This window comes from Nannobrachium achirus, assembly GCF_963921795.1.
Source record: "Nannobrachium achirus genome assembly, chromosome: 5".
Lineage (NCBI taxonomy): Eukaryota > Metazoa > Chordata > Actinopteri > Myctophiformes > Myctophidae > Nannobrachium > Nannobrachium achirus.
Window position 1 is genome coordinate 24,554,815 of NC_137814.1, and position 72,089 is coordinate 24,626,903.

The 72,089-nt window shown below is 42.6% G+C and overlaps 3 protein-coding genes and 1 long non-coding RNA gene across 5 annotated transcripts in view; 2 read left to right on the forward strand and 2 right to left on the reverse strand.

The window, feature by feature from the left end:
- The window catches only part of LOC308285479, a 4,048-nt gene extending 3,974 nt beyond the window's left edge, over nucleotides 1–74 (reverse strand). Inside the window, exon 1 of the long non-coding RNA XR_013962065.1 lies at nucleotides 1–74. This exon is cut by the window's left edge and continues 41 nt beyond it. This is a non-coding gene — a long non-coding RNA (uncharacterized lncRNA).
- An 8,913-nt stretch (nucleotides 75–8,987) lies between these two features.
- Nucleotides 8,988–24,058, forward strand: ca8 (carbonic anhydrase VIII). The gene is made up of 9 exons (XM_080726060.1): nucleotides 8,988–9,264; nucleotides 13,043–13,234; nucleotides 14,265–14,389; nucleotides 15,360–15,455; nucleotides 15,906–15,968; nucleotides 16,091–16,139; nucleotides 17,247–17,359; nucleotides 20,668–20,867; nucleotides 23,987–24,058. The coding sequence occupies exons 1-8, from the start codon at nucleotides 9,192–9,194 to the stop codon at nucleotides 20,800–20,802; spliced, it is 846 nt and encodes a 281-aa protein (XP_080582186.1). The 5' UTR covers nucleotides 8,988–9,191; the 3' UTR covers nucleotides 20,803–20,867; nucleotides 23,987–24,058.
- A 1,651-nt stretch (nucleotides 24,059–25,709) lies between these two features.
- LOC308284933 (DEP domain-containing protein 7-like) lies at nucleotides 25,710–47,979 on the reverse strand (the record flags this gene model as incomplete). Its single annotated transcript, XM_080725657.1, has 11 exons — nucleotides 25,710–25,735; nucleotides 27,484–27,624; nucleotides 28,154–28,229; nucleotides 28,899–29,024; nucleotides 38,349–38,491; nucleotides 38,997–39,149; nucleotides 39,881–40,011; nucleotides 40,346–40,550; nucleotides 44,011–44,184; nucleotides 45,351–45,533; nucleotides 47,898–47,979. The coding sequence occupies 11 exons, from the start codon at nucleotides 47,977–47,979 to the stop codon at nucleotides 25,710–25,712; spliced, it is 1,440 nt and encodes a 479-aa protein (XP_080581783.1).
- A 311-nt stretch (nucleotides 47,980–48,290) lies between these two features.
- Nucleotides 48,291–56,037, forward strand: LOC308284695 (uncharacterized protein). Of its 2 annotated transcripts, none has more exons than XM_080725402.1 (5): nucleotides 48,291–48,789; nucleotides 48,982–49,023; nucleotides 50,816–50,932; nucleotides 52,092–52,293; nucleotides 54,386–56,037. In XM_080725402.1, exons 1-5 carry the CDS (start codon nucleotides 48,467–48,469, stop codon nucleotides 55,838–55,840), a joined length of 2,139 nt encoding a protein of 712 aa, XP_080581528.1. In that variant the 5' UTR covers nucleotides 48,291–48,466; the 3' UTR covers nucleotides 55,841–56,037. The 2 variants fall into 2 exon arrangements, with proteins under 2 accessions (XP_080581528.1, XP_080581529.1); XM_080725403.1 differs by having other exon boundaries at nucleotides 52,095–52,293.
- The last annotated feature ends 16,052 nt before the right edge of the window (nucleotides 56,038–72,089 follow it).

Here is a 72,089-nt window from a genome sequence, read left to right on the forward strand (position 1 = left end):
CCAAAAGATCTCTTCAGTTGGGGGTCAGCTCTGATGATCTTGTACTGGGTGCCAACCGATTTCTTCTGTCATTTGATTGTACAATCCAGAAATTGGTTCCATCATTATAAGTAATAAGATATTTCATGTGGGGAAACAGTTAGCAAAACTGGTTTAGTTTAGTTTTAATTAATTTTTTAGCAATTTTTTATTTTCAAAATGTCTTTCCGTATCCTCTCCCATTAGCAGTTACCCCACTTCTAATTTGTAAGCAATAATGTGATAGGGGGTCCGGAGGATGGTGACATTTATTGGTGGTGATTGTGAAGGGGGGGAAAAAAGACAAAGACATTTGTGAAAATAACGTCATGCTTTTGAGAGGCTATGGTTGAAACATAAGTCATATACAACATCTGACATCTTGAGTGTGTGCAAATAACCGTTCCATAACACTTTATCTACATTATATTGTCTGCCGTTTTCATTTGGTCCGTTTAGTAATACACACAACAAACATGTCAGTGATATATTACTTACTTTTGGCTCCTTGGCAGGCTTGCGTTTCCTACCTGAAGATGGAACAGATGTGGTGGAAACAAATAGAACGGGTTGTTATTAGCCCTCCCCAACAAGCAAACAAATTAAAACTTTCATTCATAACTAAAATCATTTTCTGGAGACATGCAGAACCACAACCTAAATCTTCACGAAATAAGTCCTGAGCAGAGCAGTCGAACAGCTGCAGAGTGCGAGAATGGTCGCAGAGGACAAAACAGATTCACAATTAGAATCAGTCAGAAAGGAAATATTTTCCACTTCAATTAAATCTCCTAAGTCCAAGTCCTGCACGAATACCAGCTGGATCAGTGTGCCTTAATTGAATCAATCAGTTTACAATTGCGTTATTACACTATCCAGTTATGGCTCTGCAATCTGAAGCGCAACAATGGCACTAGAGTTCACAGACAAATACAGGGAAGTTCTGTCTCCTCGTTGACATGACTGTCCAAATGTTTCTTCCATACTTTTTTACATACATACCACAGTGGATTCGAACACACAACCTTTTTTCTTTGAATATTTAAGTTATTTGTCATATCTGACCTGTGCCATTTTTTATTACAGAGCCAAACAAAAATCAAAATTGTATTCATATGTTCCAATGTTCAATGCCAAAAACACAATTAAATCGTTAATCACAATTAGTGTGACATTAAAGGACAACTTTAGTTTTTTACAACCAGGGTTCATATTTTAGATTGTAAATAAAGAATATAAAAGATGAGTGTTAACTCATTCCCTGCCAGGCCCGATAGTCCCGAGATTATTCCAATGTCTTTCCCCGCCAGGCCCGATAGTCCCGAGAATTTAAAAAAAAAAAAAAAAAAAAAAATTCAAACATTTTTTTTTTCAAAAAATTTTTTTGACCCCCAAAAATGGAGTAGGCATGATAGCAATCGCAAAATTGCATGTTTAACCCCCATAGCAACCCCATCTTTCAAGCATGGCAGCCATTTTGGCAGCCATCTTTGTTAAACATAGTGGCTGTTATCTCATGAATGCCTGAACGGATTTCCATTCGGATTTTTTTGTTTGAAAGCTGTGAGCAATGTGGACACACGTGGTGCATTATCTAGGCATGGGTGTGCATGATCCGTGCACACCCAATTACATGGAAGTCTATGGAGACGAATGGCAGGTGGGAGTACGGAGGTATGTTAAAATGGCGGTCAATGTGTTAAATTGATTTCATTTACTTCTTTCTATTGTTTTACAGATTCTTATTTCAGTGGTTGGGGGCATGCGTACAAGTGGCTAAATATGTAATTTTACACAGAATAAGCCCATTCCCAAGATACAACGCAACCTTTCATGGTTGGATGTGACTTATGGGGGCTAGAAGTGTTACTGTAAATAGCAATAAAGAAACTGCTGGCTTATGGTGTCTAAAAATACATATTTAGTCACTTGTACGCATGCCCCCATGCGTACGCATGCCCCACATTTTAGTATGGTAAATGTGCTAAAACAATAGAACGAAGCAAATGAAAACATTTTCACACTCACTTTTTCTTTTCTCTCATTACAATCTAAAACATGAACCCTTGTTGTAAAAAAACAAAGTTGTCCTTTAAATCATCAACTTAGCTACAGTGACAACCATATGTGTGCTCACCATGATTCAGATAATAATCATCCATTCCAGGGATAACTCACACAACTCTGGCAAACTCACTAAGCTTCACTTGTAAACCACTGTTTCTCAAAGTGGGGTCTGTCTGTGTGGAGTAGGTATATCCAGGGGTCCTTGATGGGGTATCAAAGGGGTCCCCAGGAAAATGAGGAACAGTTTTAAACACTCAAAGTTTGAAATTACCTTATTTTTAAATAGACAATCTACAAGCTCACAGCACGTCACATCATGATGCGTTGTAAGCTTGAAAATCGTCTATTTTGTGTTGAGAAACAAAATCTTTGTAAATAATATAAACCCCTGGCACCAGTGGTGCTTTGGGGTTTTCTTTTCAGGGCAGACGGTCATTTATTGACGTCACGTGCACGTGTGCCTTTAGATGTGTGCGTGCGCCTACATGTGTGCATGGAACAAATAGAAAATACTGCGATGCAGACATTATGGCTGCAGTAGAGAAACTAAAAGTTTGCTTTGAACGAATCTCATCTATCACACACACTAATGGAGCCAGGTATCCTGACACACGCACAATGCACATACAGTCACCGCTGGAAACCTACAGTAGGTGTTAAAGTAGCCTATAGTCCAGTCATTTTAGGGTTAGACCTGGAACAAATTGCAATAGTAGCAAACTCAACTGATTTTGTATCCTCAATATGTCCTTAGTGAGGGAAAAAAAGTCCCAAGGAATCCCACCGGGGCAAAGTTTTGAAAACGACCTACTTACCTTCAATTACTATACACTACAATATAACGAAAAAAATGACTGAAAAAAAATCTGCTTTAAGTGGGATATGAGGGGTCAAACTAGGTGTTTTTAATTATTCTGAATCCATTGCAAGCATTTGTTTTGCATGAAAAACATTCCTTGGGCTAAAACGGACCCCAAAAGACTGAAAATTGATGAAAATTGACGTTTTGAGTGGCCATTTCTGGCCCAAGGAATGTTTTTCGTGCAAAACAAATGATTGCAATGGATTCAGAATAATTAAAAACCCCTAGTTTGACCCCTCACATCCCACTTAAAGCAGATTTTTTTTCAGTCATTTTTTCCTTTATATTGTAGTGTATAGTAATTGAAGGTAGGTAGGTCGTTTTCAAAACTTTGCCCCGGTGGGATTCCTTGGGACTTTTTTTCCCTCACTAAGGACATATTGAGGATACAAAATCAGTTGAGTTTGCTACTATTGCAATTTGTTCCAGGTTTGGCCTAATTTTGGCCTAAAATGACTGGACTACTATCCATATGAATAGGGTAGCCTTTGGACTTGAATCTAGGGGGGATGCGCATGGCCCACCACTTACTGCCTGCCTGGTAAACCTGTTATGCAAATAGCCATTTGATTACCATGGTCGTCACTCGTATAGCCTATAACTCCATGGTTCTAGCACTGTTCCGTGCCGTCCTTACCGTGCATGTGGAAAAATATATTGGCCACGCGGCCCACGCGGCGTCTGGTCCTGTCCGGCCCCGAAAGCGCTACTGCCTGGGACCGCTGCAAATATGGAACATGGACTACAGTAAAATGTACAGTTATATGTTCAGAGTTTCACTCAGTTTGTCCAGGGGTCTTGTTGCCTACATGTGCATGCATTGTGATGTTGTCGAAGACATGTGCATTGTGTACCCTGGTCACACAAGTTTGCATCTGGAATCACAGGTGATGTTGGCTCAATGATGTCAGTGTGAGATGCCATGGATGTACGAGGGCCATCTATCCTCTTTGTGACAGTAGGTGCCAGTAACTGTATTCAAAAGCACAGAAAAGACAGACATTATTAATAAGCAAAGGTTATGTAACACTATTGATGACAATTACAAGTAGAAGCTGTCAGCTACAACTACTGGAGCTATGAACCTAAAGAAGATTACACTGGAACCCTGTACAAATGGAACCAAATGGACTCTTGTTTAGGGTCCATTTGGTTCCCTTGTACACTCAGATTTTGATCAACACTGATAGAATGGAGGTCCCAGAGATCATAAAGTTATCAAACTGAAGGACCTTGGTATTAGAATTAAATAAACCCATATTCTCTTATGGGGGTCCTTGGCATAGGTCTATATTTTCAAATGGAGGTCAAGGCCATTGCTGACATCATAAAGTTTGAGAACCGCTGCAAAATCATAATGTGTCATTGTTTTTTTATCACAACAACAAAATACATGACGGATTTCTTAGGCTAGATAGATAGATGCTACAGACTTTGGGTGGATTTGCAACACAGTGTCACTGTCACCAATGATATGGTATGAACAGGCTCATCGCGCGAAATTGTAAGACAATCGTGGGAAATTATGAATCTTATGAATACTGACTGAGTGCAAATGTGCAACGAAACAGCGTTATAAAATTAAAAGCAGCTCCGGTCCAGAAAGCATGTTGGGATTGGGTGTAATCTCATACACGTAACCTACTGGACAATTAGGCCTAGTCGGTCACAGTATAGATCTGACCAAAAAACAATTAGGGTAGGCTACTGACATTATATTTTGAATTCCTGGTCTTATGGTGTACATACTAGCCATAAATTATAACCCCTGGCTTTTATTTTAACGGGGAGCGGGGAATCACAGCTGGTTGAGCCCGTTTTTCTTCTAGCTGCTCCAAACATGCACAAATGCAATATATAAGGTGCTCACCACATTGCCGAAACTGTTTTTCTTGGACATTGTGACTTACCCGGTTAATCTCCATGACATGTGCGGCTCTCGACTGAGAACGATCACGCACTGCTGTTGGAGCACCGGAGACGCCAGCATGCACAGAGGGAACAGCGTCTTTATTCAGGCAAAGCCTTTTGACAACACCAGCCTTCCATTGCAAATATGAGTCGTAGTCCGTGGGCAGAAAGTGTGCCGAGCATATATTGGACACGCCTTGGACCCCCTTGTTCCAATCTGCTCGTTTGATACGTGCAAACCTGTCCCACTTCCTTGCAAGCTTGTCGTCCCTGGGCCAAGAATGCATCGGGACACCAGGAGCAGCGAGTCCAGCGACATTGCTGCATCCTCCAATTACGCACTGCTTTGGCATGTTTGTTGTTAGTTCTTAAACAAAAAACTGTCGTGTTGAGCTTTTAAAAAAGCTGTTGTGTCGAGCTTTTAAAAAAAAAGTTTTTTGGTTGATATAACTAAGTAAACTTACAATAACTCCTGCACACAACACAAATTCCACACACTAACCTCACGTGGTGCCATACTTTGACTGCAGCTTCCTGTATTTTGTCCAGTCCCAAACCGCTTTTCAGGAAATGGGCGTGTCCTTTTATTTAACTCTATGGTCCTTACGATTAGCGTTTCATCGAGAAAAGCAAGTAAACGTACATAGATGTGTATGTGTAGACTATTTGATATCTTGTAAAGTCTGTCCCCTGTCATTGCGTCACGCAGCCACCTATAGTTATTTGAGGTTTATCAACTAAATATTTTCAAAGAAATATGTGTATATAATATTTTTTTAAATAGGGGTATTTGAGAGACAAATGTGTCAACTGTTTTGCAAGGTATTATTGCATGGTGCTTTCTTACAAGAATCGCAATAATCAGCCGAAATAATGATCTGCAGACTTGTAATGACTAACAATTTCCACGAGAGGGCAGAAGAGTTATATATTTCAAAGTTGAAACAAAATCAAGTCAACTTTATTGTGGCAAGATGAAGAGGGCAGTGGTGGCAGGCACATAGCCACTGTGCTTTCTTTTACCCTAGCAACCACGTATTAGACCATAATAAACTGAATATTAGGCCTTAGCAACCACTTATTAACCGCCTATAGAAGGTATGCGCATGCATAAAGTGAATGGCATATCGAGTGGCAAAGTGAGTTTGTTTAAACGTTGTTTAATGCAAAATAGGACTATTCTGTTTGGATGTATGAGCTGTCAAGGCCAGAAAGTATTTTTTTGACACTCATAGGCGTTCCTGGCTTCCCGCATAACTTCTGGGTATGATGATGATGTCACGCGCATACCCACTATTAGACCCTAGCAACCACTGTTTTACCCTAAAAGAACAACATTTTACACTACTCGATCAACAGTCAACACTATCAAAACACTTAAAACTAATAATACTTTAACACCTTAAAACCTTTAATACCTTTTAAACCTTTAAAACATTTAGAATCTTTAGAACCTTAAACCTTTAAAACCCTTTAAAAGGCCTAACACTTATAAAACTATCAATACTTAATATGATCAACATTCTTAGCGATCCCACACTGCAGGAACAGTACTTTAATCTATAAGACTTAACCCAGAGTGAAGCCATCCAATACACTGTCACCTGAAAAGGATTACGATGAGAGTTGAGACAACGGCTTTTCCAAATCTGTAGTGTGACATTCAAACTTTTACACTTATAGCCTATACCATGTATGCAATAGGACTGCAACTAATGATTGTTTTCATAATTGATTAATTTGCCAAATAGGCTATAGTTTTGATTATTTGCTATTACACATTTTGGTGGAGTTGAAAATTGCACAAATTAAACATTTGTACATGATGCATCACTTAACTGATTATTCGAATAGCCTAACCTCATAGCCACAATTTCCTGTTGATGGATTATTTTATTGTTTCACCAATCTGATTAGTGCAATCCTATTGCAGGCAATTGCCCTGTTGTCTGTATTGAATGTTTAGAACCCCCTGAATGACAGAGTAAAGAGTTATAGGATCCACATTTTGATTTATGGGGGTTCACCAGATGCCAGCCCTTTGTTTTAAGTCCCCTTTTGTCCCATGCACAAACTAAGTTAGCATATAGAAAGGAAATGGCAGGGCCAGGTTTCTAACGCCATAGATCAGGCCTGTTTCTGTTGGGTCCCATGTGACCAGAGTGTGTAATAATGAGACTGGATCCCATGGTGGTGAGAGACTATAATTATTCAATTTAGGTCCCAGCCTGAAATCGTGTTGCGTTGCCTGGATTTAGACAATGGAGGGCAAGGTCGTATTCCCGATAAAGAATGTAGGGCAATTAATATCAGTAGACTACATCAGGATATCAGGATATGACATTATTTAAGGAGGTAAGAAAAGAAAGAAAGAAAGAAAGAAAGAAAGAAAGAAAGAAAGAAAGAAAGAAAGAAAGAGATTTTTTTCGGGCCCTTTCTACATCTTGAAGTCATCATGGATAATGCTTTTGTTATGATCCGTCATACGACGGTGTCACACACACAAAATATGAGATCTACAAGATCACAACGTGTCAGGTCCACAACACATTGTGAGCTTGTAGATCATCCATTTTTTGTGCGTGACACTGTTGTATGAGGACGTATAACCGGCTTATAAGAGAACAGTATCTCCTCTCTTTCTCCTCTCCCCTGGACCCTGACTTTTCAGGCTGTTTTCTCAACATCTGCTGTTTCCTTCACCACGGGGTGGATCTGTGGCTTCATGTCCAAGAGAAATATCACCACAGCCTTCCTGCCAGCATTCCTATGTACACACACACACACACACACACACACACACACACACACACACACACACACACACACACACACACACACACACGCGCTCGCACTGTGACCGATGTGTTTTTAAAGGCAGAATGAAGGACTGCCCTGGCACCCTGCTCTGGAGCTTAATATGCGAGTTAAGTTAATTTTGTGTGTTGAGGTTCGGGCCCGGACATCAACCTCAGCAGTGCCAGGTCCTCATCCCCGCGGTGTGAGTACACTAACACTGTGAAATCCAAAGTGTTGTTAATGTTGATCATACATAACACTACAGGCTTTATTATGTTAAACAACAAAGATACAAACAGAGATTCAGCAGAGGGTGACAGGAAGGGTTAACCACTTAAACCCCAGCATCCGTATTCGGGGTTAAAATAATTCACAGAAAATAGCACATTGGCTATTTTCAGCTAAGATATTTAGTGTTGAGTGAAAACACAAGGGTCACTAGCCCTGTGGGACTACCGCTCAACAAAGTGTAGGGTTTAAGTGGTTAAGTATAAGACTTTGCATGTGTATGGGGCTGGGCTGGGCTGTTAGGGAGCAGCCGGTGCCCAACCCATAGCACACCTGCATCCTCAGAGAGAGAGAGAGAGAGAGAGAGAGAGAGAGAGAGAGAGAGATCAACTCCTCAAATGAGGAGGTATATGAAAAGATCGAAAGCACAGAGACGAAACAGAAAACATCTCTGCAGATAGAAGGAGAGAAGGAGAGTGAAGGGAGAGAGAGAACAAAAACAAGAGATCTATACAGAAGGGGGGGGGGGGCATAAAGACGTCCTAGCCTATCCAGTTAGACATCCCGACCCATGTTAAAACAAATACTGCAGTTAGTTTGCTAGATGTATTAGTATCTAGGCTGGCCCCAGGCTAGACATCTCCAGTCAGCGTTGTCCTGTATACTGCCTGGAGAGAGAGAGAGAGAGAGAGAGAGAGAGAGAGAGAGGAGAGAGAGAGAGAGAGAGAGAGAGAGAGAGAGAGAGAGAGAGAACAGATCACCACTCATAACTAGAACAAAGTAAACCATCAGTCTTTCTTCAGCTGTCAGTGTCATTAGACCTAAATGACACCTGCCTGACTGTCAGACAGCACATTGAAGAGTGGTGAAAGGAGGACAAGACAAAGTGCAAAGAGAAAAGAAAGAAGTAACAAGGGGAGGGGAGAGAGAGAGAGAGAGAGAGAGAGAGAGAGAGAGAGAGAGAGAGAGAGAGAGAGAGAGAGAGAGGAGTGGAGGAAAACCAAGCTGCAGGGAGGAATAGCAGAATAACAAAAGCCTGGGAAGTGGGAATCCACAGAGACAACAGAGGAGGGAAGACAGTATAGGAGAGAGAGAAGAGAGACCGTTGCTGATCATCAGGACAGCTGCTCGCTGCCAAGACACTGTTGAGGAGAACATACGAGAGACTATATCATCTGGGTGAATTCATCAGACTGGTGACTGTTCAGTTGAACACAACACTGAACTAACCCGGCAGTAACTTTGTGTTAAGTGAGGAAGAGACTACTTTGAGCTAAGTGACAGCCTTATTAGAGTGTGCAGCACCATGGCCGACAATGTGAATGAGGAATCTGATTATTACCCTGGTACGGATGAAATGTCCTGGGGATACGAGGAAGGTAAGACCCTGACCATTAACTCACACAGATGCAATGCTAGAAAAACAAAGGTGCTGGATTTTTCACAGAAAAGCAGATGCTTCTTTTTTTATTTTAAGTCCAGAATTCTACATTATATGACATTGTTGAATATTAGAGTTGATTAATTACTGTTGCTTGAAAAAAACAAAATAAACAACAAAAATCTATATAGTGCAAGCCAACAATGGATTTGTTTACCTTAGGGAAATCATGGGTTTAGTTTCAATTCAACCAGTTCCAAAGAATATGTTTGCACATTTGCACATCCATATGACACAGATGTTTCTTATCAAGCAGAACCTTTGCCAAGAGTACAAAGTGAAATTGTGCATTTGCTGCAGGGTTTGCACCATGGTTGTGTTGTGATGATGGTCACCTCTGGGACAACCAGATCTTATTTTATTGTTGTGTGGGACACGATCAACACAGCCGATTTCAGCATGCTACAACTGGTCATATGATGCATTTTGCATCATATGACAAGTCCAGAAGTCCAGAGGTGACCTGGTCCTTTGACTGCATGGGTTAATTCTTTTCATATTCTTGATTTGATTTGAGTCAGTCCCAATTAGGCAGCTTACACACCTAGGCTAAAGGATTAGGGGTCATCTTGTAGACTACCAGTAGAAGGATAGGTACTTATCAAACATTTACCTTGGGGAACTCCATTTCCAAGTATTTGTTTCTTCTTCTTGTGATCCAAAACTGGTTTTGCAGGCTATTGTTTACTAGACTTTTAACCTACTAACCTACAGTATCCTTTATGAAACCTTGTCAACATAACAGTCTAGATTTGCCCGATACATTATTCAGAATAATCAAAAGTATGAAATAACCTTTATGATTGTTATTATGGCTGTCTTACATACTGTACACGTAAATTATAGACATCCTTAGCTCACTATCTACTTTTTACTTTGTCTTTACGGAGCATCCATGATGGAATTAACTGTAACAATGAACTGTAACAATACTACTGTAAGTATAATCTGTAGCCATTCATGATTGACTTAAGAAATGCTATCACAGAACTGCAGAAACCCAGTATCTCCAAAAAGTAATAATAATAATAATCCACGGATCTTTTTATATAACATGGAATCATAGTTGTGAAAATCAAACTCGGAGATTGTGGGTTTCTGCGGGAGGCTGGTGATATTGATGGTTTATAAGGATTTTATTGAGGCAAGCGAGCAGTTTAAGCGGAGAAATGGATTAAAGATGCCTCTGAAACACCTTATAAATGTTAAGCATTCATAAAACCATGACTGATTACAATATGGTGTTGCCTGCCTGACCTCTTACTAATACCATAGTAGATAATACAATGTCTTGTCATGGTCCAGCATTTTAAGATTCTTTTCACACACAGTAATGCAATAATGATATACAAGTAGTACACGTTAATTCTCATTTACTTCTGCTTCCTAACTGCATGAGTTTGAGTCTGAACAACACCCCAGTTAAAGTAAAGCTGCTTACATCCTAACTGAATTTCTGCAATGTACCCTTTCCCCCTGTATTTGCTATTTCACATCTTTTAAATAAATGATATGCATGGCCAACCTCTGCTTTGTTCAAAGACTGCACTGCTTTTTTGTTTTTAGAATTTGTAAAACTGTATAGATGAAAATGGAAAATGCTCTAAAAATTTTTTATAGAGACAGTATTTCATAGAAAGATTCACTTTAGGTAAAACTATCCTTTACTTTTCATGGAAATATATAACAGGAATGAGTTAACAGCTTGCTCTCAGCATGCCATTTAAAAATTACGGCCAAAGATAGAACTGAATAACACACAAACTGAACAGCACTCTGTTGAGTCAGTCAATCAGTCAGTCAATCAGTCAGTCAGTCAGTCAGGTATCCCTTGAAGTTAATGAAGTCACAGAGTAAGAGCTCCAACAGTAAAGAATTGTTCTGTCAACCGCAGTTAGTAACTTAGTATTCTACTGGGAAGTTGGACTAAAGCTCCTTTTACAGCTCTTTGACTTTAGACAAACCTATTTCTGTGCCTGTGCAATGTGCATACACACACAGTCACACACGCGCACACACACACCCACACGCACACACACACACGCACGCACGCACGCGCACACACACACACACACTACACACACACACACACACACACACACACACACACACACACACACACACACACACACACACACACACACACACACACACACACACACTTTGGCAGATTTACACAGCATACAAGCGATTGCGTACATACACACACAAACTGCTTCATTCAGACATATTGTATGTGGTGTAGCCACAGAGAAAGTCTGCCAGCAGGAGTTAGTAGTCAAGGACTGTTGTTGCTAAGGAGATGGAGAATGTGAGGGTCTTTCTATGAATGAATGAAGGTATCTTTCCACTGTAGTTGTTAGGGAAACAGTTAATAGCACCGTCGTTCTATAAACATGACACTTTACCAAAGGTTTTCTTTTTAGCTTCCTAATTGTATGACTTTTATTTCTAAGACACCCTGTTCCAAGTTCTGCTATTAATGGTTGAGGTTAGCAGACCGCTGAAGTGAATCTAGGCCATGGAATCTTCAACCACTTGAACCCCATGCAGAATCCATATTCTGGAGGGAACATTACATCTCATGACAATCTGCAAGCTCACTATGCGTCACATTAAAACGCAATGTGAGCTTCTAGATCGGCTATTTGGTGAAGGGATTTGGCGTAGACGTAAAAAAGCAGTTATAATCCAGTTGTAACTCAAGTCCGTTTCTCTAAAGACTGGAGGGTTTAAGTGGTTAAAATCGATATGCCAGAATATATTGTTTCATGTTATATAATTCAGACTGGGAACATTCTGGTGGCTCAGTGTGCTATGCCCTCTGTTATGTGTTTGCAGCATCATGGCCTCTGTCGTTATGGGGACTTGTTATGGATATACTTATCAAATAACTTCTGGTATGGATTCAGTATGTATGATCTGATGAAATTGAAATTTAAGGCAGATGAAATCATGAAAAAAGCAACAAAAAAGTGCTTAGCAAAATTAGTCAAGAACACTGCCAGTGTACGGTGAAGTCGGGACTGAATGTGTCCTTGTATTGAGAGGAACAGAAAATGCAACACACACACACATAAAAAAGTAATTCAAACTTTGGCACACAAACCCTATATACTTTTGCCATCTGGGCCTTGGAGGTGAAGAGAGAGAGAGAGAGAGAGAGAGAGAGAGAGAGAGAGAGAGAGAGAGAGAGAGAGAGAGAAGCATAAAGGAACAAGGACACGACACAGTCCACATGAGTGACAAGGAGCTCCAGGAGCTGTTGGAATATTTGAACTAGTTCACAGTGTGGCCTCCCATGCACTGTTCTTTCACACAAACACACGCACGCACGCACGCACGCACGCACGCACGCACGCACGCACGCACGCACGCACGCACGCACGCACGCACACACACACACACACACACACACACACACACACACACTTCTATACAGAATACTGACAGGGAAGGAGGGAGGAGTAGGAAAATATGAAGGACCAGATGACTTCAACACTAAATAAACAAATGAGTATGAATATGTAAAATGATAAATCATCAATTACCAGTATGTCAACTCTCTCTCTCTCTCTCTCTCTCTCTCTCTCTGTGTGTGTGTGTGTGTGTGTGTGTGTGTGTGTGTGTGTGTGTGTGTGTGTGTGTGTGTGTGTGTGTGTGTGTGTGTGTGTGCGTGCGTGCGTGCGTGCGTGCGTGCGTGCGCGCACACCCAGGCGTAGAGTGGGGACTCCATTTCCCAGCAGCCAACGGTGAGTACCAGTCTCCAATCAACTTGAACTCCAGAGAGGCTCAGTACGACCCGTCCCTCCTGGACAGAGTCCTGTCACCCAACTATGTGGTGTGTCGTGACTGTGAGGTCATCAACGATGGACACACCGTGCGCATCATGCTCAAGTCCAAATCAGGTGACTTTTGGTACTTCTGTGATTCAGTAAGAAAGATAAACAGTAATGGAGATGACTGTGTCCAAGCACACAGTGTTCTGGATCATATTATGGTCAGGATAAATGATTCAAGTCATTCCAATAACGACTATAATTTTCATGGGAACCAGCGGTTCCAGAGCCATTGTGGCCCATAGGGCAGGAGCCTATCTCCTGTTTCTGTAGCGTAAGCCGGGCGGCATGATGTACAAGTACAATCCCGAATACACCCCCTGGACATGACGCTATAGCTAGCATGTGACAGGGACTTACCCCCAATCCAACCCATGATACTGAGTGCCAAGCCAGGGAGGCATTGGGTCCCATTTTTATAGTCTTTGGTATGACCTGACCAGGGAATTGAACCCCGAACTCCCAGTCTCGGGGCGGACCCTCTAACCACAAGGCGGCTGAGCTGGCTGTACTTTTAGAAAATTACTTTTTGGTTACCCTTTACATGAAGCCCATGTCTATAATGCATTACAGTACTTATAATAACACTGTATAATAGTCAATGTGCAACCCCTAGCCCATCGTCACCTGCCCCCGACTCCACTTGGGGTCCCGACTCATAGTTTAATGTCTGTTGTAGTATATTAGTAAGCATAGTTTCTTTAACCCCACAGTAAACTAGTAAACGGGTATGTGATAAATCTTTGTTCCATATATTACCTATTACTCTATACACAGAATAATCCTCAGTGTTCATTTATCCATTTGTAGCTCAGAGACAGTACAAATGGAAAACTGTACTATCGTGTTAATACATTAAATAAAGTATTCAAATAAATCAATCAATCAAAAAGAGTTAAATGACCGTTACTGTAGTCGTTTTTGGATGCCATGTATTGTGTGTTTTAATAACAGCTGAATAACAGCTGAATGAATGTTTATCCTGGTGAAATGAAGCGCAGATTAATCTTTTTTATCTCGCTCTCTCTGCCTGAATTCACCTGCCCACTATAACTCTCTGTGCCTGTTGTTTACCCACAATGCCATGCATGGTGGCCAGTGGTTACCGGCGGCCCACTGCCTAGTGACCACGAGTACGAGCTGCACGAGGTGCGTTTCCACTGGGGCAAGGAGCACCAGAGAGGTTCAGAGCATACCGTCAACTTCAAGGCCTTTCCTATGGAGGTACACTGACTATACACATACATGCACGCACGCATACGCATTACGCATGCATGGACGGACACGCGCACACACACTCAAGGCTATGACCATGACCGTGGTTGGGAGGTCAATCCTATTTCCCTCACAAAACAAAATAAACAGTGTGTAACTTGATATTTCTGACTTGAGTGATTTTCCTTTACTGTTTGCTCTGGCTGTAGCAATATGAGCCAGCTACAGAGCTAGCTATAGTCAGTGAGAAACTGTTAAACTGTGAGCCATTCTGTGAAAAGAGCAGAGAAGTCCTATCCAGTTTGGTAATGTATTATAGTCTACTACTGTTCCCACTTCTCAGAAAAGGGTCGGAAAAGGTCATTCTTTTTTTTTTTTTTTCTCTCTCTCTCTCTCTCTCTCTCTCTCTCTCTCTCTCTCTCTTTTTTCTTTTTTTTTTAGAAATATACCCATAAATAACCAACAAAACTGTGTTAAAAAAGATGAAGAAAAAAACAACACAGTTGAAGGCCTACATGAAATGCAAGATATCATCATATATAGAGTGAAAAAAAGCCCAATGGGGAAAAATTGTGTATCTTCAGTTTGTTTTAAAGGACCAGCCAGACAAAGGGGCGGGAGTGGACTTCTAGTCCCATAATGATAAGACTACAGTATATTATCCAGTATGTACAGCCGGGCTCAATATTGAGTCTCTCTTAAGCCTTCGGTCAGCACCAGCTGATGGTTCCTCTACTTAAAACTGACAAGGAGGCTTATACTGACTACAGTACACTCCCACACCTGTTGTAAACATTGACCTGTCAAATACAGCTTCTGTTCCACCATTTTGCCTCCTTAATCTATCTACTGTATGTATATAGCCAATGAAAGCCTAATTTGTGCTCTGTCGCACTCACACGCCAAACAAAGTAGACCTATAGCGCAACAGAAGTATGAATCAGGCTTTTATACTCTCCCTCCCTCTCTCTCTCTCCAGCTACATCTGATCCACTGGAACAGCACTCTGTTCAACTGCTTAGAGGATGCACTAGGAAAGAAGAACGGGGTTCTCACCATAGCGCTCTTTGTACAGGTATTCTTCAAATCCAAATCAATTATCAATTATCGATTATTGAGAATTGTGAGCCTGCATGGGACCAATGAAAGAATCCAATATTTAAGCGTGGGAACATCAGAAAGGCAAAGTTTTCCCCGGTCTCTTTAAATGGCAGAAGACCCATGATTTGTAGAGAGTTCCAGCCATACCCTGCTGCACTTCCCCGCACACACACACACACACACACACACACACACACACACACACACACACACACACACACACACACACACACACACACACACACACACACACACACACAGTATGCACAATGTTTTTGTCTTTAAAAATCGTGGCTCAATGTGTGTCTGTTCGCAGGGAGGCAGGCATACGCCTGCCTGCATGCGTGCGTCCGTATAAGCAAGTGAGCCACGCACTCGCACATACACATCGTCTTTGTGACTTGTGTCCTGTGTCCTGTATCAGATAGGTAAGGAACACTTGGGTCTGAAGGCCATTACTGAAGTTCTACAGGATCTGCAGTACAAGGTGAGATGACAAACAGGCTTGTAGAAGAATGACAAGAACAGGGGGGGAAAATACACCACACGGTTGGTGATTTTTAATAATGTATTATTGTATTTCTTTTTTTGTTTTGTTTTGTTTTTCAGGGAAAGACCAAGATAATACCCTGTTTCAACCCCAACACTCTCTTACCTGGTGAGAACATTCAACAACAAAATGAAATGTCTTAACAAATCCTATTAACAAGACCTATTTTATACTTATACAATGACATTGTTGCATGTTTGGGCTAAATCTTGGGGGAACCAGCTCAGAAGTGCTCTGACCTTGGTCTGGTTCTTGGTCTACCTCCGTATACGTTTTTAGACTACTATTTCTAATATGCCTTTGATGTATTACCTTTGCTGTGCTTGCTTATTGTAAATCAATCTGGATTTGCAAAATTTCTAGATTGTAAATTGTGTTATGCCCATGGGTACAGCTCCTGGAGCTCCTTGTCACTCATGTGGACTGTGTCGTGTCCTTGTTCCTTTAAGCTTCTCTCTCTCTAAGGAGTTGGACAGGTACATGGGTTCTTCTGAGTATCTTAAAAGACCAGGCCCATTGCAAGTTGCTGTACTCTTATCTTCCACCTAGCCTAGCAAAGTGAGCTGCATGGGGTTAGGTGAGTCTTGGGTTTGAGGTTTAGTAGTATTTATATCAGTTTGTTTTGAGAGGTCTGAAGTGTTGTTTTTAGTGACATGTGAACCTGTTAGTGAACCATGAGGTTCATGCATACAGTCAAACTGACACTGATGGGGGTATATTGTCCTGTATATTGTCTATATCAGGGGTCTTCAAAGTGGGTGACGGGGCACCCTGGGGTGCCGTGACGGCAGTCTAGGGGTGCCGCGAGATAATTTGATAATATTTTGAATTTATTTGGAGTCAGTCAGTCAGTTCTAACCAAAATGGCTATTATCTCAATGTTTTTCTTGCAACATAATCACTAAGATATATCGTCACTGTCGGGCAGAAACCTCGTATCTCCAAGTTTCAAATGTGTATGTCTTTTGCCCTGCTTCATCATACAAGACTGTCACACAAAACTAGTGAAAACAGCCGATCTACAAGCACACAACGCCTCGCGCGTGTAGATGATAAATACGGGAGTGAAAATTATAATGTAGGGGTGCCTCAGATAAAAAAATAAATATTTATGGGGTGCCCTGAGACAAAAAAGTTTGGGAACCCCTGGTCTATATTATAGACAATATACTTCATAACATGATATTTCATGCTAATGTTTGCTCCACCCTCCAGACCCGCTGCTCAGAGACTACTGGGTGTATGAAGGTTCTCTCACCACACCTCCTTGCAGTGAACATGTGACCTGGATCCTGTACCGTTACCCCCTCACCATCTCACAGATGCAGGTAAGGAACGCTAAAGGGGAGCACACACTGGACGCGGTTGGCTGTGCAGCGTCGCGTTGCAGTAACGACGCACGTGAAGTGCCCCGCGGTAACCCCAACTGGATGCGGCGCGCTGCCACACAGCACATCCATTTCCCTCGGTGGGAGAACCATGGGAGAACATGTTCACCGCGCAGCAACGCTGGAAAAATAGAACAGCGGCATCGGCGCGGCAGGCGAGGCGGAAGGCGTGCGGCTGCACGCATCTGACACCGCCGGTGTGGGTTAGTTCATTGAAAATAATGGGGCTGTATTTTTTGACGCGCCGCTTCCGCGCCCCGCCTCCGCGCCGCCTCCGCGTCTGGTGTGTGTTCCCCTTTACTTGTAGGCCTACCTGTAGTCAGTGGTACCCAAACTGTTAGGCTTGGAGCCCACCACCATTCGTGTATACTTGTGTGTTTTCAGATAATGCTAAGCCGCTGTTTCCCAAGAAATCAGTCGGGACCCATTTGTGGGTCGCGGACACATTTTTATGGGTTCCTTAATTTTTGGTTTCCTACATTTAGTTTTTAATTAAGACATTCCCAAAAAAGCCAAGATTTTCATTGATAAAAACAAATGCAATGATTTTTCAAATTGAACACTGAGACAGTGCTTGAATTATTAAGAGACAGACAGACAGACACAAACACACAAACATTCTTTAAAACCACGCAAGGTCTAAGAAATTGGCTGCTGGCAGTCAGGACCTCAAATCCTGTACAGATATAGCCAGATTGTCAGACTGAAGCGGTTCCAGGGCCGGATTTAGCCTTTAGCATTAGGCGGGGCAGGAAGAAATGACAGGGGGGTGACCTCCAGCCCACAGGAAATAAATGGGGGGACAAACACCCGAAATGCATTGAAAATTAAGCATTATCTTAACAGTTTATCTATCCATCTGTCTTAGCATAAGACATTTCAAATAGTTTAATATTTTTTTAATTTGAGATTTTTTGCATGCCATCATGTTTGGTGGGGCAGACAGGGCATTTAGGGGGGCATTGCTCCCCCTTGCATATGCCTAGATCTGGCCCTGAGCAGTCCACTCAGTGGAGTGGGCGGGGTCTATAGTCTGGAGCCAGGCTAGTGCAGATAACCTTCTAGCCAATCAATGAGTCAATGATCACCAGATGAGTCACATCTAAAATAAGTCCCTTTGTTTAAAGGTTAAAAGATTAAGTAGAAAATGGAAATCACCTGACATTTATTTAAACCTTTTCACCTGAAATCCCCTCTGGTCTGCTGGCCCTTTTCAAAAAGACCTTACAGCAAAAAAACTAAACAAAAAAGGTCATGACGTGTTTTTTTGCTTGGAGATCAGCTATTTTAAGCAAATATATTTGGAAAAGGGGGGACTAAGAAGTCTATAGGGTTTAAGTGGTTAAACTGTGGTTTATATCAGTTCCATTTGACCATAAAGGGGGACTACGAAGTCTATAGGGTTTAAGTGGTTAAACTGTGGTTTATATCCGTTCCATTTGACCATAGCTTTGTGCTAAATGACTGGAGACACCCTAGTCTAACTGCAGCAGTCTTTTATGGCTACAGGTGTGGGGCCCTAAGATACATCAAACATCCGGCTAATATTGACTGCCAACGGCACGTGGGTTGAGGGTTTGAGATATGTCTGATTTATGCTTAGTTGCATGCCAGTGTCGTGCACTGAAAATAGCCAATCTACAAGCTCACAAAGCGTCGCCCTGTAGCGTGTTGTGTGCTTGTAGATCGGCAATTTTCATTTTGAGACAGGGTTAAAATGGTATTCATAAAATCGCCATGCATAAATGTTGATGTCCTCACAAGTATAGCAATACCAACGTGTGTGTGTGTGTGTGTGTGTGTGTGTGTGTGTGTGTGTGTGTGTGTGTGTGTGTGTGTGTGTGTGTGTGTGTGTGTGTGTGTGTGTGTGTGTGTGTGTGCGTGTAGTGCAACATTATACATCGTATGTAATCTGAGTTATAAATCCTCAGCAGTGGTCCGTGGTTAAGTCAACATTTTGACAGCACTGTGGAGGCTCAAACACGGCTTTTGTGTTTGTTCTGAGTCACTGTCAGGTGGAAACCTTGTATGTCCAAAACTGTTACTTTCCAGGAAATGGAGCGAAGATGTTAAGAAATCGTGAAAATAGCTGATCTACAACACGAGGCGTTGTGAGCCTATAGATCAGCTATCGTCACTACTTTTGCTGCACTCTTGCACAACGAAGTCGGGAATTAAGTTGAAATATGGAGATACAAGGTTTCTGCAACAATCTAATAATGTAGCCTATTCCTGCGGCCGATGCTGAATCTATCTACAGTGGCTGCATTGAACAGATTTGCGACCGTTTGCAGCAGCAGAGACATGACTTGCAAAACGAACAATGCTTTTGTGTGATCCCTCTGTAAAGTCAGTTATCAGAAAGTCTGATCTGCAAAAGAGATCAGAGAAAAGCCTATTTTCACGCCTTTATTAATCAGACGTATGTTTGTTTGGGGCTAAAGCCTTGTTTGTTATGGGCAGCACTAAATCTACTGTCTATGTTTACTGTGGCTAACATGGTGTTTACTATTACCATGGTTGAGACGGCTGCTGGTCAGTCAGCACATCTCTGCTGCATCCCAAACTTAGATCAGCTTGAATCAAGCTGGTTGTGAGCTGGTTGAGCTGCTGGTAGACCAGCTTGAACCTACTAACACAGTGGTTCTCAAACTTTGAAATGTTATAGTTTCCCCCCAGGTCCATTTTGTTCCATTTGTACACTGTACAAGTTTGAGTTGTGAGGGTCAATTTAGACCCCATAAATGAACCCCTAGAGTCCCTAGAAATAGAGTCCCTGAAACCCACTTTGAGAACCACACATTGAATGCTCTTGAAGAAATAGAGAACAGTGATTTTGCACATTAAATTACTTACAAACACATACGCACACATACACTTCTCACTCTCCTGGCTCACACCAACAGGGCTTTTTAAGTGTTTAGCCAAGTTAAATAACTTTCTCCCTGGGACTCGGCTCATTAAAACATATAATACTTGTGTTGTGTAGAAGCCAGGTACGAGCTATATAGCAACCTATTTTGGAGTTAAAGGTGTGTTTTTGACTGATTGTAAGCAAGTACAAGTATCAAAAAGCAGAGGGCTTGTTTCCATCGTGGTCCTATGTATTCAACTCATAACTGTACTGTCATGAAACTGTACCTTTTCTTATGCAAACCTCTAACAAAGTCTTCAATCAATCAATCAATCAATCAATCCCTCTCTCTCCCCCCACCTCTCTCTCTCTCTCTCTCTCTCTCTCCCCCCAGATTGAGGAGTTTCGGAGGCTGCGGTCTCATGTCAAAGGAGCAGAGGTACCAGAAGGGAATGACGGGGTGTTGGGGGATAACTTCCGTCCCACACAGCCGCTCAGTGACAGGACAGTCCGCGCTGCCTTCCAGTGACCCTCGCTCTCCTCCTTTAAGCGCACAACAACCATGGGGACGTACTGCCACTGGTTGAAAAGTAGGTACCTCTATGGAAGTGTTGCCACTCCGACAATAAGAAGTCAATGTTGGAGTGGCGACATGTCGGAATGGAGAGCGCCCCCCCCCCCCAGTGACTAGTGCAGCGGTTCTCAAACTTTCTTGGTTCAGGTCACCCCTGTAAATAACCTTTTCATCCACTTTTTCATCCATGGCGCCCCTGAATTACATTGTTACTCAACCGAGAACATTAGTTTCCATTACAACAGTTTGAAAATAATATAAGGTAATAATTGACATTTAACCACTTGAACCCCGCAGCATCCATATTCTCATAACATTCACCAAAAATAGCCGATCTACAAGCTCACAACGTGTCAAAATGTGAGCTTAGATCTGCTATTTTCGGAAAGAATGTTTGGTGGGTTTAAGTGGTTAAATTTGAGTAATCTGCAGCACCCCTAGACGGCACCCTATAGGGTTCCATGACAGCACCCACTTTGAGAACAGTGACCATGGCGGTACAATCACTGACAGGGGGAGATTACGGCGAAGATAGTTACAGAATAAAGATGGATTCAAGATTGGATTTTACAGACAACATTGACTATTTCCTAATAACAGGAATAAAAGCCTTTGAGGTCCCCCTCAAAACCTGGACTGGAATTGGGGATGCCAAAACTCTGGAGTGCATCAGTAGAATTGTAGTAGTAGTAGTAGTGGAAGTAAACCAGTTCAGTCCTCAATCTGGGACTAGCTTGGCCTGAAAATCCCTATTTTAGCATAGCTGCATTGCGACAAGGGAGGAGGTATATATTTTTGGTGGCAGGCGAATAAGACAAATGAGTCTTGTCCTGGGATTGAACTATTGAAGTTACAGGAAAGTAACTGTTATGTCTTACCCAAAGAAATACTACAGTTTTGAGCTTCATAGAAGACCACTTCTCAGCCCGTCCTACCCGACCACAGGATCATACTCTACCATGCAGACTGGTCAAAATAACCTTTTCATTCACAAACATTACTGACTGCAGCTTTAAAGGTGATACACCATGCATTTAAAAAGTATTTATGTCATATTGTTTATGTCCCAAAAACGTTTTTCCAAAGGTTTGAGGCTAAATTACCACTCCTGAATAGAGAGCCTCTCTCATTTTTTAATGGCTCTCAAGAGCATTTCAGCTGCAGTACCACCTTTGGCCTGAACTGCGCCACCCCCCCAAAATCCTTTTGAAAAAAAAATGTTTTTTTTGAAAAAAAAGAATCTTTTTGAAAAAAGATTTTTTTTTAGATTTTTTTTTGTGATGACGTCACAATCGGCAGCAAATCTGAACAGCCTGTTTTGAGAACCCGTGGGATACTTTTAACCTTCACCTTCTCAAAACCAGAGAAAGACACAACGGTCAGAAATGGGACTTTGTGAGGATAGAAGGTGCTAGTGGGACCCCAAAAAAAGGTTTTAAAATAGGAAAAGTGGTGTATCACCTTTAACACAAATACATTATATCATGTAAAAGTGCCTTGTTTGCATTGTTTCTGTCTCTGGTTAAACCTCACATGGTAATGTGATGAATGATGATAATCTAATACTAAAGCAGCTGCTATAGTTATTTGGTACACTAAATCACACTGCCTCCAGGAATACTGAATTGGAATAAGTAATCAGTGCATCAAAGACACTTAAAAGGGTCATTTGGAAGTAACGTGGTACTGTATTTTCTGTGCAGACAAAAGCGAGGGTGAAAAAAGTGATGGGTGTGGGCAACCATTTTGAAACAGAGCAGGACAGACACGAATGCCAGAGGTTGAGAGGGGAATGGAGGATGGGTGGGAGAGATGGAGGAGGGGAAAATGGAGGGAGAGAAAGAGAAAATAGGGTTACAGAGGGAGGGGAAGGAAGGAGCTATAGTATAGACTAGGGACAGAGAGGGGTGTGAATAGAGGGCAGAGGCATGGCTAGGCTACAGGGGGAAAAAATAAAATGAACTTCTTAAAATAAATTCATCATGCCAGGTGCTAAGGTATGGCAACATGACTGGGGTCTTGTGCGGTGCAAGACACCAGTCATGTTGCCAAAACTTGCCATACCTTAGCTTTTGCTGAAATGACGCCACTGATAGAGGGAGAGAGAGCCAAGCCTGCACAAGGACCATGATATTTCAGGGAAGGTGGGGGGAGGGGGGAGAGAGAGAGAGAGAGAGAGAGAGAGGTGTGTGAAGACAGAGAGGCAGAGTTGAAAATGCCAGAGGGGTGAAAGAGGAGTAGGGGGAAAGAGAGAGCAAGAGAGCTGGTAAAAACAGGAGGACCATTGTTTTCCATGTAAGGTATATCTCACTGGTCACACCAACCAACCCAGGCCCACCTGACAAGCAGACCGGCACTGGGGGAGAGATGGAGTGAACACAGGAGAGAATGCTGCTCTGAAGCAGTGCTTACCAAACAGTGGGTCGGGAATGTTTAGGTTGTGGATCAATTGGGTCATGACTAAATATCATCATTTATTTAGTTTTCCTACAATTAAAATATATATGTATTTCAAAAGATGAATAATAATAATGAAGAAAATGCAAACAATTTTCAAAAGAAAGCTAATCACTTTTTCAGTAGTGAAAATAGCAGATCGACAAGCTCACGACACGCTACATCGCGACAAACTGTGAGCTTGCAGATATCTTTAGGTAGTTTGAGTAGTAGTAGTAGCCTAGTAGTATAAGTTTGTGAAGCACTGCTTGTGCGTGCCCAATAAAATCCTTAATTTAACTCATGAATGTGAAATGTGCCATTTATATATTTTATTGGGGAATTACGTTTTCGCTTAACTCATAACAAAGTAAGTTACACTTACAGTAAACAGAATTTAACTGTCACAAGTTACACAGATTGAAAGCAGTGGGACGGATTCTTAAAGACTCCTTCATGTCATACAGTGTATATGAAACCACAGCAAGCATCAATATTATCCTACAAAAGGGGGTTGTGCTGCTGTGGGGACAAAATGGCCTTGCAGAAACAGAGGGCCAATAAAAATACTTTCCATCAACACACACGCAAACCTGCACGCTCACTCACACTCACACCCGCACTCACACTCACACACTCTAGCCTCACGCTGCATAAGAAAAACATCTGTTCCATCGTAGACTTCTGTTCTGTTTTTCAGAAGGGAAAAGAAGAGTGACGGAGAAGGAAAGGAAGAGAGGATGGGTGTAAAAGAGAGATGGAGGGGAAGAGAGGGAGGGAGAGAGAGAAGAGGAATGGAGAAGAGGAGAGAGAGAGGAGGAAGAGAAGTTGGCCTGACACCATGCACATTGAGTGGACGAAGACAACATTAACCTCCTCTTCTCTGTCTCCACACCCTCGCCCAGTGTGTGTGTTTGTGTGAGTGAGATGTGCACGTGTGTGCATGTGTGTCTGTGTATGTTCGCCACTGAGGTGATTTTACTGTGATATTTCCCTCTCTCTGTCTACTACTGTATCTGTCTGTATGTTCTGATATTTGATATGTACGTAGAGAGTATTCTACTTCTACTACATTACTTGTTTACTGTGTGTGTGTGTGTGTGTGTGTGTGTGTGTGTGTGTGTGTGTGTGTGTGTGTGTGTGTGTGTGTGTGTGTGTGTGTGTGTGTGTGCATGTGCTGCTGCCCTTTCCTGATTGGCTGATAAGAGGCTTGCACCACACAGTGCTCAGTGCTGCAAAAACAAAAGGAAACATCTTCAGCCACACATTACAACTAAACACACACGGGTGTGCCTGCTGTGTGCACTCATACAGTAGGCCTGCACACAGAAACAAAAGCACACACACGCACACCACCGACCCTAGACTGTATTCTGTACATTATCTCACAGTGAACATGAATGTAGGCCATTGGTTCTCAACCGTTTATGGGGGCGCTGATGGAGGGGAAAGGAACTGGTTGGAATAACGTGTTCCTTCCACACGCTATGTCCAAACCGGGGAAATCCCCCCTGTCAGGTGAAAAGAAGCAACTTGGACTACTCATGCCTAGAGGGAGCCATGAGGTCAGTCCGTTGTCTCCCCAGGCCGGCAGAGGGAGAGCAGAGCCCAGGATTACAGATTAGGCAATTGGCACTGGGTGAAGAAATGGGTTACAAAATCGTGTGATAAAAAATATTTTTAAAAAAAGAAGAAAAGAAAAGGGAAAATAAATATCCTGCCATTATCTTTTTTTTTGTATCTGTTTTCCAATTATTTGGGGACCCACTGGCAATGCCCTCGCCGGCCTACAGGTTGAGAATGGCTGCTCTAGTCTATATTTCTTACACATAGCCGATCATAGTAAGCATGAATGCAGGCTACTGTAGTGAAAGCTTGCTGATGCCAGGTTGAGTGCAGTGGATCTCAACATGGAGTTCAGGACGCCTCCTAGTGTTGAGGTGGGCTGCTAGAACAGTGGTTCTCAACATTTCAGAGCATGTTTATTTTAATAGTCAATCAGTCGATTATGTTCCAGCTTGGATCGATGCCAACGTATAATACTTTTAGGTTGCTATTTATCTGTAGGCCTATCACAATGAAAATATTTTTTTTGAAGGTTTGGACATACATTTTATTAAATATTAATGTTATATTATGATTAAAATCATAGTGTTTTGCCAGTTATTTGAGGGCCCACTTGCAATATCCTCATGGTCCACCGGTGGGCCCTGGCCCACAGGTTGAGACCTGTGCTAGAAGATGCTCCTAGTACAGATTTTGTCATTGATAATGTATATTATTTTTTGTCTGTAAAAATATTAAAAGATAATCTAACAATGAGAGAATAATTTGCTGTCATAATTTACAATTATATGTGTGTGTGTGTGTGTGTGTGTGTGTGTGTGTGTGTGTTTGTTGCGGAAGGAGACTGGTTGGCAGCTGTCTTAAGGGTGGCCTTGCAGGTTCTGTTCTGTCAGACAGACAGAATCACTGAATCACTATTACTAGAGCCAGTCCACACTATAAATCCACAGTGTTTATTTAACTCAGTGTACAAATTGAACAGTATTAGGCTATACTCTGGACCATTGCTCCAAAGACACCACCTTGACTCACACCTGTGTTGTGAGCTTGTAGATCTGCTGCACAACAGCATTTACACATATTATTTGTAACAGCAATTCATGTTTTCATATCTTAAACCTTATATACTTAGTTTACTGGAGCAAGGCTACATTATATACTTGGGCTCCTAGAATTTGCTCTACAATAAACCTATTTGTAGAAAATATCCGATGTACAAGCTCACAACCCATTGCAACACGTTGAGCTAGTATTTCTATTTTCACTGAATGTTGGACACAGAACAGGAACACTTGGGTTCTAGGCTCAGCAGTAGCCATCCAGTGTCAGAAATCATCTGCTCTTTTTGTAGGCTTGATGGATGAGGACACCTGGTGGTTGTGCCCATTTACTGGTTGATTTCTGACTGGCTACTATGAGACAAACACTGTATATGATTGATGACACCTCTCATGAATATTAATCTTTGCATTGAAAGTGACATCATTGACAGAATGACATTTAATGGCTACATTCATGAACAATGTTGACATTGACACAATGTCTTTGTTATGCCAACGTCACATTCCACAAAATATCTTAAACATGACATGGCAGGCTAAGGCTTCAAGTTGTCAGAACTCCTGAGGAATTGTTCATTCTGTGGTGAGTGGTGACCCCACGGAATAAACAAAATATTAGCAGTTAGGTCCACGTGAGTTCCTTTCTTCCCTCTCGTCTGTCTGCCAGCAGGACTATGACGTATGAATGGATTTACACAACCTGGTGGAAAGGTTGGCCCTGGGAAGAGGAAGAACTGATACTTGGCACATAGATCAGCCACGAGTATCAACATTACACTACAAAACTTAAACTGTCCAGTGTCCATCATGATGAACGTATCGACTGGTCACATCAAGTATCAAGTTAAGTTATACATATTGGCCAAAAGGACACATTGTGGCTTATCCCACTAAAAATGCCTTCTAAACGTTAGTCCTTCTCAAAAGTTTGTGCCCATGGACCCCCCCCCCCCCATCTTAGGTTTTGTGCCAGTGACCTCCAGAAGAGAAGATTTGTGTTAAGAAAATTATAGTCAAGATTTCAGAAATAGCAGATGTACAAGCTTGCAGTTTGCCGTAAAGTGACCTCTGAGCTTGTATAGTTTCCCCATTTCTAACTGAGACCTTGACGTCTGTGCTCATTTTCTCGTAGTTCAATAAAACGCATCAATCAGTACTGTATTTCACCAGATATCAGAGAGTAAAAGTCAGAATAATTGATTTAACACAACAACAAAAACAATTCTTGCACATTAAGCAAAGCTTTTATTTAGTTTTAATTGTTGTTAACACGTATAAAAAACATACAATCCTTACACAATTCTTAACCTTTACAGAATCTAAAGGACAAAGCACTTATTTGTAGAAATAGGAGAAAAATAAAATAACCTGTGTATAAATGGATCCGATGTAGTCACTAATACTTGATATTGGTCATTTATAAAAATCCACAGACGGACGTATAGACGTAACCACTTTCAACCGGGTGTTCCTACTTTTGGCATGTCATTCTAGGTAAACATTTATAATACACCAACAGCAGAATCACCAAAGTATTCATTAAATATGACTGGGTGGGCTTGGTAAAATTGACCCAGTCGGCGCCTTCTCTCCTTGGTTGATGTTTTAGGGTCCTGATGGATGATCTTAAGCAAATCCCAGAGATGCTGGTTTGTGGTGATCATGCTAGTGTCTCGGTAAATGTTGGCAGGGACCTGCTGGCAGAATGGAGAGCCTAGGAGATAAAGAAAACATTGGAGTTATGAATGAAGATTACATGGGAGAACCACCCATTTTCAATATTCAACTATGTCATTAATATACCTTTAAGTTCTTATGTGGAAATAAGAAAAAAGCCCCACCCACCCTTCTGTGTTGCCCAGAACTGGAGGATTGATTTGGGGGTTTGTATTGCAAAGTACACCGTGATGATGTAATCACGGCGGTGTACTTTGCAATACAAACCCCAAATAACTTCCAAAATATCAATTTAATTTGACCAAGTAGTGAACATTTTGAGCTCTGCTTTTACAAGCAGCTTTGCAGTTACTTTGACTTAATTATGGGTGTACTCCTGAGTAGCAAACCTAATGCTTGTCTATATGATATTGATAGTCTAGTCTCTAGGTCTAGGACATTCAATGTAAAGGGGAGCAAGGGTAAGCTGCAACCTATGGTCCTATTTGGAGCCCCAGCACATCATGTTTTGCATTTCTCCATTTAGTTTTCCATAACAAATAGATGCTTGTAAATTAACCATTTACCTGTTACATCTGGTTGCGTCCCACGCGAGATGTTGTCCAGCATATCACTGACCTGCTTGTATAGAGCCCCAGGTACCTAAGGCACAAAGATCCGGTAAGTCATTCAGAACAAACAATTCAGTGAAGAACTTGTGTATTGATAGTAAGTGAATAGTTTGTTGATTTTGACTTTAAGAGAATTTATGGAGACAGATATTTATGAGCCAATCAGCTCAAGCTTTGCCTCTTAACTTCAGAAGAGAGCTCAATAGCCTTTTGCTATAATCTAATCATTATAGCCTACTCTAAATGTATGCTATATTTCTGCAATATTTTCTTTAAGTTCATAGTCTACAGCAGAGGTCTTCAACAGGGGGTCTGGGACCCCAAGGGGGTACTCGAGTTACTATAGGTATAGGGGGTCCTGTTTTATATGAACCACTTGAACCGTAGTGTTCATATTCTGAGAACTTTAGCCAAAAATAGCCGATCTACAAGTTGTGAGCTTGTAGATCTGCTATTTTCGGCTACAAGGTTTGGTGTAGAGGGGCAAAAGAGCAGACTAAGTACACAGTGAAAGGTCAAGTTTATTAAGTGTTGATGGTTCAAGTGGTTACATATCTGAAACATTTTCATGAATCCAAAATACACTGATTGTGCTGTCAAACAATGAAACTATGGAATCTCTGAAAAGGTTGTTGGGGTCCCTGCTTCATCTCTCTCTCAGCTAAGGGGTCCTTGGCCTGAAAACATTGAAGACTAGTACCTTGAAGATTTCCTTTCTGTTGTCGATCATAAAGATCATCATCAGTTGATCCTTCTCCATGGAGAGCTTCCTGCTGTGGAGGATAGCCCTGCAGAAGGATCTCATCACTGCCAGTCTGTTCTCCATCTAGAACAGCACACCCAAGTGTTAAAGGAGCTATAGTCAGCTTTTTCATTGTAGGGCTGACACTTTGTTTACATCCTAGTCTATAGACTAGAATGTAAACAAAGTGTCGGTCTGACAATGTCCAAAATGATTATTTTATCATTATTTTACGCTTTTTGTGGTCATTTTTGAAAAGAAACACATATAAGAAGCTTATTTTTTTTATAAAATATTTTCTAAACATTTTTATTTTAGCATCTGTTTTTCAAGAAAAAGTTGACTATAGCTCCTTTAAATAAAAACCTCAACAAGTCAGGCCAAATGACTTTGGAGACACTGCTTTGGAGGTTAGCCCAACAGAAAAGTACCATTCTTTACGATAGTATTTCAAGCTGAAAATAGAGCAGCAGAATCAATATCAAATACGGTCCACCTCTGAAGCAGTACATTGTGGGACTGATCTATTGCCTTTTCTCAGGACAACATGGCAAGAATGCTTAACACTTTCTATATAATTAATTATTTAGATGCAGGGTTTTTCCATTAATTGGAAAAATTGTTACCGAGACTGTCTGTCGCTTTGTAATGTTACATGCTTTTCTTTTCATGTTTAGTGCCTTTTACAGGCTTAACAAGGTATTGTGACCTTATGTCTTTGAACTTTAGGTTATATTGACCCAGGTCCTGCTGACCTAGGTCACCCTCTCTCAACCTGCTGTATGCCTTTGATCAGGTCTCATACGCCACACCTTTGTGATTTAGCAGTGTATAAAAGTAGATGCTTTTGCCAGTGTACTTTCTTTTACCTGTTGGGACCTTGTGGAAGCTTTGTGTGTGAGTACACTTGAACTGTTATTTCATTTCATGTTTATGTGATGATGTTTTAGTTAAAAGAAAACATTTCATGTAACTTTATTATTTCATTGTAAGCTTTACTAGTTAAAAACACTTTGTATCATGCTGGTTTAAAACATTTGTGTTTGATTACAAATAATTGTAGATCGGCTATTTTTGCATTTTGTCAATTGAGAATCTGATTTTCTCTTTTTTGATTCTTTTCAGTTTCACACTTCTGCCTTTATTAAACGGGCATACCGTGTATGTTCAAAATGAAGAGGAGTGTTTGTGCTATGTGTCAATGAGTATACGCATACGTACTCAGGTGCCATAATAGTGAAAACACAGCATCTCATCGGGGTCTACACAGCAGTCATCCTCGCAATCAAGATAACTACTCTTCATCAGCTTTTCCAACTCAACCCAAGTTACAAGATGGACGCTACTCAACGCACAGAGGAACAGCAGACAGCTCCTGGAGCAAACGAGACACTTGTAACAAGGTCAGTAGCCAGCAGCTCAAGTTCAAGGAAATCTTCTGCTTCTGTGGCAGCAGCTAAAGCACGAGCTAAAGTATTGGCCGCACGTGCCCGCACAGCTTATGTTGAGGAGGAAAACAAACTGTTATTAGAGAAAGCTCGGATAGACGCAGATCTTAAAACACTGAACCTAAACAAAGACATTGCAGCAGCAGAAGCGGAGGCTGAGGTTCTTGAGGAATTGGATAGATCCTCCAGACACTCCGGAGGCTCTAGAGCATCAGGCATCGCTGCGCTTCCATCCCAATCTGCTGAAGAAAGAACCAGTGATTACGTTGAATGTCATTCCAAAGCAACCAATAGCGAAGTCATTGAAGAAAATGTGTTCTCAGAGAATGAGTTCTCTGCTTCTGTGCATCTTCAGCTACAGCAGCACAGTTCTGCTGCATTCAATAGTGCTTCTCAGCAACTTGGTTCTGCTGCATTCAATAGTGCTTCTCAGCAACGCAGTTCTGCTGCAGTCAATACTGCTCTTCAGCAACACAATCCTGCTGTATTCAACAGTGCACTTCGACAGCACCGCTCTGCTGTGTTCAACAGCGCACCTCAGCAACACAGCTTTGCTGGATTCAACAGTGCTTCACAGCAGCACAACTCTGCTACATTCAACAGCGCACCACAGCAGCACAGCGCTGCTGTATTCAACAGCACCCCTCAGCAGCGCAATCCTGTTGTGTCCAACAGTGCCCCTCAGCAAGACAATCCTGTGATCGATGGTGCCACTGCGCGCTTCACCAACAGTCGCATTGACAGCACTCAACCGCAAAGCTCACCCAGTCGGCAAACAAATCCTTTCTACTCCGCTCACAACAATCAAGCTACTCATACTCACTCTGGTGACAATACAGGGTTTGGTGACATTGCTAAATTCCTCGCTCGACGTGAACTGCTGAGCTCCAGTCTCACCAAGTTTGACGACCGTCCTGAAGGCTACGGGGCGTGGAAGTCAAGCTTCCTGAACTCCATTCAAGGAACAGGACTTAACAGCAGTGAAGAGCTCGATCTGCTAACTAAGTGGTTAGGCCCACAGTCGTCAGCACATGTGAAGAGGATTCGAGCTGTTCACGTCAACGACCCAGCTGTAGGCCTGAGAAAGGCATGGTCTCGTCTTAAGGAGTGTTATGGGTCACCAGAGATGGTCGAGAAGGCTTTCTTGGACAGAGTAGAGAAGTTCCCGAAGATCACTAATAAGGATCCTCAGAAGCTCCGAGAGCTTGGTGATCTGCTACAGGAAATAGTATCAGCGGCACATATGGGAACCCTACCAGGGCTGACTTACCTGGACACCGCTAAAGGCCTGAATCCCATTGTGGAGAAGTTGCCATTTAACCTCCAGGAAAGATGGATCTCACAAGGGAGCGATTACAAGCTGCGCTACCAGGCACAGTTTCCACCTTTCACATACTTTGCAGACTTCGTTTCTAAAGAGGCTTACATCCGCAACGACCCAAGTTTCACTCTTTTCTCTTCAGCCACTACATCTGTGAAGCCAGACAACACACTGAAGAAAATGAGTAGCTCCAGAAACGTAGTCACTTCGCACAAGACAGAGGTCTCTTCTACGTCTGAATCCGACACTACAGAGACTCCCAGTCCAAAACCGGATGTCAATAAGCAATGTCCGATCCATAAAAAGCCTCACCCCCTTAAACACTGTAGAGGCTTCAGGTCCAAGGCCATCGAAGATCGCAAGGCTTTTCTCAAAGAAGCTGGCATATGCTTTAAGTGTTGTTCAACAAGCAAGCATGTTGCCAAAGACTGCAAAGTTGCTGTTCAATGCAAGGAGTGCAGCAGTGACAAGCATATAACAGCCCTTCACCCTGGACCAGCTCCATGGGATAACCAGATCCCCGAGTCAGAGAATGGCGGGGAGGAGAAGGCTGAGCCATCTCCCACTGTGAACTCCAAGTGCACGGAAGTCTGTGGAGAAAACAACAGCCCACGCTCCTGCTCTAAAATATGCCTCATTACAGTGCATCCCAATGGACAACCAGAAAGGTCAGTGAGACTTTATGCTATTCTCGACGACCAGAGCAACCGGTCTCTCGCTAGATCGGAGTTCTTTGACCTCTTTGGCCTTAAGGGCACGGATTCTCTCTACACGCTCCGGACGTGTGCCGGTGTCACTGAGATGTCTGGAAGGAGAGCAACGAGCTTCATCGCTGAACCTTTGGATGGAAGTCTCAGCATCAATCTCCCGACTCTCATAGAGTGCAACTACATCCCTGAAGACAGGTCAGAGATTCCTACGCCGGAAATAGCAAAGCATCACAGTCACCTCCAGTCCATTGTGAAGCACATTCCACCACTTGATCCAGAGGCTCAGATCCTACTCCTGCTTGGGCGTGACGTTCTACAAGTCCACAAGGTGAGAGACCAACGCAACGGACCTAATAACGCGCCTTATGCCCAACGCTTGGATCTTGGCTGGGTTATTGTCGGGGAAGCCTGTCTTGGAGCAGCTCACAAACCCAAGGATGCAAGTGTGTTCCGCACTCACATTCTTGAGAACGGACGCCACTCTTACTTCACACCCTGCACTAACCATCTCACTGTGAAAGAGAAGCTCACTGTGAACAATCAGAGGTTTCACAGTTCTTACGACCTGCAAAGCCCGCAGCTCATTTCTGTTCCAGCTCCATGTAGCGAAGGTGACTCCTTGGGAAGCGATATCTTCCAGCGTACAGAGGATGACAACAAGGTTGCTCCCTCTATCGAGGACAAGCAGTTCATCGAGCTAATGGATAGGGAGGTGTTCATTGATGAAGGAAACAACTGGGTAGCTCCCCTCCCCTTCCGCACATCAAGATCACGTCTGCCTAATAACAGAGAGCAAGCTTTGAGTCGGTTTAACTCTCTTTGTCGCACCCTTGAAAGGAAGGCTGAGATGAAGCAGCACTTCGTCAGCTTCATGCAACGGATCTTCGATCTAGAACATGCAGAGCTGGCTCCACCCTTGGCAGAGGGAGAAGAGTGCTGGTACCTCCCCTCATTTGGAGTGTATCACCCCCGCAAACCAGGTCAAATCCGAGTCGTGTTTGACTCCAGCGCAAAACATCTTGGAGTGTCTCTCAACGATGTGTTGCTGACCGGACCAGATCTGAACAACGGGTTGCTGGGAGTTCTTATGCGCTTCAGGCGTGAACAGATTGCTGTTACTGTGGACATTGAACAGATGTTTCATAGTTTCATCGTGAGGGAAGATCATAGGAACTTCCTCCGATTCTTATGGTTCAAGAACAACAACCCCATGGATAAAGTTGTCGAATACCGAATGCGTGTCCACGTATTCGGCAACAGCCCCTCTCCGGCCGTAGCGACCTATGGCCTCAGGCGAGCTGCTCTGCTTGGAGAAGATGAGTTCGGCCATGCAGCAAAAGAGTTCATCCATCGAGAGTTCTATGTGGACGACGGTCTCACATCCCTGTCCTCCATATCGGAAGCCGTCGGCTTACTCAAAGCAGCTCGAGGTATGCTAGCCATGTCCAACTTACACCTCCACAAGATTGCATCCAACTCTCTGGCAGTCATGCAAGCCTTTCCATCCTCCGAGTATGCAAAGGACTTGAAGGATCTCGACCTAGACAAAGAGCCTCCTCCAGTGCAGCGCAGTCTAGGGTTGAACTGGGACCTGAGCAAAGATACATTCACCTTCCAGGTCGCCAGCACCAACAAGCCCTTTACACGCAGAGGTGTGCTTGCTACAGTGAACAGTCTGTTCGATCCACTAGGACTAGTGGCACCGATCTCCATACAAGGAAAGTTCCTTCTGAGAGAACTCACCCACGATACCGTTGACTGGGACGAGCCCCTCCCAGCCGATAAGGAAGCAGAATGGATTGCTTGGAGAGAGTCACTGCAAGCCCTTGAACACTTTGAGACTCCTCGTTGCTACACAAGCACGTCTGTATCTAACGCCCAGCGCGTGGAGCTGCACGTCTTCTCAGATGCTTCTGTAAAAGCCATTGCTGCAGTGGCCTACCTGAGGGTGTTGGATGACAGCGGCATCCATGTAGGATTCATCATGGGAAAGGCCAAGCTGGCTCCTATGTCAGTCCATACAGTCCCATGGCTCGAGCTAGGAGCTGCCGTCCTAGCAATTGAGATTGCAGAACTGGTGTCAAGAGAACTGGATGTCAAGCTAGACGAAACAAGGTTTTACACTGACAGCAGGGTCGTACTAGGTTACATCCACAATGTGACCCGCAGGTTCTACGTGTATGTCAGCAACAGGGTAGAACGCATCAGGAGGTTCTCAAGTCCTGAACAGTGGCACTACGTACCCACCAGCCAGAATCCAGCAGATATAGCAACCAGGTCAGTATCTGCGGAACTGCTCTCAAGTACCAGCTGGCTAACTGGGCCCAAGTTCCTGCTTCAACCCACAAATGATGTTGTGGTGGACACCACGTATGACCTCATGGACCCAGAGTCTGATGCAGATGTTCGAGCGAACCTCACATCCTGTACCAACACAAACCTGAGCTGCCAGCGATTTGAGAGGTTTTCAACATGGCAGTCTCTCATCAGAGCCATAGCTACTCTAATTCACGTCGCAGAGACCTTCAGAGACAAGAGTACAAGTCAGACTCCCACATGCAAAGGCTGGCATCAGTGCTCCAAGGCTCGCACACCAGACAATCTGCTGAAAGCAAAGCAGATCATCATTCGTTGCGCTCAAGGCGAGGCATATCAGACAGAGATGTCTTGTCTGAAGCAAGGGATAGACATCCCGAAGAACAGTCCACTAAGGAAGCTGGATCCTGTCTTTGATAACAACGGACTCTTGAGGATCGGGGGCCGTCTTTGTCACTCAACTCTCACAGAGGAAGAGAAATACCCTCTCATCATCTCTGGTCGCAGTCACATCGGCACTCTTCTCATCAAGTACTACCATGAGAGAGTCCAGCACCAAGGCCGGGTCTTCACAGAGGGAGCCATACGCTCAGATGGCATCTGGCTTGTTGGAGCCAAGAGGTGCATCGCAAGACATCTGCATAAGTGTGTAGTATGTAACAAGCTCCGAGGTAAGACAGCCGAGCAAAAGATGTCTGACCTCCCTCCAGATCGGCTAAGCACAGAGCCACCCTTCACCAACGTGGGCATTGATGTGTTTGGCCCCTGGAGCATATCTACTAGACGCACCCGCGGAGGAGCAGCCAACAGCAAGCGGTGGGCAGTGATTTTCACCTGCCTCAGTGTGCGTGCTGTTCATATAGAGCTCATTGAAGCCATGGACACTTCAAGCTTCATGAATGCACTTCGTCGATTCATCGCCATCCGGGGTCCCGTGAAGCTGATCCGCTCCGACTGTGGCACGAATTTCAAGGGGGCTTGCAAAGAGCTGAAGGTACTCCTTCAAGATGACAAGGAGCCCAATGTCTCCAAGTTCCTCAGTGAAGAAGGCTGTACTTGGATCTTCAATCCACCCCATTCCTCCCACATGGGTGGTGTGTGGGAGAGGATGATTGGGGTCTCCAGGAGGATTCTGGATTCCATGCTCTCCCAGATTCAAATGTCTCATCTTACTCACGAGGTTCTGTCCACTCTCATGGCAGAAGTTTCAGCCATAATTAATGCCAGACCTCTGACAACCATCTCAACTGATGCTAAAGCTCCATCCCTTCTTACTCCGAACTTGATCCTTACCCAGAAGGTCTGCAGTCCTCCGCCTCCAGGGTGTTTCGTTGATGCAGATCTACACCGCCAACAATGGAGAAGGGTCCAACACTTGGCCAACACCTTTTGGGAGAGGTGGCGGCGCGAGTACCTCTGTACACTACAGGAACGTTCTAAGTGGCAGAAGAGCCATCCCAACGTCAAAGAAGGAGATTTAGTGCTTCTTCGTGACAGCCAGGTTGAGAGAAACCACTGGCCCATGGCTTTGGTCACTAAAGTCTTCCCTGGAAACGACAACAAGGTCCGGAAGTTGGAGCTCAAGGTCACCAAAGGAGGGACTGCTAAGACTTTCCTCCGTCCCATCACTGAGATTGTGATGCTCATGTCCTCTTAAGATTACTTAGATTGTGCATGTGATTTTTTGATTTATTTGTCTTTAATAGTGGTATTGTAATTAATCCCAGGCGGGGAGTGTAATGTTACATGCTTTTCTTTTCATGTTTAGTGCCTTTTACAGGCTTAACAAGGTATTGTGACCTTATGTCTTTGAACTTTAGGTTATATTGACCCAGGTCCTGCTGACCTAGGTCACCCTCTCTCAACCTGCTGTATGCCTTTGATCAGGTCTCATACGCCACACCTTTGTGATTTAGCAGTGTATAAAAGTAGATGCTTTTGCCAGTGTACTTTCTTTTACCTGTTGGGACCTTGTGGAAGCTTTGTGTGTGAGTACACTTGAACTGTTATTTCATTTCATGTTTATGTGATGATGTTTTAGTTAAAAGAAAACATTTCATGTAACTTTATTATTTCATTGTAAGCTTTACTAGTTAAAAACACTTTGTATCATGCTGGTTTAAAACATTTGTGTTTGATTACAAATAATTGTAGATCGGCTATTTTTGCATTTTGTCAATTAGCCGATCGCTATGCCCCTCCTAAAGCCGTGCTTGCCCAATGCCACGTTTAGCGACAGGTTACTAAGGCGGGTGCCTTGGCAAGCTGCCATGGCGGCGTGCAGCAATAGCACCCAGCTGCAGACTAACCTGCCACAAACGTCCAGGAAGAAAACAATAGCCTATACTAAAGTCAGATTAACATACAGTACACAAGTGTTACCAGTTATATTTTCTCATGAAGTGCTCCTAAATTATTCCCGTGGGTTGGTTTGTGTAGGTCAGTGCAATCCGTTCTGTTTTTGTTTCAGTGTTTGTGACACGGAAGCGAGTGGGTGGGACGTTCGCGAACGAATCGAGTCTTTTGAACGGCTCTTTGAAATGAACGATATGATTCGGTTCACAGTAGGGAGCCGTTCCTTTCTATGAACAGTGGTGGGAAAAGTACTACATTTCTTTACTTAGGTAAACATACCAATACTGCAATCAAGTTTGGAATGTTATTAATGTAGGCTACTAGAGTAAAAGTAAAATAGTATTGGTATCAAAATGTAGGCTACTTAAAGTACCAATATTAGAACGTACTCATTATGCAGAATGTCCTGTTTCACAGGTTTTCTAATGAGTAAAATGTAGAAAAATCATTTGCAAATAGCTGATCTACAAGCTCACAATGCATCGCAACGTGACACATTGTGAGCTTGTAGATCACCTATTTTCAAATGCCAGAAATGTATCCAATGGCCAAAATGTACAGGCCTATTTGGGTGGAAGTGATTTACAATCATAATCAAAATCTACAAAGTAACCAGTAACTAAAATGAGCCAGTCTTTTGAACGGCTCTTTGAAAGGAACGGATCTCAGAGATCCGGTTCACTTCAAAGAACCATAAATCCCATCTCTATCTAGCAGCCAGACTAGCGGTACACCGATGCGCGCCGCCATGGCAGCTTGCCAAGTCTGCTGCGTTAGTAACCTGTTGCTAACTTGGCATTGGACGAGGACGGCTTTAGGAGGGGCATAGCGATCGGCTAATTGAGAATCTGATTTTCTCTTTTTTGATTCTTTTCAGTTTCACACTTCTGCCTTTATTAAACGGGCATACCGTGTATGTTCAAAATGAAGAGGAGTGTTTGTGCTATGTGTCAATGAGTATACGCATACGTACTCAGGTGCCATAATACGCTTAGATATGGGCCAGTGAAAAAAAGTGTTTCTCGACGAGCGACGTGATCTGCAGATGGATTCCGAGATAAAGCCAGTTTTAAAGCCAGAGCATTGCATAGAAGAGTTTTCCTTCACCCGCGGGTCCCAATGACCGCGCGCTACTGTTATAATAAAAAACGATATCCTGACTTTCATTGTGAAAAGCACTCCGCAGCCGGATTTGAAATCCCGACTTTAGTCGGGAAAAACACTCAATGTGTTAATATAAAGTGAGTGAGTGTGTAACCTCTTTGTCCAGTTTTATCGCCCCAGGGTCAGCTGCCAGAGCCATGAAAGTCAGAAGCCTGCGCAGCTCCTCTCTGCAGCTAGGAGGCAGTAGCTTCAGACAGAGCTGCAGGGCCTCAAGTGCCTTGTCCAGCTTTGCATTCACTAGGGAGAGAGAAACCAGGGTAAGTGTAGAACTTGGATTGGATTTGTCATTTAGCAGGAAAACACCCATTATACACCTCTGATGGGTGTGTTTGGGCAATGATTAAATTTAGGTTGGGGCTGGGCATGGAGTTAGGAATTACAAGTTGGCTCCACTCGCCAGTGCATGGTGGGTATCCTACTGTAGCCTACTTACCCATCCATTTGAAAATGACTCCCCCCCCCCCCCCTACTTTTATGAATCCTCTCCTATTAGCTCAGTATGGGAAAGCAGGGGGCTTCAAGTTCAGTGCTTAGTTATCAAGATACGTTTAGCAATAAATACTATATTCATAGTTTGCTTCAAGCTTGAATATGAACTAATAATGGTTATGCCTTCACAAGAAACGTAAGACATCGCTTCGTTCCCATCACTTTAGAACCCAATAGGGGTAGGCCTACAACAACAACAGATGAAGAAAAATCACATTGTGAAATGTGAAGGGTGTGATATTTCGCATCTCACCCAGCAGGTCAATGATGGCAGCGTAGACGTCACTCATGTGTTTGGGCAGCAGTGCAGGCCGGTCGGTGTGGCTGTAGTGTTTGACCAGGGCCTCATAAATCAGCAGCTTACCCTGGTCCATGCCATCCAGACAGCACACGCACTTAGGCAGGCCTGGGGTAGACACAAACCTTACTTTCTTACTGTGTGTAGAAATTAACACAATTCTTTGGTCAATTATAGTGTTATTAACTGGAGCTCAGTTAGTCTGTTCTTGAGAGACTACTATGTCAGAGGTTCTCAAACCTTTTCATGTGAAGGACCCCCAAGATGATATGTATTTGGCCACGGACCCCCATTTCAAAATATCTAGTTCCAGGGACCACCCAGAAGCAAAATTTGAGTTACAACCGTTCGCTTTGAAAATACATATATTCAAAGATTTGCACACATTTTCACGACTTTTTCAAAAATAGCAGATCTACAAGCTCGCAGCGCGGCACTCGGTGCCGCGCTGTGAGCTTGTATATCTGCTATTTTTCACTGGTTAAAGCATTCAATAATTCTAGGTCTAAATGGGTTAAAGTAAAGAAGGCAGTGCCCGTTTGTTTTGCTTTCTTTTTTAAAAGGCACCTATGGTGAAGGCATAATCAAAGATCAACTTCAGATAGTGTTTGCAGCATTATTTTGTTGCCAGGCAGAAACGTGCATTCTGTCTAATGTGTTGGCCATTTTGGGATATAGTGACATGCACAAAATGAGACACTGGGTTGAAATTGGTTCATTTAAAAAACAATGAAGAGATCAGGACCAATTCCGTTTTACTTGTTACATTTGCACCCGACAGACAATATGATATGAATCATCCATGTGGTGACACTTGCTTTCATTTGCATTGGCACTACCTGCCGTGGTGTAGCCATGACCGTCATGATCTTGAGCGAAGCATCTAGGCAGCTCCCTGCTCAGCTCCACCACTGGCTGATCAGGGAGGCTGTCCAGACAGTCCAGCGCTGCACAGAGCCACTCATCCTCCCTGAGGAAGAGAAGAAATAACACTTCTTATTATAAATGTCTTATTAAAAGACAAAAAAGGTGATGTGAAAACACCAGTAGGCTACTGTAAAAAAGAAAGAAATGCTGTGCCTGTTAATAAATACACAAGTATTGCTGTAATATTTTTCTTCTTTGCTAGCAATACAACATTTATTTTTCCTCAACAGTTTGGCAGGTACAAACAAATCAAGTGGATTAAGTAGTTTGTACTGCTGATATTAGTCATTGTGATCTGAATAGCTTCACTGATTTGCTTCAGTGGTTTGAGAGTGTTGCTCAAGGGGATTTGAGGACTCACACGCACACACACGTACTGTGAGTCTCTAAAAGTCTTGAGGATCTGTCTGTCCAGGTGACTGCTGCTGCTGTAGATGAGGTCTGGTTTGTTGTGAGCCAGCTGACGACATGGAGAAGGTGGTGAGGGGTTCTGGCGGCACTGAAGCAATCCATCCAGCATGGGGAGTTCTACCACTTTTAACAGCCTGAGCATGGTCTGTTCCTGCCACAGTTCATCCACCACTGAAATGGCAGTAGATAGAGATGAGAGACATAGTACAGTTAACCACCTAGATTATCTACTTCAGCTGACCAGGGTCTATACATTCTTTTTTTAATATTTGTTTATTGAGGTTCTCTTGGCTTACATTTATGGCAGAATACAATGTTTGTTGAACCCACAAATGTTGGCAGCACGACTGCTTTAACATTACAAAATTCACAAAAGCAATAGCAAGTAGGCCTACTACAAAATACAGACATTACAATAAACATCAACAACAAAATTAAAGTAAACCAAAGACAAGTACACCGATTTGACATGGCTGCATATTACAGGTCACCAGAGTCTTTCCTTGAACTGTTCAATAAGGTACACTGAAGCTCGGCCTAGAGGGGTCCACTGCCTCCAAGACCGGCTGCCGTATCCTTAATGTGAACCCTTCCATGTTATCACGGAGGATACAATTAGTTTTTCCAGCAGTATCACATCCAATACCTCTCTATACCAATCATCCAGTGTAGGTATGTCCTCATGGATCCAAAGCTCTTTATTGCCCTTCATTCAGCAATTCATCAAATTTACATTGTATACCATTTGTTCTTTCTTTTTTTTTTTTTTTTTTTATCATGACACAAGAGGGGTAGCTAAAAGGAGAGGAATACATCAGTCCAACGTGTCATTACTCCAACTATGTTGTGCGGTTAGCGTTAAAGATAGGGTTAGTAATGGGAAGAGTCGGACCAACGCAACGTCTGAGAAATGTGTGTCGGAACAACACTACGCACCCAGCTAAAAGAAAGAATGGGCAAAAATACTGTAGGGTGCCACACCATCCTGTAACATACTTTGCGAACGTGGAAAGCGTCACTGATACTGTGATTGTGAACAAAGTCCATACTGTGGATATTTTTCCTTTTGAGTGCTCTTGACTGAGACCATCTTATGGCCAATAGCGTCGAGTTGTGATGAAATGGCAGACTTACATGATTGTTGTAATGAAGAGTTGGAACCAAAACTCAAGGATTGGTTGGCTCTGCCAGGGGCCTCTAGACTGGACATCTGGCTGGATTCAAAATGGGAAGATGCCAGATGTTCTTGCCTGCCGACCAACACAAAGAAAGATGACTGAAAGCTTACATTGCAGTAGTTTTTAGTTTTACGACAACATATTTCACTTTAATGCCTTAAATGTAAACTTGACTACAAATTAATGTTGATCATAGATTAATTAACAAATTCAACTCCTTCTGAAGGAAAGGAAGCTCAGCGGCTAAATGACGAAAGATGAACATTTTCTGAGTCATATTATACCAGGGTGAAGCAAGCCATTTTTTTTGCCCCGATCAAATCATATTTTTATCTGTAGCATTTTCTTTTAACTGCAGCACAAAATCAATGTAAACAAAATATTACATTTAAATATCTGTGTCTCTGCTTTTCATGTCCTTGACATAAAAATGTTCGAGAACCACTGCGCATTCGACAAGTAGTGAGTGTTGAAAAGTCACGCTTAGATGTTAACTAGACTAGTTGCTCAGTCTGGTCATACGTTCTTGGAGCTTCCTGGAATCTCAGCTGCAAGGCTGGCTCAACCCACATTTCTAACAGCAACTAAACACATCTCACATGAAAACAAACAGATTTTAAGTTGTTGTCAGTCAACAATACAAAAAATATAATATTGTGTAAAAGGTAATTTTCTTCTGTAATATAATTATTTTACTTATTATATTCTAGATTAATGGCGCATGCAGTGAAATATTCAAAATCTTTGTTTTAATTTGGATTTGTATGACATACAGCTCATGAAAATCTAAAATCCATATATAATATATTAGAATATTACACAAGACCACTCTAAAGAAGGATTTATAATACAGAAATATCAACCTTCTGAAACACATGTTAATTTATGCACTCAATACTTGGTCTGGAATACTTTTGAACAAATTACTTCATCAAGCACACTCTGTGGGCAGATGCCATGTGATCCGAAAAAAGAAATCAGTATCTCCATTTAGCTTTGTGGACGTAAGGAATCATAAAGAAAAGCAGCAGATGCCATAGCACCTCACTGACTGCAGAAACCTCACTCTGACTCAGTGCCTCTCAGTCTTCCTCCAGATACTCTGGGACCTTGATTTTCAAATGAAATGCAAAATTGCTTGATGGCGTCATAGGTGACATGTCATCTGCTGGTGTTGGTCCACTGTGTTTTATCAAGTCCTGAGTCACACAGCCACCTACCAGGAGATGTTAGGGCACTTTGTGCTTCTGTATGTTGACAAGCTTTATGGAGATGCCGATTTCCTTTTCCAGCAGAACCTGGCACCTGCCCACAGTACCAAAACTACTAGTAACTGGTGTACTGGCAATGGTATTACTGTGCTTGTCTGACCAGCCAAGTGGCCCCATGGATGACCAGTGTTGTATTGTCGAGGAAGATGAGACACCAGACCCAACCACACAGATTAACTTAAGGCCTCTATCAAAGCAAACCTGGGCTTCAATAACGCCTCAGCAGTACACAGGCTGATCATCTTCATGCCACACCCCATTGATGAAGCAATTTGTTCAAAAGTATTCTAGGCCAAGTATTAGTGCATAAATTAACACCTATGAGAAGTTTGACATTTCTGTATTATAAATCCTTCTTTTGAGTGGTCTCGTGTATTGATATATCGATTATGGATTATGGATTTTAGATTTTAGATTTTCAAGTGTCCAATTTAAAACAAAAGCTTTCGAATATTTCAGTGCATGCGTAATGAATCTAGATTCTAGAATATATGACGTTTTTTTTTTTAAATTAGATTCTAATTTATTGAGAAGGATCTGTAGACAGACACAGTTGTCTGTGAGGATGCCAGAACACAGTATTGCATCGTGCTTAGATGCCATATTCTGAGAGCCCTCATTAAAAGAGACAGCCAATGAAAAACTGAAGAGAAATGACCACGTGATGACTAGCTCTCTAGTCTAGACACGTCTGAACCAGCTCTTTGGGCATGCTGGTAAAAAGAGACTTGTTGACTTTGTGTGACCAACACATCATGATTAAACAACAACTTCAATCCTTACGAAAAACTACAAACAGGCAAATTATATACAGGGTTAGGGTTAGGGTTCTTGCATTTGCAAGAAGAGGAATCAGCCGAGTTGAATTACTCAACATTTAGTGGTTAGTTAGAAAAATGGCCTACAATTTAGCACCATATAAATATCTAGGCTACTACTTGTTTACCATTTTCCTAATATTACAAACGCCAAGCAAAAACTAAAAGATCAATATTGATATCCAAGACGGTCCCCATACCCGTCTGTAGGAGCACAGCAGAAGTTGTGGATTCCTTGGTCAAGCACACCTTTCTCCAACTCATCAATCAGGGGCATTTCTGTGTCCAGGAACCTGTTTAATATTTTCAAAAGATAGTTGGAGCATATTCAGATTGCAGTGCTTGGAAACCAATGTGTATGCACGTGTGGGCACGTGCGTGCTGTGTCCGACTAACCTGTAGAGAGCAGTTTTGCTGTCCTGAAACAAATCCTGCTTCTTGTCTTTCCCAAACAGTTTGGTATCCACTGCTTCAAACACGTTGCAGTTCAACAATGCCTGACAAATATGGATGATCTTGTCCCGTGAGATACAAGCGCCTGCAATTGGGAATAAATAGTGATGGTGGTGGAAAATCAATTTAGACATTTAGCAGACGCAAGGTAAGCACATACTGTACATCAAATGCCTCAGTCATTTAGGATCATAGGTAAACCAAGAATCTAGCATCAGTCTAATATATATTAAAAAAGAATGAACCTATAGCATCTGTCTAAATAACATGCCATCTAATTTTCAATTATTTTTTTCTCTTTTTCAATCAATAGTATTGTGGCATCATTAGTACCAATTAATCATTTTAAACCTGACATCCTTTTTTTGGGAACATTACTAGATATAGGCAGTGTTTCAAGAATAGAAAATCTACAAGCTCACGTCACGTCGCATCAAGAGCACAATTTCCAGATATTTTTACTATTCGGTGCCATGGCATTGGTTAGGCAAGGTTCATCATGCCTAACTATAACCCTAACCTCAGTAACCCTAACTAAATTCGGACTAATGAACCTTCAGACTAATGAACCTTCGGACTTATGGGCAGTCCCCTACTATTCATCATACGATATAGGGATTAAGTTGTTGATCTATCACTATCAGATGAAACATTGTTGAAAGTTTTATGGTGTAGTACACCATACACACCTTACAGTTTCCATGTACACTTTAAACAAGTAAAACGCCTTAAGGGCGAGAAGTGATCGCGGATCGCGGGCAAACACTCATTGCACTCATAGCTGAGTGCAATGAGTGTAGAGCAGGGCAAACGAGACAGATTGTGTGTGACATTAAGGCAAGCATTACAGGCAATGTGACAGGCAAGAGTAACACGCTGCAGGTTTCCACAATAACTGACCTGCGGTCAGAATAAACACTGAGAGTTAGAAATTATATCAAGTTGGGGTCTTTCTTTGGCATAATGCATATCAAACTGGGGTTCCTGGAAATTCACAAGGCTGAGAACCACTGGTGTAGCCTACTAGTAGGCCTAGAATATATATGCATTTCTGGTCCACGTTACACTGATAAGAACCTAGATGCGCGCGCACGCGCAGGTCGGTACCAAATGAGCCAATGAAACCAGCGCTCTCCAAAACAACTGGTTTGGGGATTGTTGGAAATTCATTATGGGGACTGATTACATGATACAGTCACCTGTGCATTCAGTCTCAATGTTTTTAAACAAGAAATGGGTCTATACCATTACCTTCAATGCCACTAGCATGGGAGAGATGATCCATCACCACATCCATAGCTTCAGAGCCAAGAAAACAGCTGCTGTGTGACTTCAGATGGATGCGTCTAAGCTTAACCTTCACTGAGGCCTTGAGATGGGGGATGAGCCCACTCCATAAGGCAGCAGAATGGTTTTCCTTAGTAACCACATGACCTGAAAAGAGAAAAGAACTAGAAGCAGTGCTCTTCCGAGCACAGGTCTCCACCAGGCCGTGCATCCTGGTGGTGCTACTGTATAATAGGCCAATGTAAAAAAGGGTGGCATATGTTCTTCACCTTAGATCTTTCATGGCAATCGGACGCTGCATGCATGATTTGAAGCATTGTGTTCCAAAAATGTGTTTTGCTAAAGTCTACCTGCTGGTGGCGCTACAGGCCAATGTGAAAAAGGTAGCATTTGTTCCTTGACCTAGTGGGAATATGTGTGGCAAATTTCACGGTAATCGCAAAATGCGTTGATGATTTGAGGCATTTTGTTCAAAAACAGCAATCCTGCAAATTTTGGAAGCCAATATTAACCAAACAGGATGGAATATGAAATATCAGACGGATCGGACTTGATCACATGACTATAGAGATACTGTGTACCGATTTGCGTGATTTTTGATAAAATCTCAAGGAGTAATATTAAAAAATGTGTTTTACATAAGTCGGCCCAAAGGTGGCGCTATAAAAGGCTGATGTGAGAAATGCAGGGCAAAGGTTTATCCTTAGCCTCTAGGGAGTGCGCTTACAAAGTTTGAAACTGATCGGTGGAGTTATAGGTAAAACCAGAAATCGGCCTGTTATAGCGCCACCATGAGGCTGATTTCAAAAATTTGAAGTGGCATTTCTTCCTCGACCTAGTGGGAACGTGTGTGCGCAATTTCATGATAATTGCACTTTGCGTTTGGGATTTGAGGCATTTTGTTCAAAACGGCTCAATCCTACAAATTTTGGAAGCCAATCTTAGCCAATCAGGATGGAATATGCAAAATTGGACAGATCCGTGTCGATCACATGACTGTCGAGATACTGCCTACCGATTTGTAGGATTTTTGGACAAAATCTGTAAGAGTAGTGCACAGAAATGTGTTTTGTGAACATCGGCCACTAGGTGGCGCTAGAAAAGGCCTATTTGAAAAATTTAAGGCAGAGGTTCTAGATTGGCATCCAGGGAATGTGTTAGCCCTAGAATGTCTCCAATGTTCGGTCGATTGACACTCAAATCTGGAGCCATAGAACGCTCCTATTGCGCGGCGGTTAGCAGCGAATCTGCGCAGCACTAAAGTGCAGCGCGTTACTTGTGTACTCACCCAATAATTAATTCCTCAGCCTGGGAGAAAGACATTGTCCTATAGTGTCATATCCATTTGAAAGTTCTGGCTGAAAACATGTACTTTGTAAAATATCACCACTTATCACGAGCCAACACGGACGACTGACACGACCGGGCAAGGACTGAATATATCAAAACTTCCTTTTGGAAGCACAAAAGTACGGGGCACACAATCACGCAGGTGGTGTGATTAGTCACCCCATGTCAATCACAAGCACCTGTCAATTGTGTGCCCCGTACGTTTTGTGCTTCCCAAAGGAAGTTTTGATATATTCAGTCCAGCAGTCATTCCGAGCCCCTCGCCCGGTCGTGTAAGTCGTCCGTGAATTGGCTCGTGATAAGTGGTGATATTTTACAAAGTACATGTTTTCAGCCAGAACTTTCAAATGGATATGACACTATAGGACAATATCGTTCTCCCAGGCTGAGGAATACATTATTGGGTGAGTACACAAGTAGCGCGCAGCACTTTAGGGCCGCGCACCAATGGGAGCGTTCTATGGCTCCAGATTTGAGTGTCAATCGACCGAACATTGGAGACATTCTAGGGCTAGGAATGTGTGTGCTCACTTTGGCAGCGACCGGGCCAACGGCGACTGAGATTTGGTGCACACAAACTGCGAGGACGCACGGACGGACGCACGCACGCACGGACGAAGGGGAAAACATACTCTCCCCCATGCCTTCGGCTGGTGGAGACAATAAAATGAACAGTGTAAGCAAAAGCAAGCACTGCATGGGTGCACAAATAAACATGCGTTATTCAAATAAACATGTAGCCTATTATTCCACCCATGGCAGCAAACAAACTGTGCCTGTGAGGCAACAATGAAAAGGCAACAATGAAAAAAAAAGGAAAAAAAACAACAATGGAAAAAGCCATATAGTGCTTTCTTGGGTTTAAATCCTTTTAGCAGACCTATGAACTGTAGGCTACATTCCTGTGCGCTTGTCTGCGAACTCAACTGACAATAAAGTATTCAATCAATCAAACAATGACAGTGAGTGGCCCAAGGCAAAAGAAATGTAAAATAATTGCTTAGGCCTATGTCAAGTGTGTGGTGTGTTTGACACAAGAGGAGACGAGATTGAAGAACTAACTAACCTACGTTATTTTAACTCCTAAACACACGAACGTTCAATCTGGAAATCCATCGGCAAAAAGGAGATGCGCTCTTAATTCAAAGGTGAGTGAATTACCCTGAGAGTAAGAAGTCTGGGGTCCACCAAACAACTTCTCATGAAGGTTCAACGCGGCAGCCCTCTCCTTGACTGAAGCCATTTCACCAAACTGACGTGCCAGGTATTCAGTGGACGGACAACTACACATCTTTTATAGCCTACACAGGTAGCCTACGACCTGAATGTGAACCACATTCGACCACTAGATGGCAGCAAATACACGCCATATCATTGACTTGGGACGCACCACTCCAGTCCAGTTGATGGCGGTAATGCACCTTGAATGGTTTGCCAACCGCCAATAAACTTATAAACCCGATAGAAGAAGAACATTGTAAACAACAACATGGCGCCGGAGAAGCAATCTCCCAATCCCACACTTACAAGCCAAAAGATTAAAAAGCATTCAAGTGAAGAAAGCAGCTAGTGAAGAGAAGAAGAGCTATGCAAGGAAAGAAAAGAAAAAGGCGCTAGATAAAAGCAGAATTTACATTGGAACGGCTATTGAACGGTGGAGACAGATAAAAGAAACAACGGAACTGAAGACACGCGCGGAAGTAGCATTACTTTTACTCGGCCAATACTCTATGGGCCAGTGTCACATTTTACTTTGCAATTGGAATGTCAAAGAGTATATTGGAATGTTGGAAAAATTTTACAAGATGGCGGAAAAGCAGGACAAGATTCCCATCCCAGCTCTCCCACTTGCACCAAGAGATGCCAAAAGATTAAAGACTATTCACGAGAAGAAAGCTATTAGTGAACAGAAGAAGTTTGCAAGGAAAGAAAATAAAAAAGCGTTAGATAAAACCAGAATTTGCCTAGGAATGGCTATCGAACCGTGGAACCAGCTAAAAGAAACACAGGGACTGAAGACCCACAGGGATGTAGCTTTGCTTCTACTCGACCAGTAAGTCATGTTATACTTTGTTTGCAGTTGCCTTTTTCTGTACCCTCAAATATTTTCTGACATTGTATGTGCTTTATTAGAATAAAACGCTGATTTCCTCAAAGTCCAACTTAACCAGTTTTCCTATTATCCAATACTTTTGACTAATAAGTATTCAATCAATCAATATGTTAATATTTATTCATTTTTCAGCTATGTCCATATTTCTGGGAGTATTGACGTGACATTGGAAAGGTATGTATGTTTGTTCGTTGTTTATGTTAGAGTCTATCAAACATATGATGTGACTATAATTATACAGACTAGTGTGTTATTGCACTTTTTCAAATTTAAGCTTAGCACAAGTATCTGTAAAAAGAGTCGATGAATTAATTGTTTTGTACAAACTCACATCTAACATATAATTTTCCGAATGTCTGTCTGTCTGAGTGTCTGTCTGAAACCGCGTTTCTCATCAGTGGCTGGAGCAATTGATCTGAAATCGCATCACCATAAGCATATGAACACACCTGACATAACTGTGAAGCCCGTTTGTCACTTTCGCAAATCGTATGCTGTATATTTGCATTTTTATGGTGTATCTATATCTATTTAGCCTACAGTACCTTTTGTGACCACACATGTTAAGGGAGGGGCGCTGTTGTTCAGGCCATGCACAATCACACACAAACCCACACACACACACACACACACACACACACACACACGGGGGGAGTGTGTGTGTGTGTGTGTGTGCAGGCAGGCGGGCGGGTGTGTGTGCAGGCGGGTGGGCGGGCGGGCGGGCTGGGGGGGGGGGGGGGGGGGGGGACAGTATCTCTGTAGCCATTAAAGGAAACGGGTTTCTTACATTGATGCTCCTACATCATGCAAGCACCAGTTAAAGTTACTTTCCATCCCTCATATACTGTGTGCACAGTGCACATCCCATAACCCACACACTGCACATCATTTTGGAGCTCATATCTTTGAACGGGTAAGGGCTAGTTGAATAAAATAGTCATAGTGGCCAATTAGCATTACCACCTAGGCTCTAATCAAATGCAACCTGATAGTAAGTCCCGGTTCGATTCCAGAGCCTGACAGCCCTTGCTGCGTGTCACTCTCTGTTGTTGTTGTTTTATTTTATAATGATAGGCAACAGGAACAGAAATGTTATTGGACCCCATGCAGCCCCTCTCCAGTAGAGCATCGCAGTTGAAGCCCCACCCCGTCCTCACTCCGGTGTCGGAAGCGTTTTCCGCATAGACATTTCATAAAGTATTTATTTAAACGTTTTTAAGCCTTGGACAAAGCCACCTCGGCTGGAGAGGGATCGTGTCAATATTCACATTTTTTTGAATGCAAAGATTAATTAGAAAGCTGAAAAAAAGGGCAGGGTACAAGACTGTGTACATCATTATTTTTAAAATTGCGGAAACTACACTCCCAGAATGCATAGCGAATGTTGTTGTTGTTTCCTGAAATAAAGCCCTTAAATCACGCTCAGTTTAGTTATCCAGGCCAGCATACGGCCTGAAATGTAGTGATTGTCATCTCTGTGGACGCTCTTATCGTCATCCTTAACATAGTGGATCATATTTGTAAAAGAAAGACGATCGCTCACGGGAGTTCTGCTGACGTGCAATAATCCGCCGGGAAGACAGGGGGCAGTAGCTACTTCCGCGGTAACCGCAAGATACATGAAAGAAGAAGAAGCTAGACCAATCACAGACGTCGATTTCACCGGATGTACATGTTTAGCAGTATGGGAAATGCAGTTCTTCTCCGTGCGATCTTGATTAAAACGTGTTTTTACTAAAACTAGAGTGATTGCATACATACTCGGGGGTTCTACAGGAGCATATAGAACCATTTTACAACCACCAGCCTAGTGGTAAGTGTACATTGAATTGCTACGACTTTGTGGCTGATAATGAAAAATGCTATGGTGAAAATGAATGGGTTGTTTACTTCCGACACCGCACTGCAATGCTCTGTAGCACCTGTGCAGGAAACCCTGTAATTCAACCTATGTGTCTTCTTGTAGTTATACATCTGATGATGATTCATCACCTTTGACACCAGAAGAATGTGGTTTTCAGACTCCGAGAACACCACCCCCACCTCCTGATTTCAGCATCTGTGCAGAGTCTCTTTCTGACCAGTGAGTCTATTGTGCAACTGAGAACGAACTTCACTCATGCTATTATGTACAGTATTTAGTAACTGGTTTCAGTATTGCATCATTGCATTTGTGGACAGATGTTTAATTTCACTGTGTTCACATGTAATACACTAATATACAGATCCATATCGAAAAATTTGAATATTGTGTGAAAAAGCATAGCACCCCAAATCATAACTGACTTCGGAAACTTCCCACTGGACTTCAAGCAACTCTGACTTCAGGAGGTTGACATTTCTCCATAATAAATCCTTGTTTTGAGTGATCTTATGTAATATTGTAATATTTGGAAATATGGACTTTTGATATTCAAATTTTTTACAAAAAAAGTTTGGAATAATTCACTGAATGTCCATTGTATCTAGAATATATGAAAACGTTTCAAGATTATTTAATTTTACACAATATTCACATTTTTCGAGATGGATCTGTATATGAAGACATTATAAGAAATTGTAAGAAATTACAAATAAAAGTACCCCTTCAAACCCTCTCCAATATTCCACAAACGACCGCGGTTGAAAGTTAACGGCTTGTAGAGTTGTCCATCTGTCTACTCGACAAACTATCCAGCGTGGCTCGCATTTAGCGAGGAGGGGGCATAGGGTCCTCTGCATCGGCGATGTGCTTTGCCGAAAAGTGGTATTTTAGGTATTTCATAGCTTTGATTTATTTGGTGTTGGGAGGATTCGGTCAGCGAAATCAATCCATTATTATGTACGTCACTATCGTTAAGTCAATCCAAACAGACAGTGTTCTTTATTCCATTTAAAATCGGCAACATCCGCTCTACAGCCCACCTTCTCTAAAACTCTATCTGGTCTGGTTCCTGACACGCAATACAGCACATGCACACATGCGACGTCCAACAAAGCCATTTCCGTTGCTGTATCGTCTGTGAGTCTTAGATCTCATCGATCTGACCGCGACATCTAGTGTCCATGATGAAAACTACATGTAAAATATAATATTCTGATTTTGATATCCACAGAGGGCTTTGAAATTGTCGGTAATTTCCAAATTCCTGAGGGGAACTAGTGTAGTATAATATAATAGTCGTAGTAACTAGTATGACAGTCACTTCCGGTATTGATTATATCACTTGTTTAATGTGTCCCTTTCTCTCCTATCCTTTAAGCAGACAAGCCTCACCCTCCATAAATGATGTCCCTAAATACATTGTGGATGAAGACTGTCTCCTCCAACTGTTTGAAGACTGTCCAGCGTGTGGCTCCATGTGTGAAGTCCAGAAGACGACAAGAGGGACCTTCCTGGCTCTTCATCAGCTGTGCCTCAAATGCCACTTCAGCAGAAACTGGAAGAGTCAACAAACAGAGATGGTATTTAAATAGCCAATTATGTATCTATTATAACTCAAATATCGATGTGAAGAGATGTTGAAAAACACAAACATACTACCCAGTACACACTCATAATAGGCCCATTGTCAAACTTTGCATGTACACTACATGGGTCTTCAACAGGGGGTCCGCGACCCCTAGGGGGTCCGCGGAGGTACTGCAGGGGGTCCGCGAAATTATTGCTTAAAAAAAAAAAAAAAAAAAAAGATTTCAAAAAATGTTTTACTACTAGTTGACCATGGAAGGCACCCAAGCCAATCTAGCCTGATCTACACCATACCAGACCGCTTCCCTTTTTGCATGCTGCAAATGTCTTTGTTGTAGAAACATCTGTAGCATGTTTCAAGCTACAACAACGTAACTTTTTGTCATTACATTTTTGTGTTTGTGATGATCTTGTCCTGCTTCTGCACCAGATTAGAGTTGGATGTGCCCATTCTACTCCTCTTACATAGAGAATCACATGGATCAAGAACAGTATCTGATCATGGATACAACAATATTATATTATTGCCTGTATTTGGCACATCCCAATGTCAACCCACCAGAATGGCATGCAGCCTCTAAAGGTTTGCCCTGCCAATAGAAAGCATTTAGCACTTGGCAGGTGTTACATTTGGACCATGTCAGTACATGCAAGTATCAGAATAATCAATTATTCACTCATACCACCCATTTTTTAGACCATCAAAATGTGAGTTTTTGAAATCAATAACCACCTTACTGTTAACTAATGGTTCATTATCTGTCAGACATATTGGCCAAATTAACTTCCCTCTGTGCGAACAGTGGAAATTCAGGGGTTGTGCGATATATCGGCGGCAAATTAATTATCTGCGATTATTGGCTGTTTTTTAATTACTCGGTATCGGCGTGATATTAAAAAAGCTCTGATTATTTCAGCCGATTATTCATTGATTGCTTATTTAGTTTATATCGTTTATTAATAGGCTAAAATGTACATTTTAACACAAATCTTTACCACATTAGCCAACAACTACCAACAATAGAAATTTATTTTTTGTGGGATCTATCTGAGATATTGTTGTCCTTGTGTGCCTTTTTGTTAATGATTAGACCAGGGGCATAGTTCTGCCGATTTAAAATGACTCCAATACGGAACTAAAACTTCCTATGATTGGCCGCTAGTTGCGCTGTTTTCCCCCCCGGCCGATCGCAAAAAGAATTGCCCTCCATTGGATCCCATTCATTTTCCCCTTTCGTTTTCTAACCTTAATTAACATTTTCATGAATACTGTATGGTTCCTATCGCTAGTTAAAAATTGCCTTTCAATCACCATCATATTCGTTTTGTCGAAATGTGGTCCAATGTATTTTAAAATAAATGATAAAGTTGCGGGGGGGGGGCGTGGCCAACTAAACTGATACCAGCCGGCTGTGTTCTTCTTCGTGTGCTGTATTCATAGAGTATATATAAAATAGAGAGCGGACGAGCCCCGCCCCCACTATCATTTCAATGCAAGTGCTCAGTGGCGTTTTGAAGCAACGGCTACGTGCTAGCATGTAGCTAATCCAGGTGCATTCTGGGGAATGGCTCCACTCCGCAGTGGAGCCAAACGTCACGAATGACGTCACGAACGACGTCGACGTCCATTGAACCCTATTGTAGACCCCAGCGCCGCGCTCTTATGCTCGTGCATGTATGTTTCACCCCGCCTGAAATTCCAGCTTTGGCCAGTAGGGCGGCTGCTTCAATATTTACAAGCCGTTCTGGGGGCTTGGCTGTATTTCGGGAGGCTCCGACCACATTCTCCCATGTATCCCTGCGTTGCACGTGACCGTTGGCAGCCAATAGCATCTCTGATGCCTTTACAATTCTATGATGGCGACACCCATTCCAAGGGGTAGAAAGGGCCATTTGCGCTGCATAGAAACCAATGGCTTCGCTTCGTCCATATGTTTCTACAGTCTATGGATTAGACCCTCCAGAAAAACGTGGGCAAAAATCCTTGATTATGCGGGCAAAAATATATCGCACACCACTAGAATCATTCCAACTGCAGACTTTACTTTACTAGTAGTCATCTCTTCTCTTCTCCATCTTTTATAGGCAGTGCCCTCGGGTGACGCTCTCAGCCGCACCAGTGATCCAGAGAGTTCTGCTGCTGCTGAAGTTATTGGTTTTAATGACAAAAATGATTCCTTGGATGAAGGATCTAGCGAGGTGGATGAGGAAGAACATAATTCAGACTCCTCAAATGAAGGACAGAATGTGGAGGTGAAAGACGACAATTATCGTAATGCTTTGTATCCCCTGGAGAACTGCAATGTAGACGACAAGCTTTCACATGAAGGTGAAAATGGTGGAGATCACACTTCAGACGGCGAGTGGGATCCCCCAGAGAACCTCAGTAGCAACAGTGAGTTGGATCCCCTGGAGAACTGCAATGTAGACGACAAGCTTTCAGATGAAGGACAAAATGGTGGAGATCACACTTCAGACAGCGATTGGGATCCCCCAGAGAACCGCCCTCATAAAAATACTTTACTATGTCCCGAATGTGGAATATATTTCTATAAACGGAAGGCTCACACATGCGAGTACAAAAAGCCCTATTCTTGTAATATGTGTGGCAAGAGATTTTTAACTGAGGGTTATCTAAAAGCTCACAACAAGACACATGAGGATGGCTACAAGCATGTGTGTAAGTACTGCTTCTCAACCTACAGAACGAGGCATAACAAACTCCTCCATGAACAGAGACATCCTCCTGCAAAGAAGCCTTATCAATGTCCTGACTGTCCAGAGGTGTTTGCCAAGATGCTAGAGCGCAGTGACCACCTGCTGACTCACAGAGGCCCCACAAGACATATTTGTGTCATATGCAATATGGAGTTTTCTACTAACCAAAGACTGCAGAGGCATGTAGTTGTGCACACAAAAGAAAAGCATTTTGTATGTGAGGTGTGCCAGCGCTCATTCACCCAGCCAAGCCACCTCAAATCCCACAAGCGCGTCCACACAGGAGAGAAACCCTATCAGTGTCAGCACTGTGACAAGTCCTTTAATCACAATGTTAGCCTGAAGAGTCACATCCAGCGTTATCATGGACAATTCCCTGACCCAGGGATGAAAGTTCAGACGGAGAAGAATGAGTCTGAGTTAGAAAAGAATGAGACCAATGAAAAGGAGAGCATTGCTGTTGATGCTGAGGGGGCTGAGCCAAGTAAGGACACATTGTGCAACGCTAAGAATGGTGGTGATAATGAGGAGGAAAAGAAAGAAGACAAATGTACAAAGACATTTAAATACAGTAATTACTACAGGCCCACAAGCAGACCTATAGGAAGGCCTAAGAAAAATGCAGTGATCACTTTAGAAGACGCAAAGCAATTATGTATTCGTAATGAGAATGAGAAAGACCATGGAAACAGTGACTACACAGATGAGGAGCCAGAGCATGACAGTGACCCAATTTTTTTAACCAGGGAATCACAGAACCAAGAAAATATTTGGGCCCAATCCCGTGAGGACAGAGGGACATGTAGAGGAAAGCAAAAGTAGAATTCATTGATCTGGCTGTCCTGTAAATCGATTGAACTAAAGAGTATCAATTGAAATGTCAGGGAGAGCATGTATACTATTTGACAGAATCTACTTTGTCATTTTGTTTTGAATAGGACATGTTGACCTTTTTGATGTCCCTGTGTCTTGGCAAATTCCATATACAGTATATATTACTGTATCATCAAAAAGGTTATTAAACGTGAATGAAAACAAATGGTAGCAGGACCTGTTATTACACCACTTTCTTATTGTTTCCTGTTTGTTTTCCACACCTGTGGAATGTTTTACAAGCCTGGAAGTTGCAGCCGGAATGGCAGCATTAGCGCCTCCTCTGGTCGAATGTTGCATACTGTGACAGTATGCAGCGACGGTTGAGGGTCTATATGGGGCTACGTTCGACCAGAGGAGGCGCTAATGCTGCCATTCCGGCTGCAACTTCCAGGCTCGTAAACATTAGACCGGCTGACAAAACTAGCGATTTAAGCGGTTGTTTTATGGACCCTGGTTAGGTTATCACAGTCTGGGAGCTCGGAACCACCTTTACTTTGTGGATACAATTTCGGGAAAAGTGTTTTCTACCTAAAAGTTGGAGGCGTTCTCCCCCCCCCCCCCCCCCCCCCCCCCCCCACGGAGACATCTTTATAGGACCTCATCTCGGAGCACAACAGTATGCAGCGACGGGTGCGGTTCTATATGGGGCTATCTGATACGCAACGCTACCACTGTCTGGTCTCGGACGAATACGGCGTCGCTCAGATGTTGTTGAGATTCTTTAAAGATACCCAGAACTGCACTAGGAGACCACGGAAACGTGTGTGAAGTGGCGCTAATCGGCGATGCCGTTACCTATTTGTGAATATTCTGCTGCTTTTTCCAAACTGTCTCTCGCTTCCTCATTACGTCACATGTCCTGCCTCCCCGCGGCGTCTTTTGGCTAGCTAGTAGTGTCAGTCCGTCTCTGATAGATCAGAGGCAGGAACGTAGCCAAACACACCGCGGGACATGTGACCTTTCACCTTTGTTGTATCTCTGATGGAAGGGCAGCTCCAGGAATATAAGAGGACATATCACAGGTATTTTTTACAATCACTTGCTTTTCGATGTGCACGGTGCTTAATGTTATTGAGGCAGCTAAACAGCAGCGAGTATAGTTTTCTGTTTCGGAGCTGTCGTGAGATTTGGATTCCTTACATGGAATGGTGGAGAGTCTTGCGATACTAGCAAGTTCAGAAACGTAAATTGTGCTCTTTAGATGCCTCTATAATGTTATACAGTGTACTCACCGAAAAGCAACACAGCAGAAAACAATGTGTGACATGTTTTCTTTTATATTCCTGAGCTGAGTATTTTATAAAGGTCTCTATCGTTCAGAATTATTTTTTGTTCATGAGCTGTCCCAGCCGGCGCTCATAGACTCCAATGTTATTCACCAAACCTCCGGTGCTAGTTTTGCCACTGAGAGTGTCATGGCGGATGGCCATGGAGCTAAAACACGCCCCCGTGTCCTTACCTTATTTGAATTACCTTGCACTAGAGCAAGAAGGATCAAAGAAGGAGAAAACACCATAAGTCACGCCCACACCACGGTCCATGCGCCATGACACTTTGGGTGGCGGAACTTGCAACGGAAGCTCGATGAATAACATTGGCGTCTATGAGCTTCGGCTGGGACAGCTCATGAACAAAATATTATTCTGAACGATTGAGACCTTTGTTGTATAATCGCTCCAGGAATATAAAAGAAGACATATCACAGGTATTTTTACAATCACTTGCTTTTAGATGTGCACGGTACATAATGTTATTGAGGCAGCTAAACAGCGGCGGCGGCTGTTTCTGTCTCGGAGCTATCGCGAGATTTGGATTCCAGACGGAATGGTGGAGAGACGCGCGATACTATCTAGTTCAGAAATGTAAATTGTGCTCTTTAGATGCCTCTATAATGTTATACAGTGTACTCACCGAAAAGCAACACAGCACAAAACAATGTGTGACATGTTTTCTTTTATATTCCTGAGCTGAGTGTTTTATAAAGGTCTCTATCATTCAGAATGATTTTTTGTTCATGAGCTGCCCCAGCCGGCGCTCATATACTCCAATGTTATTCACCGAACCTCCAGTGCCAGTTTTGCCACCGAGAGTGTCATGGCGGATGGCCATGGAGCCTAAAATGAGTCGGTGTCCATTCCTTCTTTGATCTTCCTTGCACTAGAGCTACCACTAGAGGAGGAAGTGGATGTGGATTTTGGCCATGTAGTTCTTTTGGAGTTGTCATCGGGTGAAGGCAGAGTAGACTACTAGTGATCACTGCTTTTTGGTGACACATAAAATGGATCTACAAGCTTACAGCGTGCCACCATGCAACACTTTGTGAGCTTGTAGATCTGCTATTTTAAAAATTACTTTAGGTACTTGAAGTACATTCTGATGCCAACACAACAATACGTTTACTCAAGTACATTTTGAATTCCAGGCTTTTGCTTGTAACAAAGTATTTCTATGTTGCAGTATTGATACTTTTACTTAAGCAACGAATGTGAGTAATTTTCATTATTTTTTCCACCACTGTACATGACAAAAAGCTTACATTTTATTATGAATAGCACATTTAATCAATTGCATCTGTGTAGGCATCACTATGTCACTATGTATGACAAGACAAGACAAGACAAGACAAGACAAGACATATTTTTAACTTTACTTTAATTTAAAGTGGACATGACATGAAAAAAAATCATTTTTCATTTTTTTATGTTTTTTTTTTAAATGTTTCCTGGCCTCAATTACACAAAAAATTAAAAAATCAAACCTCGGTTCGAAGTGGAGCGGTGAATTTGAGCAGCTGTACACTATGTGAGTGAGTGAGTGAGTGTAAACTGTGCCTGTGAGTGAGTGGTGAGTGTGCCTGGCCTGCACAAAACAGCGCCCCTCCTTTAACTAGTGTGTTGTGTGTGGCCACTCAAGGTATTGCCAGACTACGGACAGGGCCAGCCAGCCACCCACCCACCCAGCCAGCCAGCCACATACCCACGGACATACCTGTCTATTGGGAGCGCTTTCACCGCTCCAAAAACTCAACCGTCAACATGCAGTGCTTTCTTTGTGGTCCTACAAAATGCCACCCTGGCCACAATATGACTTCCGGTTGGTTCTAGCGGAAGTGGCGGAAGTGCTGTGTTTAACGGAAGTTACGTCATGCGTTGAAGTCTTCCGTTGAAATTCTCACGGCGGAAGTTGAACAGTCACTGCCTGTCACCAGGCTTTTCTCTTCGCAGATGAGTAAGCCTGGCTACGCGAGGCTATCAAAACGCAGGCTCTGATGCACAATGAGGCCCTGATGCTCTGATCATTGGCCCTCAGGCGCTGTCGTCATGAACAGCTAGTGCACGCCCCTCTCCTCCTCGGCCTCCTCCCAGCCTCCTCCCCCTAGCTCCCCGCCCCCTGGACCCTAGCTCTTGCGCCCTCTCTACTCTGCTCCATTCCCCACCCCCGCCCTGGTCGTGCACAAACTTTTGTAGTGTGACTGTGGAGTGTGGAGGCCCTATACTACACACCGGGAGGTTACTCCAGTTTCATTTTTGTGTGAATGTTCTCTTGGCTTTTTTTTTTTCATCCTAGTGTGCATTAATAATGGCTGCTAGAAATGTCTGCGACGTTGTTGGCTGTCTTCATCCACACCAATCATTTCATCGTGTACCTTCTAATGAACCAACTCGATCCAGGTGGATTACTTTTATTTTTGATGGCAATGTCCCCGCAGATCTCAACAGAAGGAAGCGTATATTGGTCTGTGCGAATCATTTTACCGCGGCGGATTTTACAAACCTTGGCCAAGTCAACATGGGGTTAGCAACATCACTGTGTTTGGAAAAAGGAGCTACACCAAGTATTCGAGTCTCAACTGTAAGTATTAATACCATGGTGACTCTTTCTATTAGAAAATGTATGTGCTTGGGGTACGTTTTCAAGGATTGCACTCTAGATAACATTTAGATTGTTTTGGCATTTTAAGAGGTATCTCAACACTGCTTAGCCTGGTTCCAGACCCTGAATCGCTAGCCACGCCCCTTTCTAAATTGTTGAATAACGGAGTGAAATGTCAATTCCTGAGTGTCAGGCACTGCTGTGATTAGTTGTTGATTTGGTTTATTGGCTTTCTGTTGCTGTGACGTTCAACTGGAACTGTGCTGTGCCCAGCTCTCTGTCACCAACAAACGTTTATTGAATGGATTAACATCTCTTTTAAATAGTCTGATATATAATGTCCTTAACTGGACACATGATATATAATGAGGCCTTTGTGCATAATGAGGCTCAGAAAAGCTACGTTCAAATCCCGCCTCCTCTTCTCTCCTCCCTGCCTCTGTCTTTCTCCTCCCCTTTTTTAGCTAGGGGTAAAACTTTACTTGGCTATTTTTCTTCCTAGCATGCTGTAAGAATGGCTGCTAAAGATTATTCAACCTGCTCTGTTGTTGGCTGTCTACATCAACACAAATCATTGCATCGTTTACCATCTAACGAAGATACTCGATCCAAGTGGATTCATTTTATTTTTGATGGCAATGTCCCCCCTGTCATCACAAAGAAGCGTCTATTGGTGTGCGCAAATCATTTTACCACGGAGGATTTTAGAAACCTTGGTCAATACAACTTGGGATTTGCACAATCACTGCATTTGGAAACCGGAGCCATACCAAGTATTCAAGTCTCAACTGTAAGTGTTTACTTTATACCATAAAGCGTTGAGATAAACTCTTTCTTGTGTATTATTGTAAGCGCCATGGGTGTTGTGCAGAATAGACTCAGGTCGACTCTGTATAATATGTAAGGTTCTGCGGTTCTCAAAACCGTCTCTGTCTCAGCAAAGAAGTACAGTCCAGCAGATGTAAACAAAAGCATGAATGGATCAAAGGCTTCCTGTTCCCTCGCTCTCCCCCTCTTCTTCTCTCTTTCCCTCTCTAGCATTTCCCTTTCTCTCTCTAGTTTTTCCAACAGTGCCCCTAGCGGGAGCTCTCTCATTCAATTCAATTCAAAGGAGCTTTGTTGGCACGAGAAAACATAAGATTAAAAGCAAGTCCCACAAAGCAAGTTCCAAAGCAAAACTGTTGAAAATGGGGAACATAATATACAGTCTGAGGGGGTACAGCATTGTGTAAACAGAGCTATGTCGCATTTTATATATATATATTTATACAGGGTGCAAGCAAAGCTTTTGGAACAAATAGCACACATGGCTGAATTTCACTCTTACATACATTATTGTCTCCGCCAGGCCGAAAGGCATGGCCGAGAGTCGAGACTATATTTTCGCCCCTGTCTGTCTGTCCGTCCGTCCGTCCATGTGTCTGCATGTACTTCCGTCTGTGGAAACGGTGCGGTGCCGGCTGCACTGTTGGCACGATGGCAGCGAAATCGTACACGCACACTCCCTTGGTACCAGAGCAGAACCTCTGCCCCAATTGTTTACATGGGCCTGTTACAGCGCCACCAGGAGGCGGGTTTGTGCAAAACACATTTTTGAACGGTACTCCTACAGAATTTGTCCAAAGATCACGCAAATTGGTACACATTATCACACCACACATTACATTATAGTTATTAAACGAAACGGGTCTTTCAGATTTTTCATATTCCATCTTGATTAGCTAAGATGGGCTTCCAAAGTTTGCAAGAGTGCTCCCTTTTGAACAAAATGCCTCAAATCATGAGCACATAGTGTGATTTTGCACACACTTCCACTAGCCCGGTGAATAAATGCCACTTGATTTCTTTCAAATCAGCCTCATGGTGGCGCTATAACAGGCCGATTTGTGTTTTTACATAGAGCTGGTTGCACACTGCTGCGTTTTTTCGTTGAGAAATGCGTTTTTCAGGGCAAGGGGAGAGAGAGAGAGAGCAAGGGAGCCAGTGATTAAAAAAAAAAAAAAAAAAAAACGAAACGGGCGGCAGTGTGCAAACGTGACTGACATAACCTGAGCACATTTACGTGCTTTGAAATTAGCTCCTATATTCGGCCGAAAAAAACAGCAGTGTGCAACGACCTTTACGTTGTATGCACAGTGCACACCCCCTAGAGGCCAAAGAAAAACCTTTGCCCTGCATTTCATATCTGACTTTTATAGCGCCACCAAGTGGAGTTGTATTTTAAAGCCCCTTGAAATGAGGGGACATACACGGCCGCCCCAGTCATTCCCCTCCTTTTAAAATAATAGCTATTTTTTCAATGACTTGTATTGAAGCCTCACTATACACGTTTTCTTTTAATGAATAAAATGTCCAATCTGTATGGTAGAGTATGTTAATATAATATAAATGAGGGTGGTTGTGTTTTGTCTCCTTGCTCTTCTATTCCTTTCGGAACCTCTCCCTCCGCTTAGTCTGCTATGTAGCTCCGAGATGAGGTTCTTGACAACTGTCATCCACAATCGGAAAGTTGCGGGGAAGCTCTGCCGTCAGGAACACTTCTTACCTTTGTGAACATCCTATCCACAAAGTAAATGTCCCATACCCGGCTCTCAGGTGTTTACTTCTAATCGCTGTTTTTGTCAGCCTGTGGCCAGTTTTCTCGCCCTGACCGCTTGGTGGTGAAACATTTCTGGTACACAGATGAATGGGCAGTCACGTGCGCGCATTACTGCTTCCGTGAAATTGCACTGGGAAAAACTGGCCACAGGCTGACAAAAACAGCGATTTAAACTTTATTTCAACACGCCGCTTAGATTTTCTACCACACCTACGAAGTAAACACCTGAGAGATGGGTATGGGACCTTTACTTTGGATACGATGTTCACAACAGGTGTGTTCCTGACGGCGGAGCTTCCCCGCAACTTTCCGATTGTGGATGACAGTTGTCAGGAACCTCATCTCAGAGCTACATAGCGGAGGGAGAGGTTCCAAGAGGAGCTAATTGAGTTGTCTAGATCGTGTCAATGATGGTCAAGATTTAATTCATCACTGGAGCAAGCAGGCAGGCTCAAAGGTAAAGATGTCAGCACCTGTGCAGGAAACTGGGTTGAAGTTTCATAGTGCTGCTGCTGCTTTAATATGATAATATTTTATGCTCCGTTGAAGAATTGAATACATATTTACTTTTTCATTGTAGTCCTACTGTATGTCCCCTGGAAAAAGTGCTCTGTGTGTGAGCCATTTGTTTTATCCTTTTGCCCAAGTGTGTTGCTATCCATGCTGTTCATTATTTTGTCTAATAAAGTATAATAACATCAATCAAAGAATGCCCCACCCTCCCTTCTGCATTGTTCCATACCTTTGTATCTCTGTAGTTACTTTGTGTGCTTTATTTGCAATTAAAACACAATTAGCTACTTCAGACAGTGTTAATACATTTCCACTGAATTGATTCTACATAACATATATTTTCTTTTAAATGTGCGGGATAAAAAATATATGAATTTGTATTTTTTGGGGGGAAATGTTCACCTAAAATAAATACTTACCCCCAGAATGGCCAGATAAAATGTCTATAAAAATGTGGGGGTGAAGTATTCCTTTAACCATGCTGCAGAAATTAGTTAAATTAATTAGAGATTAGTTGCTCTGCAACTAATGATGCAGGGCATTCAAAGAATATGCTTATGTTTTGTGTGTTATCAGTGAATTGTTTTCATAGTTTTTTTCCCCCCCAATAGAGTTCATCACAACAAGACGCCCACACCCAATGTTCCAGCACACCTCTCATGTTGAAAGTTGAAGACTGTGATAAGGTTATTATCATTAACATCTTCATTTAAAGGTAGGGTAAGTGATATTGTTTTGTTGCATTATCAGGCTGGGATGCCAATCGTATCCAATCAGGAAAGAGAACTCACAGGATAAACAAGTGAATTTGGAAGTGATGACAAAGAAATGAGTAGACAAAATTGGAACTGGAACATTATAAATTGAAACTGATGAAATGTCATTTCATAGAGAAAAATATTTTAACACTCTTCCTTGGTGTTGAAAATGTAAAACCGGATCAAAATTGACCCTAAGATCCTAGGAAGGTATATTGTCCCTGCATAAAATACATGTTTAGCTTGCAGGGTTCAGTGTTTATTGTGACCGTAGGTCACAGTTTACTATCAGAACTGTCACATCTTGATCGTATCTGTCTGGGCGGGTAATGCTTTTTTGTTGATACGCCTGATACTGTGGTTCCCAGGACACATTACTGTGACATCACAGGTGACATCACAGTGATGTCAGATACTCAGAGCAGGGATCAATTGAGATAGGATGGCATACATTATTCTTAGCTTTATCCAGCCTAACCTATTCCAATTTGTTCTTAGGATAAGGTATTTGTGCAGTACCAACGTTCCAGGGACTTTAGTTGCCAGGCCAACATTCCAACGAAGACAACCAAGAATGTTAGCACCCAGCTCTCCAAGAACACCCTAGTGGAAAGAAGAAGTAAAGGTTTGTCAATTGTAATATTTCTGATCATGTAATAACTGTTGCCTATCCACTTTCACGTGTTAAAATGACATGTCTTTTATCCATTTAAGCTTTTTATTGTTTTATAGACTCAAAGTCCCACCCAGAGATATTTCTGGTAATTTAGCAACTGTGAATTCCACATACTTCTGTGGTGTGTTGCTCAGTATATCCTTTCAATCATTTTAGCAGCTATGGCTTTAAGCTATCTAAAGCTATTTTATATTTTGTCATATTACGGTGTTACAGTGGGTGCTTTCGAAAGTGCGCACTCAGCGCACTTGTGTGCCATCTTGTCGTTTGTTTATTCGGTGAACTTGGTGCGTTTTTGTTCGAAAATACACCAGGTGCGCATATACGAACACACCTAGTGTCGTGCTGTGATGTGACACATTGTGAGCTGGCCTGGTAGATGTGCATTTTTTTAACCTGTTAAATGTTTTTTTACATTTCTTGGAAACCTTTGAAAATGTTTGAATGTAAACCAGGTTGAAAGTAGTTAACAAACGAGGCTATGTTTTCCAATTAGGTTCTCAGGCTTGTGTGCTTACTGTGAGTATTGCCATTGGTACATCAGTCCAATGGAGAAGACCACCTCCAATCGAGAGCTCAACATTCCGGAAGCCCTTTAAACCCTCTAAAAGACGACAGCTGAATCCAGAGGATGATCATGTTGTCTTCCCTGACCCTTCCATCCCTGGAGAACCTGTCTCGACAGAGTCAAAACTATCGTAAGTCGGCTCCAAAGCATAATGATGAATGATGATAATGGCTAGTTGAATAGAACTAATGATGTAGTGGTAGCCACTGGCCAGAGAACTATTCCACAATCTCTGAATGCTATTTAAAGGCTGGGATTACACCTTCTGAAATCTGGGACAGGAAGCTGTCAACTGTTTGTCATTTCCGTTCATGAAAATATATCTTAAAATATCTTTACATTTACTTTTTATTTCCATTTCTGCTAAGCAGAAAGGTATATATGCTTAGATGATTTTGATTTATATTCGGATAAATGTGCGCAACTGTAAAGACTAAGCTGAAGTAGAGAGTCGGCGTCACATCCACCTTACGGAAGCATTTGAAAATTGTGGGAGGTTGAAAACACACATATGTGACGTGTGTGTGTGTGTGTGTGTGTGTGTGTGTGTGTGTGTGTGTGTGTCTTTACTGTCACAACCGATGATGTGACAATAAAGATGATTCTGATGTACTGTATAGTAGTATGACTTCTGCAATTCATTGACATTTGTTTAATTTTTCCACATTTATCTCCTATTCATTGTGCAGACAAGACTCACCCTCCATAAAAGATGTCCCTAAATACATTGTGGATGAAGACTGTCTCCTCCAACTGTTTGAAGACTGTCCAGCGTGTGGCTTCATGTGTGAAGTCCAGAAGACAACTAGAGGGACCTTCCTGGCTCTTCATCAGCTGTGCCTCCAATGCCACTTCAGCAGAAACTGGAAGAGTCAGCAACTGGAGGTTATTTAAATAGATAGTTTTATACGGTATATCTGTAGTGCAGAAGACTCTACACTCTGGCACTACTGGTGTCCCAAAAGTATCCGTTGAGTTGTATACAGTATATATTTATTCTGGCACTTCAGTCCTATACTTCAGCATACAGTCTGTCAATACATAAATGATAAAACGTAAACAGAAGAATGCAGACCAGCTCTCATGAACACAGTAGAAAAACATTTTGCCTCACATCAGCAACACCTGCGCTTGATTAGGGACATGTTTAAATGCCCTTTAACCCTGCCAACCTTGGCCTTGACCATGCCCTGCTGTGATCTAATTCATTAGCAGAACAACATAAGTCATAATGGCTCTTACAGTATCCATTATATCCGTATTAATGTTGGAATATTGATGAGAAAGGAATGTGTTGAATAACACGGCACAATCAAGAATATGTCCATGTTATCTTTTTTTTAAGGCTGGAATGTTGGGATTTGGATTTTTCCTGTGTACATGCATTTGGCCGTCCACTGCTAATCTGGCAAATCACTGGACTGATCTACGTAAAACTTTGCGTGCACACTCCCAGTAGGGCAAGGAAGGCACTCCACCTCATATTCTTTTTCCAAATCGGCCTTATGGTGGTGCTATACTTGGCTGCTTCATGTTTTTTTCTTGAATTTATTCATACACAAAATGCTGCAAATGTCTGCATGGCAGAAACATCTGTGGCATATTGTGTATGAATAAAATGCATTAAAACTACAAGAACCTAACTTTTTGTTCTACATTTCTGTATGTCGTTGATGATCTTGTCTTCAAAATATATGTATTTAAAGGTATTTGCAATTTTCATCAACAAATATCTTAGGATGACTATGTCAGAATAATCAATTCGCTCATACCACCCATTGATTAACCTTTAACAACGATTTTTTGTATCCGTACCAACCTCCTTGGCTAACAGCTAATAAATTGTTTATTATCCGTTAAGACAAAGTAGCCAAACTTCCCTAGATGCATGCCCACTTTTTACAGATTGACACGCTACTGTAACAAGATAACCAAATGAAAGTAATGTAACCATTCTAACTCATTCATTCCAACTGCAGAGATGACTGATCATCTATTCTCTATCTTTTACAGGATGTGCCCTCGGGTGACCCTCACAGCTGCACCAGTGATCCAGAGAGTTCTGCTGCTGCCATTACTGAAATTATTGGTTTTAGTGATGAAAATGACTCCTTGGATGAAGAATCTAGTGAGGTGGATGAGGGAGAACACAATTCAGACAGTGATTGGGATCCACTGGAGCACCACAATATAGACAGCAAGCCTGCAAACAGTGATTCAGATACAGATGCAGACAGTGAGTCTGAGTCTGATGCAGATGAGGAACATGAAAAGGATTTCCGTAAACTCTGTCCCGATTGTGGAACATTTTTCAACAGTCAGAATCAGAAGCCTCACATATGTGAGAACAAAAAGCCCTATTCTTGTCTTGTGTGTGGCAAGAGATTTGTATCTGAGGTTAAGCTAAAAACTCACAACAAGACCCATGAGGATGGCTACAAGCATGAGTGCAAGTACTGCTGCTTAACCTTCAGAACGAGGCATAACAAACTCCTCCATGAACAGAGCCATCCTCCTGCAGAGAAGCCTTATCAATGTCCTGACTGTCCACAGGTGTTTGCCAGGATGTTAGAGCGCCGTGAACACCTGCTGACTCACAGAGGTCCCAAAAGATATATTTGTCGCATATGCAACATAGATTTTATCTGTAAATCTGCACTGGAGAGACATATGGCTGTGCACACAAAAGCGAAGCAGTTTGTATGTGAGGTGTGCCAGCGCTCATTCACCCAGTCAAGCCACCTCAAATCCCACATGCGCGTCCACACAGGAGAGAAACCCTATCAGTGTCAGCACTGTGACAAGTCCTTTAATCACAATGTTAGCCTGAAGAGTCACATCCAGCGTTATCATGGACAAGTCCCTGACACAGGGATGAAGGTTCAGATGGAGAAGACAAGTAGGAATGAGTCTGAGGTAGAAAAAGATGAAACCAATCAAATGGATAAAAGTGCTGTGCATTTTGAGGGGGCTGAAACCGATGAAATGGAAAGCAGCTGTGTTGATTCTGATGAGGCTGAGCAAAGTAACACATTGTGCAACCCTGAGAATGATGGTGATGAGGAGAAGAAAGAGAAGGTGGGGGAAAGAAAGAGAGAAAGCACAGGTAGACCTAGAGGAAGGCCTAAGAAGAATGCAGTGATCACCGTAGATGATCCGAACCAATTGAAGAGACTGTTGTGTGTTAGTAATGAGAATGAGGAAGGCCAAGGAAACAGTGACTCAACAGATGAGGAGCATGACAGTGACCCAGTTTTTGAACCAAGTAAAAGTAAGAGAAGGAAAAAGAAAAAAGTGTACAGGCAAACCTAGAGGAAGGCCTATGAACAAGCAGTGAGAGGCTGTTCTGTATTAGTTATGAGAATGAGAAAGGCCAGGTGGCGTGGGGCCCAATCCCATAAGGACAGCGGGAGATGTAGAAGAATGCAAAGGTAGAATCCAATGGTCTGGCTGTCCTGAAATCAGTGGTTCTCAACATGGGGTCCAGAGACCCCAAGGGGGCGCGGCTGTAGCTCAGGAGGTAGAGTGGGTTGGCCAATGATCCATGGGTCGGCGGTTCAAATCCCAGCTTCTCCTGTCTACATGTCAAAGTGTCCTTGGGCAAGACACTGAACCCCAAGTTGCTCCCGGTGAGCTGGTTGGTGCCTTGCATGGTTTCCACTGCCACCGGTGTATGAATGTGTGTGTGAATGGGTGAATGTAATGCACATTGTAAATCGCTTTGGATAAAAGCGCTATATAAATGCACCATTTACCATTTACCTCGAGAGGTTTCCAGGGGGTCGCAGTTATTACATGTAAAAGTAAATAAAACTATAGAACACACCAGAATGGCCTTTTTTAAATTAGATGTTATCTCTATATCTACAGGACATAGACAATAAAGGGATAGTACTAATCAAATGGGGATCCATGCGTGTCAATAGGCTGTTGTCAAAATCAGCAGAGAATGTCAAAGCAACAAGTCATTGACTTGATGCTTTGACATGTTCTTTTTTTCTGGCATTGGAGATGAAAAGAATATCTGTGAATTCTACAAATCTCTGAGTCTGTGAGTGTGGGTTTGATTTGTCATGGTATCTCGAACCGTCCAACCAATTGACTTAAATCAAGTAAAATAATAAAGAGCACTGCCCAGAACAGCAATACTCATATTGAGGTAAATATAAAATTCATCCCATTCAAAGGCCTACAAACATGACTGCTGAGGCCTCTTTCCCCTGGTAACGTGCAACATTCAGCCGCTAGATGGCAGCAAACGCCACATCATTGCTTTTGCACTGAGGGCCCACTGAGAATTTTCAATTGATCTACATACAAGTTCATGTCATGACGAGAGGAATTGCAGATCTGCTGTTTTCATAATCTACAACAGTACTGTTGTGATTAATGTCAGACATGTAAATGTCGGGTTTCCACTGATAGCCATTTAGCCTAACTGCTTCGGTGTAGTGTGTAGTGTTCCAGTTCAAAATGTCTGCTACTCTGACTATAGCCTCTCCAAACGTTTGGCTCACCCGCCGCCTAATTATGCATGTGGCTCACTGTAGGGCTACTGCTGCTGATGGACCCCTAATGTCAACTATTTGAACTCGCGCAAGCTTGTGGCGTGCGTGCTACTATAACCCATGAAACTGGAGCGCAAAACTGTCTACGGCATGAACAGGGTCGGGAGGATGTGTAGGGATTTGCCTTGACCTTTATTACAAAAGCGGATATGGGAGAGCCCATTCATTCACTCACCTAATTAAATTCACAGACGCCGCCCGCAAAACGTCAATATTCAGGGGTCCCATATAATGTGCAGACTTGATTTGATAGGCAATTAAATGTCATTGTCAAATATGTTGTCCCAGTCAAGTCCAGCCTTAATTGCTGAAAGACAGTCAGCCCCTGACAACACTGGCCACCTTGCATATTGCTACAAAACCTGTATATCCACTAATGATAGACCTACCATGCATGTTCACATCATTCCCCACATTTTCCTTTAACATTGACCTGGGCTGGCCACAATGTTTAACTGCCCACTGTACCTGTATGGGGTACAGGAGGGTAGCTCGCTCCCACATGGCCACATGCACATAGTGTTATTTACAATTCACAATAACGGAGTGACGTTATTGCTCCAACCAGACAGAGGGGCTTTTCAACAACCACCTGCTTTTGACAATTACTAACGGAGAGCGTTGGCGTGCTGCGTTTTAAAGCGGTATTTCACTTTCAAAAAAACATTTTATCATCTAATCAGGCTTTCGTGAACACCCCGAACAGTTTTTAATTTGCTTCATTCAATATTTAGATATTTGATGTAAATGTTACCAGACCTCCTCCTCCAGGAGGAGGGCCCCATACACACCCACTGTAACTTCAAACTCCATTTTAACCATGATTCATTAAAAACACCCATTATTTTTTCTGGTGACTCATCCTGCCCTCCTAATAGACCCTATTCACGTCCCACCCACTCAGCAACTTCCTGGTGCTGACGTCACGCTTTGAAGGGGAAACCCTACTAGCCCATAGAGTTAACAAAGAAATCGCAAATCTAATGCAATTTCCGAATAGTAAAGTATAAAATACGGCTAATCTAAGACTAGACGTTGATTAGACGTCTAATAGGCGTCTATATATAGACAGTCTATATTTTAGACGTCTATAGACGTATACATAGACTATATGTCTATATAGCCGTTGAAATAATGTCTAATCAACGTCTAGTCTAAGCTTAGACATCTAAAAAAACTTTCAAATCTATACCTCTATTAGACCAATTTTAGCTAGACGTCTAATAGACGACTATTGCTCAGTGGGTTACCAATAAAGTGATTGTGAAGCAAACACAGACAACACATAAAAGAACCAACACTAGGGCTTTACACATAAATCCTATATTAATTACCGGTACTTTAAACCATACAGCTTTTGGTAGGCTGTATAATATCATTAGGCCTACATGTTATGTCCTGTGTTGGGAGGAGGTGGTTTGAACAGTTTATTTATTTGTACTTTACTTGAGTATTGTACTTTTACTTTTATAATTGGAACACTTTAGTTACTAGTTTCTTTGCAGATATAAATTATAATTTTGTCAAACATACGTACATTAACCACTTTAGCCCTATTTTATACCTAACAAGCTCATTTTATTTATGGTGCATTTATTATAAGCCAAAGACAGAGGGTGCGTTCGGAAATGCGCACTCAACGCACTGGTGTGCCATGTTGTCGTTAGTTTATTCGGTGCACTTGGTGCGTTGTCGTTCGGAAATCCAGTGCGCGGAACACTGGTGTGTTGAGTCCACGCACTCACCAACCCTACTCAGAAGATGGGGGGTGCGTTCGGAAACCCGCACCGGGTGTGTGCTCAGTGTAGCGAGTGCAGTGGGCGTGACGTTGGAGAGTGCGTTCAGTGTGGCTTATTTACGAACGACCAGTTTTAACAGGCAGCTGTGTGCTTTTTCACTCTGAACTCTGAAGGTAAACTTTCTGAAAAGCAGCAGTTGCTGAGTATGCTAACGTAACGTTGCTATTAGGAGATGTAGGTCTAATTCACAACATTAATTTGGCATACTTGCCTGCTGTTAATTTACATGTTGTGTGTGAAACTATCAAGCCCAAGCTGCAAGTGCTGTATTTTGCGGTTATTTCCTCCATTGTTCACAGCTGAGAAGCATTCGAGACACGGCCAATCGGCCATGAAAACCAACCAATCAGAACACCACACCACCGCACCGCCAAACCCCATCTTCTGAGTAGGGTTGGTGAGTGCGTGCACTCAACACACCAGTGCGCCGCGCACTGGATTTCCGAACGACAACGCACCAAGTGCACCGAATAAACGAACGACAACATGGCACACAGTGAAAAAGCACACAGCTGCCTGTTAAAACAGGTCGTTCGTAAATAAGCCACACTGAACGCACTCTCCAACGTCACGCCCACTGCACTCACTACACCACACCCCCCTGCTAGAAAAACCAGCACAAGACCAGCAGTAAGACCAGCACCAGCACAAACCAGCGCATGTTGTGTTTTCGTGCTGGTCTGTGCTGGTGCTGGTTTGTGCTGGTCCCACCATCTAAACCAGCATGAACCAGCACAGACCAGCACAAACCAGCGCTTACTGCTGGTCTGTGCTGGTGCTGGTCTGTGCTGGTCTGTGCTGGTGTGGTCAGGGACCCCCGGGGGACCCCCCTGAGAAGTGG

What these genes read in the sequence shown, in the direction of transcription:
- ca8 (XM_080726060.1), top strand. Translation starts at nt 9,192, where the DNA reads ATGGCCGACAATGTGAATGAGGAATCTGATTATTACCCTGGTACGGAT. An exon ending in TCAAGGCCTTTCCTATGGAG is followed by an intron (nt 14,390 to 15,359) that starts GTACACTGACTA and finishes CTCTCTCTCCAG; the next exon opens with CTACATCTGATCCACTGGAA. An exon ending in TCACCATCTCACAGATGCAG is followed by an intron (nt 17,360 to 20,667) that starts GTAAGGAACGCT and finishes CTCTCCCCCCAG; the next exon opens with ATTGAGGAGTTTCGGAGGCT.
- LOC308284695 (XM_080725402.1), top strand. Translation starts at nt 48,467, where the DNA reads ATGGGCCAGTGTCACATTTTACTTTGCAATTGGAATGTCAAAGAGTAT. An exon ending in ATTGACGTGACATTGGAAAG is followed by an intron (nt 49,024 to 50,815) that starts GTATGTATGTTT and finishes GTCTTCTTGTAG; the next exon opens with TTATACATCTGATGATGATT. An exon ending in GCAGAGTCTCTTTCTGACCA is followed by an intron (nt 50,933 to 52,091) that starts GTGAGTCTATTG and finishes CTATCCTTTAAG; the next exon opens with CAGACAAGCCTCACCCTCCA.